We start from the raw sequence: 60471 nt of genomic DNA, 5'->3' as shown, positions 1-60471 counted from the left end.
AGGACTTCGCATGCATATTTTTTTGTTGACCGTATTAACTTAAAAGCTGTCATAGGAAAAATACAAAAACAGAGTTTGTTGCTTTAAAAGTGTAAAAATGGAAGCCCCGATAATAAAAAAAAAGCAATCGAAAATAATGGGAAGGTATCTGAAGCCTTAAATATCATAAACCGAAGTTTATATCAGAGAGCCTTACATACCATAACGTCGCTCCGAACGCTTAAAAACCTCACTAGCCCAATCTCGGGCTGATAGCATAAATGTGGCCCTTAGTTTGTCGGCTTGACCAGAAGCAGTCTGTACTGACTAAAGTAACAAAGGAATTTCAATTGTTGTCATCTAGTTGACCGATTCAAATTTCCCTCCAGTTTTTCTCTCAATGAATGACTGATTATTGAATCAATATAGTAAGTTTTTAGCAGTATATTTGGTATAATTATGCAGCTTTGTACTCCTTTTGGAAACTTGACTAGCTCCTGAATGTCATCTCGTGCCATCAAAGGCTAGGCTATTTGTCTTCTGCTCATTTAGCTTCTCTTAGCATAGACTCTAATAGCCTAGGCCCACTGGACTTAGTTTAGGCTAAATCTTGTTGACAGAAGATTTTGAACCGTCAAACTAATTCAAATAATACTGCAATATTAAAAAAATTCCATATTCTAAACCTTCTGTTATCCCTTCCTGCCCAATTTGGTGATGACTGGCTTTATGTTTTGAACAAGGTAGATTTCCAAGGATACCTAATTTAAGGAGTTGATGTCAAAAACAAGCTTTAGGAATTTGGCATCCTTCATTTTCATCTAGAATATGATTTAGCCCTAGCCTATCCATCTAACCTTTCTTTCATTATAGCCCTAGAAAGTGGGGTTAGGTACAAGTCAAATAGTTTGTGTTAACAAACTATGGTGAGGAGTGACCCAGCTCAATAGTAACCAAAACTCTAAAAACAGAATTTTGATACCAATAGTTACATCATGAGGATTCTATTTTTATATTGATTTTAAATATATAAGTTTTGTCTGGTTTAGTCTTACCCTTCAAAAGTCACAAGCCTGATAAAATCCACCTTATTTTAGAAAATAGGGAGAAAAATCCCCTAAAAGTCATGGAATCTTAACAAAAATCATACTATCAGATTTAGGCTAGTGTATCAGAGCACCCTACTGTAGAAGTTTCAAGCTCCTATTTACAAAAATGTGGAATTTTATATTTTTTGCCTTAAGACAACCCTTATATTGGGTTGTCTGTACAACCCTATATATATTGCTCCAAGCTGCAATTTTAAGGTAATTTTTTAAGGTAAAGACAGATCACATAAGACAATTTGACAATATATATATATATATATATATATATATATATATATATATATATATATATATATATATATATATATATATATATATATATATATATAAATCAGCCAACCAGAGTTATAAGCCTAATAGTAGAGTCCAGCTTTTTATTTTTTTTTTACCAGGTGAAGTATCTCTTCTCATGAGATGTATATATCTCTTCTGAAATATCTCTTCTCAGGAGATATATGTATCTCTTCCCTTCTGCAAGAAGAGATGTATCTCTTCTCACGCTGCTGCTTTTCAAAACTTATTCAAACTAAAAGCTCATTGAATTTCAGTGTCACTATGTGAAAATTCACTTTTAAGTTGTTGCTATCCTTTGTCTTGTGAGCAAGTTTTTACTCACTCCACTTCTTGTCAAATGAAAGTGAATATTTGTCCAGATATTACACAAATAGCCAAATTCCCTCAAAAGTGTTGATTCATCCTTTGAAAGATTATTGGAAGGACTGGTAGCAATCAAGGTGTAACATACAGCTAAAGCAGGTAATGGGAAAGCTAGAATGTGGAAGAGTAGTAGCCTAAAACAGCCACACTACAAAGTAGCAGGAATTCTCTGTTTATTTAGAGGACCAGATTAGGGCAAAACTAATATCACAGCTTCAGAATGCTTGTGACTGCCAGGCTGCCAATCAAGATTGTTTTCCCAGAATATCAAATGGTGCTTTTTGTAGTTGTAGTATGTTGGGTATGCCTTATTTTTATAATACCAATAGCATAGAGTGTAGAACTATATCCATAAAGCCCACCCCACCTTATTCCCTATCCACCCTTACCTCCCCATCCCCCCTTACCTATCAAACTCCTCTCCTACCCAACCTACTAGCCATAGTAAAATTTAGTAAATCCCCCCCCCAAAGCATAATCTTTTAAATTCTTTTTAAATTGAGGTACATGTTCCACCACCCTAATGCTCAATGGTAGCTCATTTCATACAGATGAACCAAGGTGTTTCATTGAAAATGAAGACCTGGTACCAAAATGCAAATCAACAACTATATTATCACTTTGCCTAGTTCCATAATTATGCAGGTCTCTATTAATTTGGTAACTAACTCTTAAAAACATCAGGGGTTAAACCATTCATATACTGAAACACAAATACTGCAGCTTGGTAATCTCTTATATGACCTACATTAAGGAGCTTAAGGACCCTAAAACAAGCATAGGTGTCATACATATCCTGGACATATCTACTGATTCTATACTGCCAATGTTATACCTCAGACTTTGAATACTATACTCTACTAACAGTATTAGAGTAAACATGCTACAGTACTTTTGATAAAATAGTGTATTAAAAATATGGGGTTATGGTATTTGGCTCTAACAACTTATTTTTACTTGCATGTCCCTCACTGTAGAAGACATGAAACCACATTTTTGTCCACTCAAATACATCTGAAGCAAATAATAAATACACCAACAACCAAAAAAAAATACCAACCCCTTATGTCAAAGACAACAAAGACATGCCCCTCTAAATTAAAAAAAAATGGTGTTCTGCTTGGACAGTTTTTTGTACAAGAAACTGATATCACATATTTTGGTCAGCTCATCAAAGATTATTGATCAGCTTTGAAAAAAAAAATATCTGTCTTGGTACAAAAGTTGATTTTCTTGATCTAGGCCAACTTTCTAATCTCACCAGTGGTGTTGTTTTGGGGGCAAGGGAGCAGTTGCCCCTCCCAATAATTTGGAGAAAAAGGGAAAGCTCCAATTTCTTTGGCAATGAAGCTAGGTAACTATCACACATCTTAAGAACTTTTTGATTTTAGTCCAACCTTGATTTGAAACTGGCCAACCTTGTCCCATCTCCTGATCCAGATGTGATGGGAGCTTCTTTGCTTGTACCTACAATTTCATTTGGCAGTATCATAAAGAGCCATTTTCAGTCAATAAATTCTCACAAAGAGAATGAAAATAACAATGCACCCAGTTGCTCTTGAGTGGCTGCTGGGCTCCTGAAGCATGGGGGTCCTGCCATGCTGCTGTGGCTCCAAACTCTGCTCTGCACAGTTATGGTGCACTGAGATCATTCCAAAGGATTGGCAGGCTAGAATAATTCTGCCACTATAGAAAGGAAAAAGGGTCCAAGATCCAATACTGTAATTACTGAGGCACAATGTTGCTCTCCATACCTGCTAAACTGTTTGCAATGACCAACATCAACATGTGCTCCAGTATACTTGAAAGAATAAAAAAGCAGGATTCATGCCTGGATGTTCTACAAGCAAATGGGTATTCACTCCTCTGCAGCAAGTGAAAAACAATGCAGGAGTTTTGATAGAAGGCATATATAGGTTTTGACAAGCTCACTGCTGCTTTTGACTCTGCTTCTGATGCTCCAGTATACTTGAAAGAATAAATAAATCAGGATTCATGCCTGACTGTTCCACAACCAAACAGGTATTCACTCTGTAACAAGTGATAAAAAATATGCAGGAGTTGAGTTCACTGCTGCTTTTGACTCTGTAAATAAGAAGTTACTATGGCTCATACTCAGAACAACTGGTCTTGGAGAGAGAGAGGTATTGCACTCTCTCTCTCTCTGAGAAACTATGTAAACTAACATCAAGCTGTGTCCATGTCAACAGGAAACATAGCCAGCTATTCAGCATTTGCACAGGAGTTTGGCAGGGATATGATGTAGCTCCATAACTATTTAATTGCATCATTGACTGCATGATGACAAGGACGACTACCCAACTGAACTTCAGCCTGAAGTTCGATGACAGACGTTTGAGCAATGCTGACATTGCTGACGACTTGGCACTCACAACAAACACCATCAAAAAACTTGGTGCAGCACTGACCAAGATAAGAGAAGAATCTAGCAAAGTTGGACTCAACATCACCTATAATAAACGAAAATCGTGTTTATTGATCTACACCATCTCAACCACCCCCTCCTGCAGTCAAAGTAAGCCGAAACCAAGAAGCAGTTGTGAAGGACTTTAAGTTCTGTGGTTCAGTTCTGTCAAGTAATTTATCAATCAAGAGCAAAGTCAGTACATGAATTGTCTAGTCAGTCTCAATAAAATTTGGTATAACCCTGTGGAGAACTGCATCAAAGATGGGGATAATAAATGCATCTGCAAGCTCCATCCTACTAAATGGCACATAAATTTGGCCAAAAAACCACCATAGCTTTAAGGAAGCTGGATGCAAGTCAATCCAAAGGACTCCAAAAGATAGAGGAATGTTGCTGGTATGATTTTGTCAGCAATGTCAACCTCCTGTCTTGTGCAATGAATTTTCCTTCTCCCTGCAAATTGTGCAACCTATGCAGGGGTCATCTCCCAATGGTAGAAGAAATGTCATGTTGCATCATCTATGATTTCAATTCAATGGCTGCCAGGGGGAAAGGACCACATGACCGTCCAAAAATAAGATGGGCCAATAGTGTACATCAGTTACTAAGCAAGACAGCAATAAGACCTGAAGATACACCTGCGGCTTCTCAAGACCAGGTGTCCTAGAGGAGGATGGTGGGTGCTCTTTTGACGCTGGCGCCAATCGGCAGGAGAATTAGGTATGATGTAGCTAAACTCCTCTGCTGCTCATTGTGATTTGCTCCCTTTTTATGAAAGTATAATTCTCATCTGCCCTTCTCAGTCATCTGAGGTCTTTGATCTTTTATCCCATTATTATAGTCTACAGTACGTGTAAACGAGTAAATAAGATGAATATTTTAATTTAATCACTTGTTAAGGGATCTAAACCTGTCAGTGAATTTTTATAGACCTATTGAACAGGCACAGTACAAAATTAATAACTATACAGATCCTACTATATAGGTGGGGCTAAAATAACCTATACACATCAGGGTTGAGGGAATCCACCTGAAAAAATTGTGAAATAATGGTATGCAAGTTAAAAATTTATCCTGCCCTTTCCTGTCTGAAGCAATTGTTTGACCTGTTGAGCAATAAAAAGATAAAAAACTTTTTTGCTTTGCTCACAATCTGTACTCAAGGATTCTTTAAAATCTCTTAGGGAGCCTGAGAATAGCCTCCCCCCATGCTCCTTATTTGCATGCATGGTTAAAATGGGTCTCCCTAATATTAATGTGCTTTCATTATTTTAGAAGAGCCAATCATTAATTAATCAGGAAGTGTCTTAAAAATTAGAGCTGCATATCGCAGAAACCTTTGGTCCAAAGGACACATAAAAAATACAGAAGAATTTGGACAGAAAGCATACTTTTTTTTCAGGGTTTTCATCCTCTTTTTTCCCTTTTCAAAAATTACCTGATACCTATCTATTTAAAGTTTAGAGTATACTCGTATGTGCATCAGTATAAAGTATGTAAATCTATTTTTCTTTTTCAGGTGGAAAATGACAAGTTATTGATGTTGTTTCCTCCAAAAAACAGGTATGACTAAATACTTTGTAATCTACTTTAATTTCAAAATCAACACGTGTATTCCGATGAAAGTAAAGAGCCCTTTAAAGAGACAGTTAAATAAGCCATTCCAGTTCTGAAAGTTGGTAATGAAAAAAGTTAATCTTGTTTTTATACCTTGCTCTTGTGTTAAAGCATTCAATCTTGATTCATAGTGTACCTTTCTAGAAAAGTACACCAAAGCCCCAGTAGCCTCAAATTGTAACAGGATTATTTGTTTGGCAGAGGAATCCTTTTTATTTTTCAAAAGTAGATTTATAAGTATTACTGTGGGGCTATTTTATATGTTCAGCACTAAACCTGCAGCAAGGGATCCATTGATGAAGTCAGAAGCATATCAGGCCTTTGTCTTTAACTAAGTCATTCGGCTCATATTGGGGTATAAATCATAGTTTTGAGTAAATGACTTATAGCCATCTGCATGTCCGTACATGGAAGGGGGCAGAGGTTTTTCCAAAAAATCTCTCTAGAGAAATGTTGATCTAAAAACTTTTCTACTGCCCTTTCGTGTCTAGGTATGGGTCAGAGATGCGTGTGCATCTTTGGTCAAGTCAAATTGTTTGCTATGAAAACTGTTTAATCTCGATTGATTGCATTGAGGCTTACTCACTTCCATGGTCCTATTTTTCTTCAGTCACCTTTTGTGTGTGTGTAAAAGGGGGATTTTGTCGGTTTTTTTCTTTTAGCTCTTTTGGTTGTACATTTTTCTGTCAATTTATGTTCAGCTGTTTTAGTTTTATTATCTCAGTTACTTTTCCAAATTTTAACGTTTTTGACAGTTTTGGTTTACAGTATAGTGGAGATCATTGTCAACATAGTTGCACTTTCTCTCTTCTTTAGAGGCAGGCGAATTTTCACGTTTTTCTTCTCTTATCTTGTTGATCATAATGTCTAGCCATTGTGGTTTGAACTTATTTGCATAGCAAATCTGCTGGGTATTGTTTATTTGACAAATGTTATGTTGTATAGCAAAGGGCTTTCTTCATACAAGCTGGATATTAACCTGCTAAGGATCCAGTCACCACCAGCGTTGCCAACACGGTGCAATTCTACTGTTTTTGATACAATTTAGAGGTCCTGGTACATTGCTGTTCATTTGGAAATTCTTGGGTGTAATCATATTTCTCGGTACATTTTGGTTTTACTGGCTCCTTTTTGACTTTAGTATATTTTAGTTTACTAAAACTAAAAAATATATTTTTTAGTTTTGACCGTGTATCTACGCTGCCGAAAAATTTTAATCCCAATTTAAATCACGTACAAATTAAGCATTTTGAACAGCAAGGTTTGGCAATCTTGTTGTAGTAAGGTTTTAGGTTTCGTTCATTCATTCGTAGTAATTTCTGTTCATTTTAAGTTTGACCTATTATATGACTTTATTTCTATTCTTTTTAAGTTTTAATATTGCTCTTTGGTTTTCTTTGAAAGTAGAGAAGTATTCAGAATCAAATTGGCTTCAGATCTTTCTTGCATGCTTTAAAAGAAAATCAACTGCGGGAAATGCAGTTAGGGGAGTTGGTATAACATTAAAAGCAATGGAGGAATTACAAAAACCAATATTCACACTTTACGCTGCCGAAAAATTTTAATCCCAATTTAAATCACGTACAAATTAAGCATTTTGAACAGCAAGGTTTGGCAATCTTGTTGTAGTAAGGTTTTAGGTTTCGTTCATTCATTCGTAGTAATTTCTGTTCATTTTAAGTTTGACCTATTATATGACTTTATTTCTATTCTTTTTAAGTTTTAATATTGCTCTTTGGTTTTCTTTGAAAGTAGAGAAGTATTCAGAATCAAATTGGCTTCAGATCTTTCTTGCATGCTTTAAAAGAAAATCAACTGCGGGAAATGTAGTTAGGGGAGTTGGTATAACATAAAAAGCAATGGAGGAATTACAAAAACCAATATTCACACTTGTGAGCGTCCAATCCAGGTTCTGGTTGTTCCGATTTAGAATACTTTTCTTTCAAAATTTTTAAAACGAGTACTAAAACGTCGGTTAAAATCGTTAGAAAAATTCAAATGAGGTTTTATTAGCCAGACAGAGTTTTGAAGTTGGTGACAAATGCTGCTGATCCTACTTGTACTTTAGTTTTTATTCTCCTAATTGTCAATTTTAAAACGCAAATCATTAATATATGCTAACATATGAGAGTCGATGAACAAATGCCGTAGAAATGCACATAAGTTACCTGAAAAGGGAATTCAAATAACTAAAAGACGGTATTTACGTGGCATGCAAAGTAAGGGCCAAAGCTCATCCCAGCAAAACAAGATCTTATTCGAGGGGAGCTACATAAGGAATTTTTTGGTCACTTTCTGCTGATTATTCACTCACATTCTTTATTTTTAAACTTGTTGCTTGCTTCGCGTAAAAATTGCATACCAGTATCGAACATCTTTTGTATTAGAAATTGAGCTCCCATGTTTTCAAACTTTCTAAGACGCATATGGTTATATAAGTTTCAACTTCAATTTTCATTTTTTGTATCCACGGTACTGTAAATGTAAAGCCATGCGATGTGAAAAAGGGATTTCAAATGCTTTAATTTTTAATCTACTAATTTTGTTATCCCTAATTTTTAATTTAGGGGTTAAGCATTATATAGTTTATTATTCACAAGGGGGGGGGGGTTAGGTTTAAAAGCAAAGACTTCGAAATAGACAAGTCATTAATATCTATGACAAATATTTCCTGACCCCTGATTCAGAAAAGAGTGTACACTCAAGGAATGGAACTGTCAGGTCTGGGCTCCTCAAAAGTGCGAAATTTTGCCATTATAATTCGTATATGTTTTTTGAGTTTACCTGTCTTTTTGGGTCTATTTTGATTTTGCCCCTCTCCACAATCTTGTGCTATATTTTTGAGTACACGGCAATTTAGCAGGGACAGCGGAACCTGTAATTGGGTATTTATTTAGAGCCTATTTTTGAAGCCATTTGTTTTGTTTATCTTTTGATTTTTGGCCCAGGTCAAAGGCTAGAACGCACGAATGTTTTAATTGCAGCAATTTAATTCATACACCCGGAAACTAAAAAAAATGGTATTTGGGAGTTAGACTGGGAGAGGCTAGGATATATCATTGCCTTAATTGGAGTCATGCTATAAAAAGTTGGAGCAAAGTAGCCTATTTTACCTTTTAATTGTTGATTCTTATTCGTTTTTCACAATAATATGCCAAATAATGATTTTACTCCATTTATATGGCTTTTAACGATGTTAATGTACTTCTTTTTAACTAATCGTCTTTGTAAAAATAATCCACTATAATCCAGGATTTTTGTTCGGGGGGGGGGGGTCCACAAATAAAACTTTATTGGGCATCCAAAATGTGTTTTTATGTATTTTTATTAAGTTTTTACGAGTTGCACAAATATTTTTTTAGGGGGAGGGTCAAACCCCCTAACCCCTCCCCCGAAAAGGGCCTTGATTATAAGTAATATAATTCCTTTCTTGAGTGCTTAATTACCTGTCTACCGATCAATTTCATGACCTGCTTACTTTTGGCAGATTTAATTTATTACGAAAGCTTAAGGACTTTTTCTCTAATGACTGACAGTGTTTTGCCACGTATGTACTTGTTTCATTTCAATCTACAATTTTCATTTTGTAAGTGTAAGTTGAAAACAGTTTGATGTTGTAATTCAATCTGATGACATGGTTGGAAATGGTGAGTCTTTCTTTAGAGTTTATGTTCCAGGCTATTTGAACAGACGCATTAGCATGGTATAATAAAAGGTTTTTAATGCGTTAGCTTTTATACACAGTTACACATACATCCGCTCTTAGTGGGGGAGGTAGGGAACGTTTGAGCAGTATTCGAGTTCTTACTTATAATAAAAACAAACTGTATGAAAGATATATTTTGTTTTCAATAAAACGTAAAGCACACTATCTGTTAGTTTTTTGGGGCTGGGGGAGGGTTGAGAGGAGTCAATAGTATACTCATTAGAGATTTTTTTCTTTTCAGTTTAAATTTGGCTTCATTGTTCATTGCAATTTTCGTTTATCTTAGGTTTAATTTCTTCATTGATAGTAATTAAATAAAAAAAAAACAAGTTTTTTTTTACTGAAAGTAAGGAGCGACATTAAAACTTAAAACGAGCAGAAATTACCCCGTATATGAAAGGTGCTGTTCCCTCCTCAACACCCCGCTTTTTACGCTAAAGTTTGACTCTTTCTCTCAACTCTACTTTTTAAAACAGTAAAAACTTTAGCGTAAAGAGCAGGGCGGTGAAGAGGGAACAGCACCTTTCATATACGGGGTAATTTCTGCTCGTTTTAAGTTTTAATGTCGCTCCTTACTTTCAGTTAAAAAAACTTGTTTTTTTTAATTTAATTTCTGAGCGTTTTTTAGTTAATCCATGTTTTGATTTCGGCTCCCCGTAGGTGAATAATTAAAGCGAAATTTTATATATTTATTTATTTGGCTAAATGGCTATCCCATAGTTTTGATCGAATGATTTTGAGAAAGAAGGAGGGGAGAGGAGGCCCAGTTGCCCTCCAATTTTTTGGGTACTTAAAAAGGCAACTAGAACTTTAAATTTTTTACGAACGTTTTCATTAGTAATTTATATACGTAACTTACGAATTAGCTTACGTAACAAACTTCTATATTTGTATGTTTTTATTACGTATATGAGAGGATTCGCCCACTCGTCAATGCCTCGCTCTTTACACTAGAGCTTAAATTTGTTCCCCTGAATCACAAAGGCCGTAGAATAAATAGTTGAAATTACTAAAAATACTTTAGCGTAAAGAGTGAGGTATTAGGACGAGGTGAGCCCCTTATATGCGTAATATTTTCTGTTCGTTTTAAGTTTTAATGCTACTCCTTACTTTCAGTTGAAAAAACTTTTTTATATTTATTTTTTCATTGTTTTTTTTTTTAAATAATGCTAGAAAATACTGCGCCCTCTTCATGGAAATCTTCTTCCCCCATGAAATATTCCTCCATGGAAAGTTCCTCCCACATAAAATGGCTATCTCAGAATTTTGATCTGACGACTTTTGGGAAAAAATAAGCGTGGGAGGGGGCCTAGGTGCCCTCCAATTTTTTGGTCACTTAAAAAGGGCAATAGAAATTTTCATTTCCGTTCGAATGAGCCTTCTCGCAAAATATTAAGACCACTGGGTCGATACGATCACCCCTGGAAAAAAAAAAAAAAAAACAACAACAAATAAACACGCATCCGTGATTTGTCTTCTGGCAAAAAATACAAAATTCCACATTCTTGTAGATAGGAGCTTGGAACTTTTACTGTAGGGTTCTCTGATACGCTGAATCTGATGGTATGATTTTCGTTAAGATCTATGACTTTTAGAGGGTGTTCCCCCTAAATGTTTCAGGCTCGTAACTTTTGATCAGTCGGACCAAACTTGATGAAACTTATATATTTAAAATCAGCATTAAAATGTGATTCTTTTGATATAACTATTGGTATGAAAATTTCGTTTTTTAGAGTTTTTGTTACTATTGAGCCGGGTCGCTCCTTAATACAGTTCGTTACCACGAACTGTTTGATTTCCACTCGCTTTAGATTTGACAGTTTATATAAACGTGATTTCCTCTTCAATGGTTTTACATTCGCTTTAAATCTCACGGGACAACTTTCTTTTACTTTAAGTTCTGTTCGTTTTTAAGTGGGAAGTCTAGCTACGGCCCGACACTTTGGCTGGGGAAGGGGATGTATTTTTTTCCAGAATCTGTACGTCTTATCAGAAGGGGGCTACCAGATTTTAACCAAACTTAGTAGGAATTAAAAGCTAGTGTTCTAGTTGTGTTTTTGTGTTATCTGGACACAATTTAACCTCTGTTGGATATAAGGAAGGAACGTCTTAAGTTCTTACCTTTGGGGTATCCACTAGAAGGGATAGTTGGATCTCCATCTAACTTGAGGGGAGGTAAGAGTTGGTGCTTTAGCCCTACTTTTGGGAGATCCGAACTCGATTAGTGTTTCATAAGGATTATTTTCTTATGGAATATAATCCTTTTGAAAGAGTATTGTCAGATTTTCAACTTTGTGTAAATTAAGATTCTTAGTTGCATTTCTTGAGTCAATTTGTAAATGAATCGACTTCCTTGGGGGGGGGGTGCACTATTGTTTTGTCGTGGAGAAATTTTCCTTGATCCCATGGCTTAGGCTTCAACTTTGTCGGAAGTTGTAAAAATATCCCAATTGTGCCTTTTCATTGTCCCCGGGGGGGGACCATGCTCAATTGGGCCTTTGTCAAGAAAGGACTACGTTCTAGTCGTCTGTATCCATCAGAAGTTCAATTGTTAAAATTTGGTAGGGAATAGCAACTAAGAATTTCGTTGCATTTTAAGCGGATTCTAGTCCAAAGTGCAAACAATTGACTCATTTCTCATAGCTACTGAAAAACTTCAGCAAGTCTTGGTACCGAGGGTCTTGTTGATTGTCGAATTTATATATTACATCACTACCTCCGTGATTCTTCCCTCCTTAAATCGAAGCTCATTTAATGTAGAAAGCTGTGTAGTTTTACATGATCATGTGTATAAGGCGTATACAGGTACACAGGAACTTTTTAGGAGGGAGGAATACAGAAACCTCATGAATTGAATAAGAAACGCCCAAAAATGGGAAAAATTTATGCTTTTTGGTTGTAGGGCCTAAGCCCCACCTTTTGTGTACGTCTCTGTTTCAGTATTAGTATACTTTTCTAGGATATATGATATAACTGGCAAGGTGATAATTTGTTCCCACCTTTGTGACTATAATTTATTTTAGCAACTTTTAAGAATTCTACAAAACTTGCACTGTTTTAGAGATGCGTTAATGAGGGGAGTAAAAACAAATTAAATGTAAAGAAGTTCTCATAGTCTTATGTTTTAGCATAGACTTAGTAAAGAGCCTTGTGTTGCCCAAGCGTTATTTTTTTCGATCTTATGTTCGTGGAAAATTGAGGTAGGGCTCATTCGATCGCAAATGCAAAGTTCTAATAACCTTGTAAGGGGTGAAATTCAACTAGAGGGTAAACTAGTTCCCCTTTGACTCCCTATGCGCCCCTTTCCAAATCAATCCTCACGTACTCTCCTCTCCAATGCCCCATAGTTCTCCATAAGAACAGTCTGATTTATGGACGGTCTTTATTATGAATTATATTATGATTTTAGTCTCATGTTGGTAACCATCTGTTTTAGAAATTCGTAAAGACCAGATTTGGTAGAAATCAAGCACTGTTTGTGGAACTTATGCTCAATTTGTTTTGATTTTGGATGTGTATTGCAATATGGGGGCTCATATTTATAATTAGCAAACTTAGAAACCCTTAACTATCAATGTCGCTGGAAATGAAACACTATTTTCTGAATTTGTTTTTCATATACTTCATGAATTTTGTTTTGCCAACACTTAAATGGGCTGTTTTACCAAGATATTTTTGAAAACCTTATAGAACAAGTATTCAAAAAAGCAATGCTATCATTTACAGAGAGTCCAATAAGAAAGCCATCTTGGGTGTTACGAAAAGGCTGCGGTGCAACACATTCAGCTTCTAAATAACTTAAAGCATTATTTGTTTTAACTACTAAAATACCTTTAAAAGGGTTGTAGAATATCATGGTATCAAAAAACGAAATTCAACAACAAACTGAAAATATGTTTTATTTATTATCCTACAAGTAACCAAAGATGAACAAACAACTAAGCTAATGTCCATTAAGAACAAACATGCTCATCATGACAGAACTATCTTAAAGGTAGTCAAGGACTCATCACATATCATAACCATCATTATCACCATCAGTTTGGTATACATTTTGTCGATCCTCATCATTTTGACAAGCACTGCTACACAATCCATGCAGGTTAAGCAGTTTGTTTTGCAAGAACATCTGTCGGTAGAAAAGTCATTTTGTATTGACAGGTTACCATTTCAATGATGGCCTTTGAAGCTGAAGGAGGATTTGTCATGGTTGATTTCAGCTGGCCATCAAACTTCTTGTGGTAGCCACTGTTCAGGAGACCTATCTGGTGATCCTGCAGAGCAGTACTGACCTGGCCTCATAGTCTAGCTTGGATGTGGATTCTCAGAACATGTTTTCGTTTGGCTTCAAGGCTAGGAAATAGTTTATCGCTTTCTGCCATATGCTTGCAGAAGAGATGCCATGTAGTTCAGATATGTTATTGGTTTAGATTATTTTTGTGGCGCAGGCGGCGCAGATAAAACGTGCTAAAGTGACCAGAATAGTTTGGTCACTACTGTCTCTGTTGAAACCATCTGCAGAAATTTTAAAACATGATAGCAAAGACACAGAATGCTAGCAAGGTCTTTGCTCTTTCTTCCTCTACTGCCCTCCATATCGGCTCTATCTCCACTACTCCAGACACCGTGTATATGGATGTTTTTTCAGTGTGAGATCATAGTTTGCATTGTCAAACACTAAGATATCTGTCCTTTGGAGAAAAAAGAACCCTGTGCATTTGACTGGATTTGCTGTGATGCCAGGACAGTCTGGTGGACCAACAGTGATCCACCAGATTCGTCATGATTTTTATCATGAAAGAGTGAGTCTTTGTTGCTCACTGTATGCCTTTAAAAACAGGTAATGATTAGTTTTCGTGAAGTACTGTTGTACTCCAGTTTCCCTGCTGCAAGTTATTGGGTTAGTTTTTGTCTTGTCATGTGAAAGGAACCAATTGATTTGGAGGCTTTTTATGTTTGTGTTATTTCGGACCAGATGCTGGATTATGACTCTTCCTTGCCTTCTTTTATCCCTGGTGTTTAGTTTTCCTTGTGTGTGTCAAACACGAGATGATTTCATTCTAATCTTGTGTTAGAGTCATCAGCCTGTAATTGGCGCATTTACTGGCATGTTTGGCGGTCATAATAGTTGCTGGCTGCTTTGACAACTTCTGCAGAAGAACCATTGGGTTATCTTGTGACTTTAACAGACGCTTGTAAATCCTATCCTCTGGTGGATGATCTTCTTGTGGATTTTCAGTCATTGTAACTTATTGAGTTGGTGGATCAACGTAGATTCGTCCAGGTATCGCAGGATTGCACCATGTAGTTAAAAAAAGCTCTCGGTATCAGAGTGAACTCACAGTTCCCAATGGCCTCTTGCTTGTTGATGCCTCTACTAGACTTGGCCTGGATCATTAAATTGCCATACAAATCCTTATTCTCCTTGATATCTACTGTCTTTTCTCGGAGCATTGTTGCGGTTTACTTGTTTCGATGCATGACCGTCTTCTTCTTTACTTATCCTTCTTCACTGGTGCCCATAGGCTGACCTCTTCATTTATTCGCCCTGAAACATATTTTTCATACAGCTTCTGATCAGGCACATCTGCATTCAAAATTGATGGTTCATATTAATCAGGGATATAGGAATGAGTGATTACACTGTACGGCCTCCTTTAGAAGCAAATGAATCTCCATATTTCAGAATAGCCTTCTTAACCTTATCGATAGAACAATGCTCACTATTGACAACACTTGGCCCATGGGCATGGTGCTCGCTGATTTGGTCACGCTTCAGGTCAAACTGACTCTTGAACGCTTCAGCTAAACGAGAGAGCTCTGGAGTAACCAGGAAGAATCTGTCTGGCATTTGCATTGTTTAAGATGTCAACAAGTTCAGACTGTATTTTCATCAGCTTGCTCAAATGCTCGTATGCATGGTTTGTTGCGGTTGATACAAAGAGGATGTTGTTCTTAGTGACAACAATATCGCCTGCTCGTAGCTCACCGCAGGCTCCTCGGTGATTGACCTCAGGTAGTATATGTCTACGATATATCTAGGCCACAATCGTTTGTATTTAATCTTATCAAAGGCAAAGAAGAGCTTGCTTAGTTGCTCCTCGGTTTAGAGATGAACCATTCCAGGTAGTAGCAACAAAGAACGAAAATGATTCTACTGGATGCATACATTTCATCACTGCCTTGAGCATTGCATTCTTGGATCTTTGTGTTTCGCATTTTGAAAAACTTTGAGGACATCAGGTGCAGTCACGGTCTCTTGTAGAGTGACATTTTGTTTCCCAGACTCAGCTTTTGTGTGCTTGCTCTCATCAGAACAGGTGGTTTCAACTCACTGCGGTGCCCTCAGACATACCTCTTTCAATTGCTGGTTTTCCTTGAAGAACTCCGTCGCCATTTTTTAGAGAGCTTGGTGTGAATAGGTCTTGGCACGAAGAGCACGTTTGTAATGGTTAAGTTCCAGGACCTGACTTGTTCTTGTTGATCAACAGATGTGAGCTTATATCCAGGTATCATCATGTAGCAGTTTTAGTAGAAAGTAACCACATGATTACCACGAGTCAGTTCATTTGAATCAATTTTGTTCATATGTTTTGCATAGTACAGTTTTCTATGATTTGGCATAGATGTTTAACAATAATCATGCAAGCGAAAAACATAAAAAGTCAGGGTTATATAGCGGCTGGAGAAAAACGTTGCAACACCACATATTGGTAAAGTATTAAAATTGAGAACATATGGTGTTTGGTGGATTATATCATTGATTTTCTTGACCCCGAAAATGGTATTTTAGCAGTTATGTTTAATGCTCAAGGTAATTTAGAAGCTAAGATATTGGCAAAAATATGTTTCTCTGCAGCCATTCTGTAACTTTCAAGACGGCTGCCATATTGGAATCTTTAAATGGAAACGTTGTTTTCTAGAAAAATATGCCCTTACTCACATCGCTCTTTACCAAGTTAGCGCTTACGTGTTGAATGTGACATCTTACTATTTCTTTCGAGGATGTAATTCTTTTCGTTTGGTCCTGGCTGGATTGACAAAAAGCAGAACTACTCGACTTTATTTGTGGATAGAAAAAAAAGGGCTAAATTTGAAATGTTCCAAAATTAAGGACAAAATAAAGTGTGTCAGTGGGTCCAGTAAATTGGATTATCACTTTGCTCATTGTAAAAAATTAGCGGTTCTTAAAAAATACTCTTAACGCCTAAAAGGGAAGTCAAGGAGTCAATTAACCTTAATTTCTAATAGAAAACTTGTTTAAAACCGGTCAAGATATTTAACAGCTCCAAGCAATACATTTTCGATATTTTGCCAGGCACTTTTTTATTCAACTCTTTCTGTGTAATGGATAAAACCTTCAAATGTCAAATTTTCAAAGAAAATAAATACTGTTTACAGGTGATGCTATGGCATTCTTCCCATACCCGTAACACTAGTACTATTGCCCGTTTGAGGGCGGGGTAGTAAAAGTATGAACTGTTAGGTTTGAGCAGGAAAAGAGTTACTTTTCTTTCATGAATTACTTACAAAAGACTAAAAGTAGTAGAATTAAAACATTTCTAAAAAATTTTTAAAACGCTTTGATCTCCACATTCACTAAAAAGTAAAAACAAAGAGTTCCCCTGCTGCACGGGAAGCTTAAAGAAAATGGGGGTATTTCCGTATCCATGGAGGGGGGGTCGGAACCCCCCCCCCCCAGAACTTGTTGTTCGACTTGTAAAAAAAAATACATATAAACCAAATTTTTTATGCATTTTCTAAAAAAAAAAAAATTGTAACCCCTCTCTCCACAAGAAAAAATTCTGCATATGGCCATCTGTAGGTGTGTCGAGACATCTATTTCAATTGTTCGAGAACGTCATTTTATGTATTGACAGCCAATATCTGAATCTCTAAGACACAAACTGAAAAATATGGCCATTTAATATCCATGCGGGGTCCTGTGGTGGCCCAGTAGGTTTGACCTTAGCTTGGTAATACGGGACCCAGAGATCGAATCATGCTGCAGCAATGCACTGCAGGGCCGACGCAGGGACCTTAGTAGTCAACAAGCGTCGTTAATCTGATATAAAAATATAATATCCATGCGGGGAGGGGGTTAGGGAAGGTTGGACACCCCCCACCCCCAATAATTTTCGTCGACTTGTAAAAATGTAATAAAAATACATATAAACAAATTTTTGATGCGTTTTATAAATTTTTTTTTTCGTAACCACTCTCCCCCTGCACATGGCGTTGCATGGGAGTGTAGAGACACCTTTTGTAATTGTTCAAGAACGTCTTTTTATCTATTGACAGCCCTACACTTTCAGTCTTAGCTTAAGATTTTCATTTTATGGGTAGTTAAAACTATTATACTTCTTATATGTTTAGAGATAAAGTTCTTTTAAAAAGTTATTTTTTTTGCATTCTGTTTTACAGTGCTGGGAATTAGGACTTATACAAATATGGCGAGTATTCAACAGAATAAGAGCAACCAGAATCGGGAAAATGGTAATACTCGACCTGTAATGAAGAAAAATGGACTTCAGCAACGATCTGCTCTTTCATCTGTAACCAGCAATAGGACACAACCAATTAGAAAAGTTAAGGTATGTCTAATTCTTATATTTCTTTCTTGATGTTCAACCTAGAGGTAACATTTACAACAAAAGAAAACTTCAACACAACAAAACAATAGAAAATGTATAAAGTCTAATATAACAACTTACTGAACGATATGCGGTTGTTGAGACCTCGTTGGAAATTTGCGCTGGAGTTTTTGAAGATTTATAACTTGGAATCATCTCTCAACAGGCAATCATGAATCTGCCAGCTTTGGGCTTTGTTTGTTCTTTATTTTTTTTTTTTTAGAATTGTCACTGCACTAACCCCAAGAATTTTATTAAAAACTACCAGAGTTTATTGAACAAGTAAAAAAGTAGCTTGGTGCTGAAAAGCACAAATTTTGCAAGTATGTAGTTAATAAAGAGCTCCACACACGATGTAGATAAAACTGAGAGTATTAAGTGCTTCAGTAATAACCAATTAAATGCGAGTTCACTAATACCCAAATCAAAACACTTCATACATGCAATAATGTCCAAATTATTGACAGGCCATTTTATGGGTTCAGTTACTGTCTTTCCTTGATTTGAATGTTATCTGCGCACTACTTAATGCTTGATACAATCCGAAGAAGATTCAAAACCTCAAGATCTCTATCACACAAGTACATACTTTGCTCTCGCTAGGTTAAAATCTATGACGGAACCTGCCGGCCTCAAGGTCCTTCCCTTGAAGAATGGGTACCCTTGAGCAGTGTTGGCAATTACTAAACTCAAGTAAATAATTTCAGTACTTGTACTCTACTTAGGTAAAAAATTTCAAAAGTACTTAATAGTTATACTTGAGTAAAAACTAGAACTACTTGGAGGATTATACTTTTCTGAAATAGCACCCAATAACTGAAATTTTAATAAATAAAACTTTGGAGTATGTTGATTCGTCTTTCGTTTTGAATGGGCAATATTTATAGATTAAAGGAAAAATAGATACAGATGGTGCCATTTCAGCTGTGTTTAAAAGTTGTCCAAATAAGTTTCTGGTGGGCCACATTTATGCCACAACAAATTTTCATAACACCTTAAGGTGAGTGTAAATGTAGAGCTAGCTACTTTTCTGGTGATGATTGCTTTAACAATAATGAGGAAGAAACTGCTGCAGAAAAACTCAGAGAACACAATGAAAATACTGTGTAGGTGGGGACTCTTTTACATGTGGATGATAGGCAAAAAGAACTAATCATGCTGAAAGACTACCCAAGAATAATGAAAGTCTTCAAAAAATTTAACTGCATAATTCCTTCGTCTTCACCTGTGTAGCGACTGTTTTTGGCTGGTGGATGAATTTGTACCCCAAAACGGAACATGCTTAGAGATGCTTTGTTTGAAAAGCTACTACAATTGAAAAGAGCAAGCAAGAAATCCAAATAAATTGGTATGTAGAATTGGGTGATGAATGACGCTTTTGATATGGTTTTTACTATATAGTATTCTGATATTTTAAATGAACCGCATTTTCATTATCTAAGACTTCCTATATCTGGTAGTCAGATTAGAAAACAGTTTCTATTGTTTTTGCTAGGTACTTTTTCGATAGGGTTCAGAATCAGATATCTGAAGACAAGCATTTTACTTCTGAAAACCAGCACATAGCATGATCACAGTACTATTGCCATTGGAGTTCTTCTAACGAATATCTGTATGGAGGCTTTTTGGCAGTCGACTCGGTGAGATAACTGCAAATGATATTCCTTACTATCTGCCTGGCTTGTTTGGTCTTCGTCAGTGTCACCGGGAAGTCAAATAGATACTACAAAGGTTACTTATGAATTATAAGAAAAACCTCAATTGTAAAGTACTGAAGTAATGTGGAAATACATGAGTACTTAAATACTAAAGCACTAAAAAAACTTATAATTTAAGTAGAATTTTGGGGGAATACTTGATACTTATACTTAAGTAAAAATTTCCTGGAGTACTTAGCACTTGTACATAAGAAAGAAATAAAAGTATTTCCCACTCGTATTGCCTTGCGAGCTGAATTAACATCTTTGGGGCGCAAAGATGTGCATCCTGTTTCGCATACATTTCTTTCTCGTTGTTAGCATTTCTTTTTATGCTCAAATTAGTTCCCTAGAAGTTAGCTGCAGTTACAATACCAAAGATTAAAGTTCGTCAGGCTATGTTCCTTATTGATCCAGATTAAGAGACAAATATTCCGCAATTTCCGACTGTATTGATGTTGACTGTATTGAAGTTCAAAACCAAAACCCGCTAAATACATATTTCATTAATATTCTTTGATTTCATCAACTTTGGTATTTAAGAGTTTTGACGTTCCTATCGCTAAGAAATAACGCTCAGTATCGGTCTCTATCTCTTTTTTATTTGCTAACTGCAACTAAATTGTGGTTAACCAAAAGCCGGCTCGGTCGGCTTGTCGCCTTTTACTGCTTGTTGAGTCTTTGGCCCTCGCAGTTGTCAATCGCTTGGTTCAGGCAATGCTCTCCATAATGTAAATCTTAAAAAAGAACGGTATGTGCCAGTATTGTTTAAATTATACCATATACAGCTATATCAGCTCTGTGCCTTTTCCTCAAATTCAGTTATTAAATTGGTCCTGTTTAATCAACAGAAGATGGAAGGTTATATGTAAAATTAAGGTACTTATTATAAAAAAAGACCCTTTTCTACCTTTTTTATCTATCTCCACACATATTTTAGTTAACTACAATTTTTTTAGTTTACAAATCCAACTTTTACCCAAAGAGGAATCTTTGTAGGAATCTTAATCTTTGTAGTTTTTACAGACAAAATAAGACGCTTAATGTTGAGCTCAAACTTACAATCTTGAGATTAAGAGTAAGAGATTTACAACTTTCTTCCATTTGTACATTAAAATAAACGAGTTTTCTCATAAACGGATTTATCCTGTAGAGTTTACGGAAACATCTAATTATTATATAGGCTTTTCAACTTATTCGAAGTTAGCATAATGTTTCGCAAGCAGAGAGCAACTAGGCTCAACGTTATGGCTAAATAACAAAACAAAATATGCAAAAGTTTTGTAAAAGATTGAATATAAGGTATTTTTGCAAGTATAATCACTTCACTCGAAGGGAAAAGAATGACAGTGGTCGATTCGGTAGGTCACTCTAGTTTGAAAATAATAATATACGTTTCTTCAGGAAACTTTTGTATACAGTTACCCTGATTTCAACGATGTATCAAAAAAATATTGCATATAAAGTGTAGGTGATTGGAAACGGCCGACTATATTTTCAGATTCAGCATACAAGTTAGATAACTTCGAAGACTACACTGCCTTTCCATGACGAAAGTAAAACAGTTCATAATAGGGATGAAACCTTTTTATTGACAGTGAATAGATATAAAATTATTTAACTGGATATTTCGAACACATATATAGTGTTCATCATCAGCAGTAAAACTACAAAAAAGCAGTTTTACTGCTGATGATGAACACTGTATATGTGTTCGAAATATCCAGTTAAATAATTTTATATCTATTCACTGTCAATAAAAAGGTTTCATCCCTATTATGAACTGTTTTACTTTAGCATACAAGTTCTGCCTGTATCACATATTTCTGTTCTTAAACTGCAAAAAAGTTTGTTTTAGTTCCCCAATTTGATTAATCTGTTCTTTTTCAGTCATCTGATTCAGTAAAAGACGAAAATGTGAGTACAAAGCAACAATTTAAATTTTATAAATCCAAAAATGACGAGAGCAAAGAAGTTCGTGAATCTACCTCGTTACGTGAAACAACATCAAGACAAACTTTTACAATATTCTCTGACGAACAGAAAGAAAGAACAAAACCAAAACAGACATTTAGTGTTTATTGCGATGACAGAGAGAATGACGTTGTACAAACAGAGGTCCGATTACCGGAATTACCCAGGGTTCCTGCTGATAATGAAATTAAAGCAAAAGGAATCGAAACAGCTAAAGAGGAAAGTGGATATGATAAAATATCAGAAAAGGGCTCCGCTTCCCCAACTGAGTCAGATAAAGAAAATCGATATAAACAACCCCTGGCTTACTCTGAAGAATTGATTGTTGCCAGAGAAACTGTTTTTGGTCCAAGACACAGTCTAACTGAGGGTGCTGCTGGAAGCGCCACTTCTGAATTGCCTTCCATAGGTAAGTGAATATAGTTTGTCTTCTTATGTAAAATACAAACAGGATAACTCTACCTTCAAAAGAGCCTTGTTTGTTTTTCCTGCAAAAAAAAAATGCTAATTTAAAATATTTTTGAGATATTTAAAGTATATAATGTTTATTTCTCCTACTACATCTTTGCAAGCATTAGTCTGAAGGACATAATCCCCTAAGCCCCTCCCCTGAGAAACTCATGTTAGCCATGAATTCACCTAATATCAAACCTAGAATTTTTCTTCTATGAATTTCGAAATTTTTTAAAATTACTCTTTGAAATGGTTTAAGAATAATTTTGTTAGGGCAAACTTTCTAAATGAACCGATACCCCATGTTTGAAAATACACGTGTGCCCAAGATATTGTGCTGTAGCCTTCTGAAATCTTTTTTCAAATCGATAGTATTTAAGAATTATAATACCAAATATTCCAACTATTTTACTGTTGATCAGTACCATACAGTAGTATATTCCGAAAAGAAGAACTTGCAATTTTGACCTTTTGATTTTTGACGTCCACTTGAGATTATTTTTTTTTCTAGAGACCATAAGATGACTTTTTTTTAAACTTTTATCTTTTGATGGTGTCTTAAAGCGCAAAATTAATTCAAATGTTTAAATTAAGGGGATAACTAGACTTTTGATAAATTTTTCGGCCCAAAAGTTAAAACCTTTTTTGTAGAAAATATCTAAGCGTTTTTTGTTTTTTTTTCTTTTTGCAGTAAGTCTGCTGTAGCATGCACATAAGGATATTCAGTTGGCTTTCCAGCAATATATTTACGTTTACACAACTGTGAATGGAATAAAATTTCTTTAAAGTTTTTCCTTTTTTTATTGACAATTTAACCATTTGCATAAAACCTACGAGACCCTGTATCTCAGAAAGTATTCATATGTATAGTTTCATTTCTCGAATTTCGCTTGAAAAGGGTATCAAATTTCTAGAGAGCAGAGATAATTTCAAAATCTATTGTGGTACCTGTCTCAGTTTTTCGTCGCCTCATGTCTCCACCTGACTATGCAAAATAAAACCCTATTCCCTGCAAAAGCCAGAGTTTTAATTAGACACATGATGTAATATCTGCATCCAGTGCGAGGTCTGCGAAGCTCTTTTCCCATATTTAATAGTATTTACTATCATTTTCCGTACAGTCTCCTAACTTAAATTCTCAAAAGTTATCATCGAAGGCAATGGCTTTGGCTACAAGACGCGACAATTTGTTTCTATTGCAAAGTTAAGTACAGATAGTATATGATAATTTTGAAGGTGTTTCGATTTTCTTGACAGTAAGTTGGATCTACCAGATGACCTTAAAACAATTGCGGCAAAGCTTAAGGCACAATTCTACATTAGGTGTATGCATATTTTCGCGTTTGAATGACTGAGCAGATTGCTGCGCCAAGGGATGTTTTGATTGGGTTTTTATTGATTTTCAGTTTGTCGAAACTATTTATTTTAACGTTGAACTTTGTGAACATTGTCGTTCGAGAGAGTATTGTGTAGGGAATATCATGCAAGTTATGAAGGCTATGTTTCATATCTTTTTCTTACTCTGTCCTAAATACAACAATTACCTTTGAATTTTGAAACTAGACTTACGATAAATGTAACCACTGCCACTGTGCTGCTTCATTACCTCCTTTTCCGATTAAAATTCAAAGTAATTCGATCATTTTGCTGACTTCGTTCCAAATGTCTGTAGGCCTACTATCTTTGCGGAATCTACCTTGAACTCCACCAACCTAACAATATCAACGCTGCTTTTTCCTTTTTTTCAATCTCCTGTAAAGTAAATGCTGTGTTAGTTATTACCTTTGAAGCACCAGAGTCACGTTAGCATGTTTAGTTAAACCTAATCCAAGGACGTTTGATCTCTAAGGTGGTATCATTATAGAAGAAGAAGAAGGAGAATCCGTAGCAGTGCCATTAATAGACCAGCCACGTATCAGTTATGAAGAAAGTCAATTCTGTGAGGAATACACTGATGATATTTACAAATATCTTAGGGAAATTGAGGTAAGTCCTTCTCTACTTGTAACTTCTAATCTCGTAACTTCTACTTGTTGCGTATCATTGATGTTACTTTAATAGTACTTCCATAATAGGCTTGCTTCCAGTTTGGTTTAGCCTGTTTTAGGCATTTAAAGCATAGCAAATTAGCTCAGGTTCCTCTTTATTTTTCTTTTAAAAGATATCATAAGTCGGACCAGAAATGTGTCTAATTTTGTGGTTTTTAAAACAAACTATCTTCTTCAGAGTCTAATTTCATTCCACGAATTTTCTTTCATCGGATTTTCAATTCCTAAATTTTTCTTAAGCTTGAATTAGACCAGATTTAAGGCTCTTCGATACCTTATAGAATCACCCTATTTCATCAATTACAAACTTTTTTAGTTTGTGTGGCCAAACTATTTAGGTTTGGTTGGGTGGTCTTTCCATAACTTGTATAGCGTAAATTTAAATTTTTTGGTTGAACGGTTCAGGATTTTAATTCAGGAAAGGGTAGTCCCTGAAAGTATTCTAGTATGCCTGCTCGGAAACATTAAAAATCACTTCAAAAGAAGTGTTGTTGAACAATTTGACACCTTGGCAATTTTCCCGTTGTGAAGTTTCCTGCCTTGATTGAAATCTTTGCAGACACAGGATGCACGTTATTTATGGTGTACGTACATTAATTAGACAACTATGTTTTGCTTAACCATTATGAAAAGATTGTAGGTTTCCTTTCTCTTAAACTAGCCTCTCGTTAGCTTTTCAAACTGTTGACACATCTAAGATTCCCTATCAATTTTTACCAAAATTGCTTCGGAAGCTCCTGTGGTGCTGGGAAAATTTGGTAATAAACCCTTTGTCTTTGAGACTTTTAACCGGCATTGAGACATACAAAGCAATATTTTGGTATCGAACGTCCTTGCGAAAACATATACTTCCCCTTTCCTAAAGCCGCATCTTGATTTGCTTTTTTTATGATGAATTTAGCCAAATCATTAGCAATCATGCATTAGTAATCAATGCGTAACTATATTTAGGGTTGATCCCTTCCATAATCTATTCCAATAAGGTACGCATTAACTGGACAAGGATTTTGACGTCACTCGGCCCACTTCATTACGCGATGACAGATGACGACTCGTCGTTAAACAAAATTGTAAGAATTACTCGTGTTTTATTTGTCTATTGTTTTTAAAAGTGATTTAACAGAAAAAATTCTATTTCTAAACATTGTGATTTTGAAAAGGTTTTTATTCCTTTGAACTTTAAAGCATAAATTAAGTTTTACCGTAGCAGGCAGTTGAGAAGGCTCACATTTATTTTAAGTGCTGTTTCTAATAAATTTTAGCGTTATTCTTTTCTCTTTTGCAAAACATAAAAATTGATTTTTTTTATTCTATAGAAAGTGAATGTCAGTCTTCCTGTATTTTTGCACTAAAAAAAAGTAAATAAAGTTTTAAAGCTAGAAACGAGATATTTTTATATTTATATTTTTAGGAGAGGATCCGACCTCGTCATAATTATATGAAGAAACAGCCTGATTTAACTCCAAGTATGAGAAGTATCCTGGTGGATTGGCTAGTAGAAGTGTCAGACGAATACAAGCTTCACGATGAGACTCTTCATTTAGCTGTCTCCTATATTGACAGATTTCTCTCTCAGATGTCTGTTCTAAGAGGCAAATTGCAATTAGTAGGAACTGCTGCTATGTTCATTGCAGCGTAAGTGTGTTAAATCAGTATATATCTGTTTTCTTCACCAGGGCTGTATTATCCAGTACATATAGGTGAACACAGGTCAGATCCTAAGGAGTGGAGGGGGGGCAAAAATACAACAAAAGCGTCTTCTTACGCCACTTTTTCCCCGGGAGCTCGTCTATGCAGACATGCCTATAGGCTTCAATAGGTTGCTGATTAGGGAGCTCTAAGTCTACTATTAGTTTATATAGCATATCATTATTTGAATGTAAAGAGTTAAAACTTACATAATTAACTTCAAGAAAAATCTTGCTTTAATCGAGGAAACCAGAGAATTCTAAACACCAAGTTTAAAGCAACAACTTTCTCGGCTTCTTGTTCGAGCTAAGTAGTCCTAGTCCGTAGTACTGTATTTTGGGATAGGATGTACAAATTTAGGGTTAAGCTTACTCCAAACCTTATGAATTTCATAAAAATAGTTTGAGAAATTGTCCGAAATCTATGGAAGTAAGTGACAGCCTGTCTGTCTCAAAAGTAGCTTCATGATTTGTTCACCCTATGTTCCTGAAAAGATTGTAGTCTGGCCCCGCTTTTGCTTTACCTTTCCTTTGAACTTCAGGCTGGTAAAATTTATGATCCTTTTGTAGTTTTTACCGCCCTCGTGTATGCTAACTGTGGAAATTCAGTTGCGCTCTATGGAGAGCCTATCAGGATTTCTTTCACTTTCGAGGCTTTTATGAGTCTGAAACGTAATCATGGTTGCAAAGAACGAACCACAGCCCATAGTCACCAAAAATTAAAAAATTCGTTAAAAACACTGGCAAGGAAGAAAAATGGGCATTTCTTGCTGATTCAGGAATGGTAATAATTATCTAAACTAGTCTTAATAGTAAAATATCATTTTGAAAGCAAATTAAAAATTATTTTCAAAAATAGCCGGACATCCCTAAAGAACGGCGTTGGTTCGAAACAAATGTACACCATTCAAATAGTCATAACAGAAAACCCTGTATGAGAAACTTACAGTCCACTGGCTGGAACAACAAGGGATATATTTCTTCTACATTTAGTTTTTTCTCCTATTTTTTCCTCTAAGTTAGATTTCTTTTACATTTAACTGTCTTTTAAGAATTCCTTATTCCGTGACCTCCTTTATTGTTTCTACCCAAAGTATCGCCGAGAAATACGTAAATGACGAAGACCACATTGTCTCTCCATCATACAAAAACTAGAAGTTATGTAGGATGGGAACTTTTTGCGAGGACAATAAATAGAATAAATCGTAAAATGCATCGGCTTTATATTGGACAGCCATCTTCAGGACATAATAAAAACCAATGGAAAACATCAGAAATCTTTTTTTACAAAAAAAAGAAGAAAAAAATCATTCTTCGCTGAAGACGAATGTTGACTGTGTAACCGAAATACCTGCTTCAATTTTATGCTTGTCACTCCCTTCGGAAAAAAATCCCGGTCAACATACCTTCTTATTCTTACAAGGATTTCTTCTAATAACTTCAGCCACTTGGAGGAATTTAGATAAGGGGTTGTGAAACAGGAGGTGCATAGACTTCCAATGGATCCGTGGAAACATTTTAGGGGGTATCAATGTAATTGAAACTCTTTTAATGCCCCTAACAGTGGCTGATTAAGAGGAATAGAGCATAAAAATCGTCAAGTTACTTACAGAGGCTGTTCGAATTTACTTTTCGACCATCCCAATTAAAATGTTTATTACTCAATTTTAATCCATATCTATGATTGGTTTAGAGGCAATCAAGACTATAAGGGATACTGGTAGAGCGTCTTGGGGATATTGGGGATAAGGGATATTGGGATATTGCGAGCGTCTTTGTTTCTGTCAGCTTTGGTCTAAATTCTGAGCTGAGGTATTAATTAGTTTTGCTCAGTTCATCATTACGGTCGTTACAAGTAACCAGCTCAATCCATCAAAAGATCTGACGAGTTAACTGGAGATTGGCGCCCAAAATACAAAACCAGTAACCATGCTTTCAGCACTGACAATTTAATTTAGTTTAATTAGGACAATGCATGTGCACATCTCAAGACATGATATGCGATGCATCTTCTCAATAGAAGAAATGGACGACAAGCTGCTTAAGTTACTGACAATAGATACAGGAGTTCAAAACAGTCAAAATAACCTTAGAAAACGTAAAATGAACCTTCATTAGCTGAAAAGGTCCTAAAAAATAAAAATAAAAAAAGATAAAAAAAAAATCATCAAAGGATTAACAAACAATGAAATTAATTTTTAAAATAAAAATAAATAGCTCATAAAAAAGCTTCTTTAATCAAAGCTCCTAAAAGTTCTTTTAGTTGAAACCACTCAAAAGTAGAAGACTGATTTCTAAGACTCAGCTATCTTTCCTTGGCCTTTATATCGGTAACTTTTAGTATATAATCTAAATATCTAAAAGCTCGAGCAAAATCAAAAGAAATTTTATTTTCAAAATTACCGAAATGACAGACACAAAAATGACTAAGATCGCATTCTAAGGCGACTCTACGGTATTACCAGCCGTATTATCAGTAACTGGTAATATAAACTTGAAACTATGGAAATTCCCTGGTGCATTATTCAAAACTAGCAAATAATAAACCAACTGAAGTAAAACTTAGATAAGTTTATTCATCCAACAGCAAAACATAGCAAGAAAGGAAAACAAAATACTGAATTGATGGAACCTGAATTAAAAACTAAAACACATTCATGACGTCACATAGAAAATTATACGTTAAAGGTACCAAAAATGCATGACTCTTAATGATGACTCTAAATTAATTTCTGTTCTACCTACTGAGCACTTCGATTATCATCTAAAATGATTTTTTTCTAACTTTGAAAATTTTCTCTGTTTAACTCTGTTTTATATTTATAGCATTGCTAATTAAACATACAATAAGGTTTAACTCAGCGTCTCTTTTTATAAAAGACTCTTTTTTTTCTACAACCTTCTTAATTGAATATATTTTATCTTCAATAGAACGTGTTTTATCGCTACATATGATTGTTAACTGATTTAGCAATTCTTTTTTTTTACGATGGCTATTGCTAAAAATGCTGACTGTATACTCTTTAGCCTTCTTGATACGGTAAAAAAGGAAATTCTTGACTTTACATGAAAAAGTTTTACTTTCTGCTTCTTCGGTCAGTTCTTTATGTTTGTTTAACAGTTTTTTAACCAGACTTACGATTTTTTGCTTATTTTCATCAGTTTTTAATGGATCCACTTCCATTAAAATTCTAAAGTATTTAGGGAAAAGTTTATAATCTTCAAGATATAAAGGCCAAATATAGGTCTTTTCTTTTACACTTTCGCTAACTGCAACAGAAAGAGGCGTGAATTTGCACACTAGCCATGCTAGAAGGTTATATAGGATGTTTTTGCGTTTATTCCCGTTTATTTCACTTTTTATGTCTCTATCTCTTTCCATTTCGAACTGATGCAATACACTTTTCCAATCATCTAATCGGTGATTGAGTTTTTCTAACTCACTACTAATATCTTCTTCTTTAATCCCAAGACATCCAGTTAGCTTTTCCGTTTCGCGGTCTATTGAACAATAATGATAACACCCGTAGCGTATTGATTTAGTCGCTACTAAATATGAATTTCTTCCTTTAGCCTTGTGAATTTCTACTGGATTCAAGAGTGGATTTTCCTCCTTAAATTGGTTTATAACATCTGCATCAGTTAAACTTCCTTCTTCACTCCTTCTATGGTAGTTTGATAATTTTATAAAGTATTTGAGAGCATGCTCTAATCCTAAGTTTAGAGATCTAAAAAATGCTAAATGAACTCCTGCATCTCCCAAGCAAGTATCACGATCATTGCTTCGTTTTTTAGCATAACCACATTTTATATCTATTTTTTTTACTGTTATGCTGCTCAAGTCTATTTCCCAATCTTTCATCATGAGAGTTGCTAGGATGGAAGATATGGGGTACAAGATTTGATATGGTGCTTCACTAGAGATCTGAATAGGATCTGAAAGTTGATCTGGCACTGGCTTAGACGCCATAAAAGGATTAAGTGGGTTTTGATTTATCGTTGGATAGTATTGATCAAATGCATCAGATAATTCTTTGTTAATGAAGACTGGAATTGTCACGCTAGTGAAATTGTTCTCGTCCTTGCGTTTACTTGCGACAATATCTGCAAGCTTTATATCAGCAACATTTTTTATCACTTGATGTAAAGCCGTAGGCTTAACATTCTTTGCTTTAAAGTTGATGTACATTGCATGCTGCAGTGGAATAGTCACCATGTTGTCTGCATCATTACCAAACTCTTCCGTTCTGAGCTTGCTTTTTGTTCCGGTGCAATCGAGTATTATCGGATTTTCGGCCTGATGCTTTTTACGTGCCTCTTCAAAGCTTGTGATCTCCTCTGTTTTATATTCAACGTTGCCAGTTGATACTGCTTTTTCTTTCAATCTCTTTTCCAAATCTTTTATAAGGATTTTGTTATCACTAATATGTAAGCTTTCGTCCATTTCTTTAAAGAACTCGTCATCTATTTTTAATCCTTTCAATATGTGATGTGTTTTTCTAAAAATGTTGTTATTTATCTTTAAGTTTATGTTTCTCGTGAATTCCTTGCGCTTCTCATAAACAGAAACTGGTATGCCAAGCTGTGAAATGAGTGCTGCCATGAACGACCCAACTGGACCGGAACCTACAATAACTACACGATTAAGGTTTTCGCGTTTTTCTGTTACCATTTTCGTGTCCAGATTACTATTTTCAATAGCATTGTGTGAAACTCTTTCCTTGAAGTAATTTTTCACATTTGTGCTACCTATATCCACTATTGATCCATTTTCAACATCTGCTGATGACGGTCTTTCTTCGCTCTTAATGGATTCTTCTTTAGCAGATAGTATTCTAACATAGTCGTCACTGCTTGCACTATCATTCTTGCTTTTGGCAATCTGAGTTCCATTGTCAACTCTAACATGTTGCTCTATTTTGATAAGTTTCTTTGAGGCTAGAGCAGAAACAGGGCTAGCCTCAATAGTTGAGCTTGGTTCACTCTTCTTAGTATGCTCTTCTATTTCTTCTCTTGAACATACATTGGTTTTCGATTCTCTACATTTTCTAATGGCCCACGAAACTGATAATACAGAAGCTGAGACTGGAATCCCAATGAGAAGATATTTTTTTACGTCTTGCATCATTGAAAACATCTTTTGTTATGAATTCCCAATTACTGGGCGATCTCTATGTAAAGGAAAAATGACGTCATGATTGTGTCACTACTATGATGCCTATAGCCAATAATGACGTCATATTATCTGCACTCCTATGAGGTTTATGTAATTTAAAATGGCTTCGTAATAAATGACGTCATGTGACAAATTCTTGTTACATTCGTCTAAATAACTCTTCGTATGGTACTGGGTTTGAACTCCGATTTTGTATAAAAACGTCAAGAATAGGATTTCAGTCGAAAAGTAAGTTTTGTTCTTTCCAAAGCTCTTTCAATATATTTCAATGAAATATTTATCATCAAAGCAGGCTTTGTCGAATCTCATGCAGTATTTTCTTTTACTGTTTCTGGTTGTTGAAGATTGACTACTTGCTTTAATTGGTTGAATAATGAAATTATTTTGCTAGTTTTATAAGTTCTAAAGTATTTGATGCTTTTTGTAATGGGCTTCAATGGAATTTGATAATTGACATTTTAACCGGTGAAAGAGGCTTCAATCCATTCCTTAAAATTTTAGTTTATTTAAGTGTCGAATAAGTCAATCAAGCTTTATTCTTTTAAATAGACACGATTTTAAATAAACACGATATCTAACCTAGAAGGCCGAATATTCTTATGTACAAAATCTTTCACCTATAAAATAAGAGGCATATTAAAAGGCTATCTTAAAATCCCCACTAGGAAGTCTAGTTGCCATCTGACTCGTAATTGCCGTTAGGGAGGGAGGGGATTTTATGGAATCTTGGCATTTGCATATCTACAAGAAGGGCTACCAGATCTCAATCAAACTTGATAGAAAGTGAAAGCTAGTGCCTTAATTAGGCTTCTGGGGTGTCCAGCAACATCTACCGGAATGGGCGAGGGTCCTTAAGTTATTGTCTTGAGAACATATATTAAAAATTCTAGTCAGACCTCGACCAAACATGGTGGGAAGTTTGATATAGTGTTTTGATTTTTGCCTTTTGTGGATAAAAACAGGACCTCTTTGGGATGGGATGGGGATGAGGAGAGATCTCTAGTTTTTGTCATTAGGGAATGTAGTAGAACAGACTGACCAATCTTGGAGTAAAGATTCTCAGCCTATTCATTATATAGTCTCTTTGGAAAACAAGTGCCATACTGAAATTAAATAAAAAAAACAAGTTTTTTTAACTGAAAGTAAGGAGCGACATTAAAACTTAAAACGAACAGAAATTACTTCGTATATGAAAGAGGCTGCTTCCTCATCATCGCCCCGCTCTTTTTTGACTCTTTCTCTCAATTCTTCCTTTTAAAACAGTAAAAAACTTTAGCGTAAAGAGCGGGGCGTTGATGAGGAAGCAGCCTCTTTCATATACGAAGTAATTTCTGTTCGTTTTAAGTTTTAATGTCGCTCCTTACTTTCATTTAAAAAAACTTGTTTTTTTTTTTTTATTTAATTTCTGAACATTTTTGAATCAATGCATGTTTTGATTTTGGCTCTCCGCAGAGGAATAATCAAAACGAAATTTGCATTTTTTTTTTTTTTTTTTTTTTTTTTTTTTTTTTTTTTTTTTTTTTTTTTTTTTTTTTTTTTGGCTAAATGACTTTCTCATAATTTTGATCGAATGATTTTGAGAAAAAAAAAGCGGGGGAGGAAGCCTAGTTGCCCTCCGATTTTTTGGTTAATTAAAAAGGCAACTAGAACTTTTTACGAATCTTTTTATTAGTAAAAGATTTAAGTAACTTATAAATTAGCTTACGTAAAGAACTTTTGTATTCTCATGTTTTTATTACATATATGAGGGGGTTCGCCCCCTCGTCAGTACCTCGCTCTTTACACTAAAGCTTAAATTTTGTCCCAATTCATTAAGAATGACCCCTGAATCACAAAAGCCGTAGAATAAATAGTTGAAATTACTAAAATACTTTAGCGCAAAGAGCGAGGTATTAGAAGGAGGTGAGCCCCTTGTATGGGTAATAATTTCTGTTTCTGTTTTAAGTTTTAATGCTGTTCCTTACTTCCAGCTGAAAAAACTTTTTCATATTTATTTTGTAATTGTTTTTTTTTTTTAAATAATGCTAGTAAATCCTGCTCTCCCTTCATGGAAATTTTCTTCTCCCATGACAAATTCTCGATGGAAAGTTCCCCCAGCATATCCCCCTCTTCTCAACCCCTCCCCCAAACCAAAAAAATCCTCCTGAAAACGTCTGTACACTTCCCAATAACCGTTACTATATGTAAGCACTGGTCAAAGCTTGTAACTTGTTGCCCCTCCCACGGGGACTGTGGGGGAGTAAGTTGTCCCCAAAGACATAGTTAAAAGGTTTTTCGACTACGCTGAATAAAATGGCTATCTCAGAATTTTGATCCGTTGACTTTGGGAAAATAATTAGCGTGGGAGGGGGCCTAGGTGCCCTCTAATTTTTTTGGTCACTTAAAAAGTTAATTTCCGTTAGAATGAGTCCTCTTGCAACATTCTAGGACAACTGGATCGATACGATCACCCCTGGAAAAAAAACAACAAACAAACACGCATCCGTGATCTGCCTTCTGGCAAAAAATGCAAAATTCCTCATTTTGTAGATAAGAGCTTGGAACTTTTACAGTAGGGGTCTCTGATACGCTGAATCTGATGGTGTGATTTTCGTTAAGATTCTATGACTTTTAGGGGGTGTTTCCCCCTATTTTCTAAAATAACGCAAATTTTCTCAGACTCGTAACTTTTGATGGGTAAGACTAAACTTGATGAAACTTATTAAAATCAGCATTAAAATGCAATTCTTTTGATGTAGCTTTTGGTATCAAAATTCCATTTTTTAGAGTTTTGGTTACTATTGAGCCGGGTCGCTCCTTACTAAAGTTCGTTACCACGAACTGTTTGAAAACAGACCAATAATGGTTTTTGCAAAGTAGAACAGTAAGCGCCTTAAGGGTTTTTACAGTTGAAATTAAGCATTTTAGGTTATATTTTATTTAATTTGAACTTGATCTGTGCTTAATCGAACCTTGAGCTCTGTGATGGAAGGGCTTCATTATTGTAACCCACGTTCATAGTCCAAGACTGGTGTACCGCATCTAAAGTAAATTTGGTAGGGATCGGGCATGGACAACTGAAAACTTGCAAATAACTGCTGTGCAGGTTTTGTAGACTGAATTCTACTAAGCCGCTTAGTAATTAGGCTGATAAAATAAATTTTGGTACTCCTCTCCTAAAATTAACCCATACTAAGTTGGGTTGAGACCCAACAATTTCCGCTGAAAGATGTCCTGATCACAAGATATTAGGGTTGTTTCTTCCTCCACTACAGAGATCAAATCAGCTCCTGATTTCAAAAACATATTAACTGTTATTTTTTACTAAGTTTGGTTGAAATCTAATAAGGTCTATTGGCAAAATCTGTACATACATGCAAAATCTGTTAAAATAGAAAATTACATGAAAAATAAAATTTTTGGAATTTGTGATTTCCTAATTAAGTTTCCTAGAATTATTTTCAAAAAATCTAAAAAAGATATGGAAGTTCTTATTTCCGGCCTATAAGAGATATTTTTTGTGCTCTACATGAGACTGCCATTACATGGTCTCTTAGAAGTTCATTTTCTTCGGAACTAGGAGTTTTGTTTTGCTTCTTCTGCACACTTTTTTAATAAGCTAGAAAAAAAAAAGGAAAAATTGAAAATAGAACAACTAGTGCAAATCATGTCGTAAAAATAAATCCTTGTTAGCAAAAGCTTGACAACGACAACTGTAACATTCTTGATCATGAAACGTTTAAGCTAAGTACAAACGATGAGCATCCAAAAATCTACTGTATCTGATATAAAAGCACTCTGGAAAAGTACTTGTCTCAGTTACCCGTTGCATAACATCACGGGATTGTTTTCAGACTAGTAATTGGCTGGGTATAGTGGACACCTAACAATCATAAAGAGTTAATGATTCAGCTGGAGAAAAGCAATGTGGAGATATGTGGCACAGGCTGACTCATTTATTCCTCCCGTGGTAAGACAAAAAACATAACCTCTGCTGCAATCCGGACATTCACCTCTTGAAAAGTGACCAAAGGCAACATCCCTATGATGATGTAGAATTCCGAAACTTTTGAAAATGTTGCAAATATACATCAAAATAATGATTATAACAAATTCTATCTTGAGCAATAGCCAATATTATTTGTAGTTTATTATTGGATACCTTTGCCGGTTGCCCGCAATAGAAAAGAGAAAAGAAGTCCTTTGGCTCACTTCATATTCTGAATGACTTCTTTTTTTGCGTAACTGTTTTATCTGTATTTGTTAGCATTGACTGGCAGTTTCAACAATGATAAAATGAAGTAATTGAGATCAAATTCCCATGGAATTTTTTTTTTAGGAAAACCACTTGTTTTGTCACGACGCCTCGTACAACAAAAAATATTGTTCGAATCAATGGATTAGACGGTGGTCAGCCGTCCATTAAATTGTGAACTTTTACAAGTTAATTGATAAATTTTCAATTCTGTTTGCATTTAGGTGGTCGTTCCATTGATATTGTTTGCTTTTTTTTATTTTTGGTTTTGTACAAAGGAAACAACCTGATTAAAGGTACGGGTAGTCTTCTTCGCGGTGTTAATTTGATTCTTGTCTTAATTTTTAATGTGTTAATTTGCCGCAATTTAGACTCGATATTTGGTTTTCGCAATTTTTTGGAAAGAGGTCAAAGTTTTTCCCTAGTGTGGTTGGAACAGAAAAAGAAATACTGTTTTTCATCCATTTTTAACACATATCTTATGAATTTTGAGGATTATGGAGAGGAAGCTTCCCTACCTGCCTTTGCTAAAATGGTATTCATGCTGGGATAAAAAAAACCTTTGTTTTAAATGAAAGCTAAGAGAAACATTAAAATGCAAAACGAACAGAAATTATCCTGTATAATAGAGGGACTGCTGCCCCTTCAACCCCCCATTCTTTACGCTAAAATTTGATTCGTGCTTTACTGACAATATTTTGTAGTTGAATATGTGCAGCCAACTGCTACTTATAAGTGTTTCATTTATCAGTCCTCTTTCAAAATATTTCAGCTGAAAATCTGACTATTTAAAGCTTTTTTGAATAAATTAGCTCATTCATTCTGGAAGCAGTGTAATTTTTGTTTCTCTTTTTTTTTATCCCATTGCTCTTGAGTAAGACCATTCGTTCTTGAAGCATTGAGGAACAAAAACAAAACTTTTTTCTCATTGATAACTTTCACAATTTTGCGGTTCTGGTGAATCCTATTTGGCTACATTTCTGTCGTATTCCCAAAACTAGGCAAAAAAAAATATAAAGATTAGACCTAACTATGGAAATTTGCGTTACGGCTGACATTTTTTTACATCCACCCATAGCACACGAAACCGATCAATTATCACTTATTTATAACATCCCATTCAGAGTGGTAAGAATAAACGAAAAATAGTGTGTTTTTTGGGCTGTATTTCTTAAAATGTGTAATTATTACACTATTAATTATTATCATATTACATTGTAATATATTTAAGATATTACCACATCAAAGGACTTACTGAACTCTGTTTGAAGTTGCATAGTTCAGAATCGATTCTTTCTACATTCATCCGCCACAATGGCACCTGCATTTTGCGACAGTGCATTACATTCCTCTATGCTCGCCGTGATGAACCATGCTCTGCCGTGTGCCATCCAATTTTCAATATTTTTCCGAAACTAGGGGACGCTTTACAATAGTCCATGTGATACTTGTGGCTCTAATGATGACAAGATTGTCAGCTTCCTATTCATACTTTGCTGCAAGTATTAGAACCCTTAGCCAATGCTGAGCCTACTGAAATTCTATAGCATATCCTTATAAAAATGTGCATAGGTGTTATTGGGTGTGACTTTTTACGATCATCTAGGTTAAAATTAATCCCATCTACATAATTTCTTCTTTTTTTCAATGTTTGACAGCAAGATCCTTAATGCTAATTTTGGAGCCAGTTGAAACCATGCCCATTCTGACAAAACCAAAGTCCAACTGATATAAATTTAGTTAAGACTGGCTAACTAGAACATTTTCCAGAAAATTCAGGTTTCAGAATTCATATGAACACTAAAACGTGATCGCTAGCACTAAGTGACATAGGGCTTCAGAACAAGCTGATTATCAGAATTCGACAATCTCGCTTTTAAGGGATCTTGAGAAACTTAGTTATTGTATTTGCTTTTCTATTGTTTTTTTTTAGGCCCTTTTATTAAAACTGATCACGTAATACTTTTATAAAATTAACTTTCCGATGACCGAGTTAAGTAGTAACAAATATAATGGATTTTCAACCTCAACGAATTCCTGTTAATCTCATATTGAAATAAGATGATAAATGCAATAGTCAATGGAGTTTGTAGTCTCCACCCCTCCTCCCCCCAAAAAGATCATCTGTAAATAACAAATAATGAACAATCTGTTGTTTGAAGTTAGGGGATTGAGAAGAAATGTGTAGCATCGACTTTGTTTTGAATACACATTAATTAGTATAGAGAGGTTTCGTTGTCTGATCAATCGAAAACTAGGACATATAATTATGGATAATGAACTTTACTCAAAACTTTTTTTTGCAGGAAATATGTTTGACTTTATGAAAACCCCGAATTTGCTAAAAGTCCTCCTCAGAATCTCCTAAAAATTTAACCAGGAATGATCATAGGAAAATATAACCCTATGGGAAGGTGTAATCATAAAAGGGTTCTATTTTTATTCCTAGGATCAAAAATACACGGCAGACTATACTATACTGACGAGGCTTTACTGCTTTCATGAAAGAGTACGTTTTTCATTCTTACTAATCTGCTTTTAAGAACAATAATTTTTGCGTGTATTTGTTCAGAATTTTGTTCATACTTATCAGTCTTTAGGTAGAATGGGTGTTTTGGATTTTCGAATGGGCTTCATTGTTTTTTTTTTTTTTTTTTTTTTTTTTTTTTTTTTTTTTTTTTTTTTTTCATGGAAACCTTTATTCTTAATCCTTGTTTTTAGGGAAAATCCTCTTGACTGCATAATATTAAAAGTGAATCAAGTATGTTTACGCCAAACGCTGAAAATACAAAAAAAGTGGACATTGTGTGACTAATCATCCTGAATTGAATGATGATAACTATGTACAATATAGCGTCGATGTAAGGGCGATGACGGTGACAAGGTAGGCATCCATGATGACGCTTTGAAACTCGATTTATAATCCTAAAAATAAATAAAGTGAATCTTTCCCGCGTAAATGTTTCAAGTACTGTGATGGAAGGGGATTTTGGTAGGATCTTTTTTTTTGGGGGGGGGGAGATCTGTGTTTATATCCCTGTATGTCCATACGTGATCCAAAATTAGACGGATTGAAATACCAAGCTGTGCACGATAATTCATCAAGCACGATGATAATTGAGTGGGACTTTGGCCTGACTTACGCAATTAAAACTCAAGTACAATGATCATTAAATTTTTCCTTCAGATTTTGGTTAGGAACACCTCTGATGCATCATTATCCTGTTTGTTTTTTTCATTGTTTTCTACTTTATTTTGCAGAAAATATGAAGAGATTTATCCACCCGAAGTTAGTGAATTTGTTTATATAACTGATGATACCTATACAAAAAGACAAGTTTTGAGGATGGAGCATCTGATTTTGAAAGTATTAGCTTTTGATCTAGGAGCCCCGACCTCATTATATTTTTTGCATCGGTTTTGTCGAATTGAGTCGACTACAGATGAAATCAAGCATTTAGCCATGGTAAGTAGCTCGCTTCTTATATTTGTAAAACAGAACAAATATTCTAGTTTAATTTAATTAGATAAGCCCCTGTATTAGCAGTTTTATTGATATTTATACTAGTTGTTGCTGCAGATTTATAATGACAATACCAATATTCTGGTCTTCATCAAAGTGGTAAGCAAATATATATAGCCTAATAATATTTTTTCTAATGTTTTAGTGAAGCGACTTTTTTCTGTCAAGTTACTCTGAATTAAATGAAAAACTATTATTAGCAGGTAAAGCCCTCTCCCCCTGTTTTATTTGAGCTAGGGTCTTCATCTTTCAACTTGATGTGTCTCATGATCCTTGGCACCAAATCTGGCCATCAAAATTTTCATCCAAATCCAACCAGCGGTTCACCCCCTCCCCTATGCGTGATTACACAGACGGACGGACAGACAGACAGACGGACGGACGGATTTTGCAACGTCTTAGGTAGCCATGTTGGCTCATTGGATCAAAAAAAGGAAAACAATAGCATATCATCATCCAGGCATCATCACCTATTTGGATAGTGGAAATACCCATCAAGATAGGTTTCTGAGATCTGTCTGTCTGTCCGCCCGTCTGTGCAATCGAGTATAGCGGGAGAACCGCCAGTCACATTTGTATTAAAATTGAACTATTTGGATTAAAATTGAGCTTAATTAGGGCGATGGGGCTTTAAGTGTTAAAAAAAATTTGAGTTTTTCATTTAATTCATTGTAACTTGCAAATGGAGAGATGAATTTCGATTAAAACTGAATAAAGATGCCTAAGCGTATGACATGCATTGAGTTCTGGGATGGAGACCCAAGCTTAATTAGGGCGAGGGGGAGGGGGCTTTAAGTGCTAAATAAGTTGAGTTTTTTGTTTGACTCAGTTTAACTCGCGAATGAAGTAATGGATCTCAATGAAAGTCAAGCCAAAGATGCCAAAACCATAAGACACACAATGTTTGGAGATGAAGACCCTAGCTTAATTATGGGGAGGGGGCTTTAAGTTTTTCATTTAATTCAGTGTAACTTGCGAGAGATTGATGGATCTCAGTGAAGATTGAACCAAAGGTGCCTAAGACCGTGACAGGCATCAAGTTTTGAGATGAAAACCCTAGCTCAAATAGAACGAGGGGGAGTGGGTTTTAAGTGCTGAAAAAAGTCAAGTTTGGTTTAATTTAGTATAACTTGCAAATGGAGCAATGGATCCAAATGAAAGATAGACCAAAGATGACTAGGATCAGGGCTCATATCAAGTTCCGGTATCGCAAACCATATATCAAATATAGGATGGAATATTATAGTGATGGATTTGGTGCCAAGGATCATGAGACACATCAAGTTGAAAGATGAAGACCCTAGCTCAAATAAAACAGGGGGAGAGGGCTTTACCTGCTAATAACAGTTTTTCGTTTAATTCAGAGTAACTTGCGACTAAAGTGATGGATCTGAATGAAAATTGAACCAAAGAGGCCTAAGACCATGACACATATCAAGTTTTGAGATAAAGACCCTAGCTCAAATTTAACAAGGGGGAGTTGGTTTTAATTCCTGAAGAATTTAGGTTTTCTGTTTAATTTAGTATAACTGGCAAATGAAGTTTAGGGATCCGAATGAAAACTAGACCAAAGATGCCGAAGTGATGGATCTGAATGAAAATTGAACCAAAGAGGTCTAAGACCATGACACTTATCAAGTTTTGAGATAAAGACCCATGCTCAAATCTAACAAGGGGGAGTTGGTTTTTAATTCCTGAAAAATTTAAGTTTTCTGTTTAATTTAGTATAACTGGCAAATGAAGTAACGGATCCGAATGAAAACTAGACCAAAGATGCCGAAGATCAGGGCTCATATCAAGTTCTGGTATCACAAACCCTATATCAAATAGGGCGAGGGGGAGAGGGTTTCAAGTCTTAAGAAAGTTTTAGAGAGTTTTCCTATAATTGTTCATGTCACATGTCACATGTTCACATGTTTCAGAATAACCCTGTATTTTTTCAAACGTGCCAGATTTGATTGAACACTAATCGCCAGAAGTTCAACTGTACGTGCACTGTGTTAATCCTGTCATGTGATATGTCTCATCCAATCAAGAGTTTTTTGACTGCACTTAATCGTTTTGATAGTATTCTCCTTTCAAGCCGTTGTGTTGAAAATTGGTTAAGATTCTGTTCCTGGACTTCATTGGGTGTGTACCAGCCGAACAAGGGAAACGGTTGAAAACGATAAACGGAAATTCTGGCTCTTGATTAAGATTTCCAAGAGAGGAATGACAGGGGGTATTTTATAGGCAAGGGAAGGGGCTAAGAAGCCTTCAGAATGGCTTTAAAAAAAGGTAGTATGGGCTTGATGTACATATAATATATATAACATAAATATATATATATATATATATATATATATATATATATATATATATATATATATATGTACTTATTACTTGATATTTAAGTAAAAAAAAAAAAACAATGAGTACTTAATACTTGAGTAAAAATTTGGAGTACTTGTTGCAGCACTGCCCCAGACTACTGAACCATCAGAGAGAAATAAATCATATGTGAGCTTAAAAATATTTTTAAGGCCAGTTACTAGGCTGCTAGACTAGTCCCTTTAAACCTGGTTTAATTTAAACGACTGTCGAAAATGACATTAGAAAAATAGACAATCAAATTTACTAGTGAATTCTGTATTTGATTTCTACAATTAAAGCTGATTTTTGTCAAAATCAGCCATTTCTTTACCAAGAAGTTTGAAAATGGAAAAATGTTTCCAGGAGAAGGAAACACACCTTAGACTTTCTCAGAATTGAGCACCTGGGACCTCAATGAGGTCAAAATAAACGAATTACAAGACCTCGCTAAAACCAACGGGGGGGGGGGGGGTGAGTCACCCCCTCACCCCCTTCGAGCAACTCCTAATGATATAACCCCCAGAACCTCTGGGATAAGGGTCATAACTTATGCGAACTGCCAATTCTTTACAGATATACGAATCCCACAGGATTTTCTTCCATTTGGCAACATCACTTGACTCGAAAAATTCGACAGCAAATTTAAAGATCACTGCAGCTTCGACACCTTTTGCATTATTGTACTGCATAAAGTTCAGAAGCGGGGCATAAACAAAGCAGTCCGTATCTGAGTCCATTTTCATGCAAAAGGTTCGTTAATCCAATTCCGAGTAAAAAAACATAAGCTAGGGCAAAACACGTCTTAACCGCACGATAGCTGAATGGCAGTTGGCTAAATTTCAGAGGCTCAAAATGCCAATAAGCGAGGGAAGCGTAGGCTCCTGCTATATATTCCCCGCAATTCAAGGGAGACACCACTCCCGGCGGGTACGACGACGCTTGCTATAGAAAACCTCCCCTCTTCTGCTCGGTTATTAGTAAAAATTTACAAAGATAATTAATAAGTTTAAATAATTTGATAATTATTACCATAGGATTATCTCTCACTTATTGAAATGCTGAGTAATAATTTTACTCAGGTCATGAACTATAATCCTTTGCCAGCTATAGCGAAATCTAACTAGCTTCGCAGGGATTAAAATGCACTGAAAAAGTTTACTAGTTTGACTACTTTGATAATTAATGATATCCAATTCTAGACAGATGTTTTCACCTTGGACTCCGAATCAATACTGCTATTTTTATAATTTATCCTTGCGTTTTTATCTCCAAAAACATTTTTCACATTTTATTCCTCCTTCCGTATAACCAGAATGCACACAGTGGTTTTCGATTTAGTTCGAAATAGGTTACCCCTCATCATCACCGGGAATTTCAAATTTAGACCCTTACTCTTTTGGGACACAACCAGGTTAGAACATTTTTCCCTTTCCCAGTGACAATCCTGTGCAAACAATAAAAAAATTGCATAACCTATATATTGTTAAGTAATTTACCCTAAATAAGCGTATTCTTTCTTGTCAATGTTTTTTCAATTGTCCTCACACGTTTTCTTTAATTGATTTTTTTTTTTTTTTCAATTTAGTCCTTCTCCAACTTGACTAAAGGCTAATGCTGAGAGTGTAACAAAATTCTTCTTATCTGTCCGCTTTTTACCCTTTTTTTTGCAATTTTGTCTTTTAAAGTCGGGTGACAGTTTGAAACCCTGCTATTCAAGTTTTCTGGGTTAAGTTAAGGACCGCCTTCTAAACTCGTTTGTGTTCATCAAAAGATAACCCTCCTTTTTTCTACTGTAAGATCTCTTCTGCATAGCTGATTTTCGGTAATCATACCGTCTGGCCTTAAAATGCACTCTGAGGCAACTGCCCCGCCCCCTCCCCGCCTACAAAATCATCCACCACTCCTCCTTCATAATAACTGATGCCCACTTGCACATCATCGCATATTATTTTTATGAAATGTGAAGCAAATTAATTAAGTTAAATGAAGCTTTAAAATGAATGCCAGAAACATTTTTTGGTCTATGTTCCTATTACCTGAACAATTGTTTAGGGTCATGAAACTATTGTTAATAGATGCATTTTCACTTTTTGAACATCTTTTCTCTCTTGCAAAACTACCGCAAACTCACCGTTATGGAGTTATTCCGGCCCAAATATCTTGTATTTACACATATAGAATTGCAATCATTTCCGTTTTCGTTGATCGGATATTTGAAATCGCGAATCTTTAATAGTTTAGAAACAAATTTGGACTATATATTTCCACATCAGGGGGGTGGGGGTAAAGCATAGCATATATTAAATACGTAAACTAACCATTACTGTATTTAATATATGCTATGCTTTACCCCCCCCCCCCCTAACGTGCAAGTATATAATAACTCCATAACGGTGAGTTAGCGGTAATTTTGCGAGAGAGAAAAGATGTTCAAAAAGTCAAAATGCATCTATTAACAATAGTTTCATGATCCTAAACAATTGTTAAGGTATTAGGAACATTGACCCATTTTTTTGTTGCGAAAAGGGAGGTATCATCCTGTAGCACCCTTGTTCAGGCTTAGTTTTAATGAAGGGATATGCGAGTTTAATTCATACCCCTTCCTATATTTATCCGAAGGCGCTGTTTTAGGCACCTTGTCCCCCCCCCCATCTACACAATGACCAACCTACCATCATTCATAATAGATTATGTGCAATTATAACTTTTCTTTGTTCTTCAATTTGTCTCAATTTCCAACAAATAAAAATTTTCAAATGGGGATAAATCCATTTATTTAGACAGTGAAAAAAAGTACGAAAGTCCAGGTATTTCTATCGCATATAGAGTGATCGTCATCAGTAGAATTACTAAAATAATATAATTGAAACTAGCATATATATACATACAAAAATAAATAATTTTTCGGGTGATTCACAAAATAATGAACTTTCGGATTATTCACAAGATTATATTCAGAGAGAGTTCACTGAAAAAGTTCATTCAAAGTCTTGATGTAAATTTCCTTCTTTAATCTTGCCCAAAACTACTTTTGGCCAAAAATTTCCAATGAAGGATACAAAGCCTTCCGTGTCTTCTAAATTGCAAACGAAATGTTCAATTTATAGTTGTTCACTTGGTTGGTCTCATTTTCCCATGTATGCAACGTACACTTTAAACTGTGTATTCTTTTCTTAGACCACACTGCCGTTCTATGGCGAACAAATATAAGTGTGCAAGCTTGTTTTCCCCCAGAATGAGTTCCACTGCTGTCCCTGCTACACTTTTTCTAATATAAGGTTTTTAGTCAAGATGACATTAATTTCTATTACGGCATTTTGATCTTCTTGAAATGGTATCATTATCAAATTCTTTTTTCCGTACAGAATTAAGCTTGATATATTTGATTAGAAATGGCATTTAAGGGGATGTAGCTCAGATGGTAGAGCGCTCGCTTAGCATGCGAGAGGTACGGGGATCGATGCCCCGCATCTCCAATTTTTTCGTGTAAACCGCCGTTTTCAAATCTGTTTATATCAATGCTTGCGTTTTATTAGATTTCACTTGACAAGTGAGAAGCTGTCTGTCTGAATGTTAAATGTCAAATTCAAAATGTACTATGGGCCGTAGGGTCTTTACTAGGTTACAGCTGCTGCTACAAGTGTTATATTTATTAGACCAGTGAAATAATGAAAAAGATGCATTAGGCCATTATCTGGCTGAAGATGGGTCCTCAGAACAATCAGAAGAATTGCTCTGAGAAGACATGCACCCATTGGCGTCCTTTTATTGTTTATTTCACTTAAGAATTACTCTGAGTTTAATCGATACGTTGTTGACAAGATTCCAAGATTCCAGTTAATATACTTACTGAGTATATATAAAAGGCATTAACCAAAAGTCACGCTTTTTTAAATGCTTAAGTTTTTTCATCGCGCCATTTAAGGTTTTGGATTTGTACACCATTTTTATACAATCCTAATAAGGGAGTTATTGCCAGGTTTGCCTCTCTCTCAATTGGACTATCTGTCTTGGCTTTTTCTACAATTATCCCTGGCTTGATGCTCACAACTGTTCAATTTTAATTCAAAATCAACGGACTTAAAGATTAAACTTGGAGTAATTCTGACTTGGAATAAACATCAGCTTAACCCATTAAAAGGACGCCAATGGTTGCATGTCTTCTCAGAGCACTTCTTCGGATTGTTCTGAGGGACTCATCATTCTTGCAATAGCTGTATCTAAAACTGTGCCTAATGTATCTTTTCATTATTTACTGGTCTAATAAGCATTGCAGTAACAGTATATGCAGTAACAGCTGTAACCTAGTAAAGAGCCTACGGCCTATAATGGCCAAAAATAGGTCTTTTAAGAAATGTTTTTACAAGTAACTCTGTTTTGAAAATAGTAGTTTTCATTCCGAGTCAACTGAATAGTTATTTGAGTAATATCTGTAAAATGGGTATTTAAGTAACGTATAGATTGTGCTATATAATTGGAAATGTTAAAAACTGTATTCCTAGAATTTTTTTTTAGAAGAAAAGAAAATTAAATATTTTAATATCCTGTCTGTATTTGCAATAGCTGTCTTCAATGAGAGATGCTTCTGCTCAAACTTTTCACTTTCACTGCTGAGCGTTGGCTTAATCAAATTAATTAGAAAATTAGAATCCTCAATTTTCTCTAAAAATAATGTCATTCTTCCTCATTTATATATACAGTGATTACAACTTTTGTTATTATATTTTTAGTATATGTGCCAATTGACTTTACTCGAGTCGGATCCGTACCTTCGTTTTTTACCTTCGCAAATTGCCGCCGCTGCTTTTGCCATAGCTCGCCATACATGCGGATTGGAACCTTGGAATGAAAAGCTGATTCATAAAACTGGCTACAGACTTAGACAACTCAGGGACATTTGCTACTTTTTGCACAAAACTCTCGTTGGCGCACCAGTTCATGCACAACAAGCAATAGTCGAGAAATTCAAAACTTCAAAGTAAGTTAAGTTGTTCCATCATAATGCGTTTTCTTTTCAGATGAGTTGGGAACTTTTCTGGTATAATTAACGATTTTAATTATTAACGGCAAACAATTCAAACTGTTGAGATCCCAGATCTAATTTATTCCATTAAAAAAAAAAAAAAAAAAAAAAAAAAAAAAAAAAAAAAAAAAAAAAAAAAAAAAAAAAAAAAAAAACGTTATCTAATGACCACACGTGATGCTGCTTGCTCAAATATTTGAATTCGTTTGGAAATCCACCATATTAAATAAAAACCTCTTTCACATTTATGCGTTGACCTTTCGCTTTGAGATACGCAAGCTCTGCGTCGTATTTTCAACAGCAAAACGCAGAGGTGGCACAGCAAAATTTAACGCTACACAAGAATAGAAATAAACTCAATTCTTGCGCTGCTTTAGCGCGTAGGTCTCAAGATTGTATTATTTGAATCATTTATAATGGAAGTTTCTTAGGAAAGATTGGCAAAGTTAGTGTAAGAGTGACCTATACTTTGCGATAAAAAGCTCCCTGATTAAACCTCACCAAATACACACGAGGGTTAAACTGTAATAATGTCAGTAAGGAATCTAGTAAAAGTGTATAATCATAGAGTGGTCAAAATCATTTCAGCGGGTGGTAATAATAAGAAACACCAAACATGTGGTTCTTTCATTCTTTCGATCAACCAACCAAATTTAGTTTATCTGTTTGCACAACTCAGAATTCAACAGTATTTGAATCCCTAATTAAACCGGAGATTTATCTTAGGAAGTTCAAATGGAATAAATGGGAACAGTTGAAGGGAATAAAAGTAGGTTCTATATATTAAAGATTTAAGAGGAGAAACAGAAAAAGAAGTGTTTAAACCGGGTCCAGCATGAATGCTTCACGCGTAAATGTAAAAAAATCCTATGCAACGCAAGCGTAACATGATTGCAGCGCAGACGCAATTCATCCAACCGATGCGTTAATATGAAAAAGGCTTGAAGCGTAGTGACGCAAAATCTATTTTTTTATTGACTTTTTTTTACTTTTTACGTAGAATTTGTTATTTTAACTACATAGGTGCTATCCATTTATGATAATTTTGTATCTGCCATACTTCGGTCGCAGGCCCCAATTGTGGAACTTCAGCTTCTTCAGGGGATTCTCTGTATCGTCCTCTCATGCCTCTTTGAGTTTGTGGTAAGGATATGTTTTAGAAATCTAATTAGCTCTGCTTTTTTGGCATCCTAACCCGTTTTCTATAAAGATTTAGCTAGCATTGAGAACTGGGAAACCTAAGTTCTTTCTTTTTTGTACATAAAGCGTTTCCTTACTCAAAGAGTTGTCCTCCATCTTACTTGTAATTCCTTTCTTTTTAATTTACTAGACAGTGTTTTATGACTCTTAGGTGGTTCTCGAATGAGTCCACCTTTTTCTTCGCCAAATGATGTATGCCAAGGCAATGCATTGTCTGCTATTATTTTATTGGGGTATTGTGATGGACTTGATTGCCATATTAAAGCCATTTGCATTAACAGTCTAAGTAAGTCTAAGTGACCTGGTTGTGGTAGCCACTAGTCCTGCTACATTTAATGTGTTGAACGAGGTTTTTGAGAGTTATTCTACTGCTCATCGCCAAGTTTCGCCAAGACAGAAAAATTCTTTCGAGTACCCCTCATCCCAGCACGAGGAGAAGTATAACAAATAAGTAATAAATGCTATTGATTATTACCACTACTGTCACATCTAGGAAATAGATCAATCGTGTCCTTTTTGAAGAACTTACAATTATCTTTCGAAGATAAAAATCTGTCTGTTTTCTTGAAAGGATAGATTCTTTTTATTTCTATCCCTTTTTTGAATTGTGTTACAGGAGTAACACAAAAACATTAAAGCCATCCCAAAAACGGAGGATTTTATTGAGTTGTATTTTCGAAGATAGGATTTTTAGGATTGTAATTAAATTAATATTGCATCGGGATAGTGAATCATATAAATAGTAAAAAAAAATTATAAATTCGTTCCAAAGTGGACCTAACTCTAATATACTCGCCAACAATGCTTTCGAGCACCCCTCATCCCGGAAGTTAGATTACGGGGTAATAACCTGTCTTTTGAGAGGAAATTCGCTTTAACTTTCAATGGGCGTTTTGTTGATGATGATCAAATCTGTCATGCTAGCTCTCTCAGAGGTAATCTGCTATTTTATCCTTAGTGTTATTAGTGTACGAATGTTTTTGGTTTTTCTCTTGTTTGCAGTCATACTTTTCATAATATTTGTGATTTTTACTCTGTCTTATATCGTGATTTGTATTTCAGAATGAGCTGTGTCTCTCAACTGCGTCCACGACCTCTATTCAACTTTCCAAATTAAGTTCTGCAGTTTCTTAAGACTTTGTGCTCAAATAATTGTACAAAAAAGCAAGGAAATGTTGTAATTCCAGAGATTCATTTCCATATCGGGTGCCTTTATTATACATTTTACCTGCTATGTAATTAGTGCTCTGTGTACTTAAATTGTATAAGATATTTTAATGATGATTTTAAGTGTTCACTTTTTATGGTGTACCTTTTTTATTTCACAGTTCTTTCTCGGGGATAGGCCAAAAGTCGTCTAATATTAATTTAATACTAACTTAATGGAATAAAAATGTGCATTTTTACCTTAATACCAAGTAGGTCGTGTTTGACCAACAGAAGAAGATCCTAACAAATATATTTCTGGAACAAGAATGTAACAATGAAATTTTTGGGAAAGACATTGTGACAAAAGCCATAACGTTTTTGTCGTTTGTGACAACAACGTTTTGTGACAAAAGCCATAGCGCATAATGAAAAAGACTCAGCTAGGGTTTACGGCCCTTTGTAAAAGACTCAACTGGACAGTTTGGCTTCTTATTTAACTAATGTTCATTAAACAGAAGGTTTCTTAATTGAGCTCGGACGGTAGACTTGTCACAAACTCGAACATTCCATATTTCAAACTTGTCACGAAACTAGAACTCTTCCACCATGAACGTACCACCTTTTTGGGCTCAAATTCACTGTGAATTACGTGTCTGATTAGCTTCGCAAACATTTTGACTGAGACTAGTTTTGTGTTGCACTGAACAAGTAGGACTGATTGGATTTTATATAGGACATACGCATGAATTACATTCTTTGATACAAGTTGTGAAAGCGAAAAAATGACATGTTGATTTTTATGTATTGATATTATTAGCATAATACTCTGTTGAACAAGCTTCAACCAAACGCCTAATTTTATTTTATTAGTGAGTTCACGTTGCAAAATAGATTGGATTTAAAAGTGAATTTGAGGTGTTGAAGGTTGGCAAATTTAGTGTGTTAAGTGTTAAGACATTTTGTGTGTTAAGACTCAACGGCGACTTTGTCTTAATTTTATTATAATTTGGTAGTAATTTTAATCATTTCTTACTTATGCTTGGCTTTTCTGTTAAGTAATAAGATATATTGACCCATTGACAATTATAAGATAGAAAGAGAGCCATTCTATCATTTTTGTAAACTATAATAGTGTTTAAATGACATATTAACAAAATCCATGGGCAGTATAGCTCATTTAGCGCATAAGCTATGTAGCATTATAGCCTTCCTTCGTTAAGGTCCGGAAATGACTTTTGGTCTTAACAATTTTTCCAGTTTTGGAGAATTTTCACTTCTGGAATCATCGTAGGGGCAATCGTACATGTAAATCCATAATAAAAAGAAATATTAAAATTGCTGCGATTGGTCCACGTAGTTTCTTGCCTATCTTCCCTGTATTTAATCAATTCTGAGAAATAACCTCCCTCTGCCCTCTGCAATTCTCCAAAGACCTCTTGAGATTTTCCAAAGAGGAAATTATGCAGCGCATGATTTCAAAGCCTTTAAATAAAATAAACTGATACCAAGTAAAGTGTTGTCATATTAAAATATGCTAATTCATGAGGTTACAATGTAATGATTTTTCTAAGAAAAAGTGACTGCTTTTTCCAATATTAAGAAATTCTGAGAAGCATAGAATTACAGGAAAAGAGAGATAACATTATCAAATGAATCAGTGGTACCAATTCACGGAAATTAGAGGGAAGGAAATTATTTGTTCAAAATCTAGTTGGGAACTTTTTTTTTTTTTTTTTTTTTTTTTTTTTTTTTTTTTTTTTTTTTTTTTTTTTTTTTTTTTTTTTTTTTTTAAGGTGGGTGGGGACAAATTTGTTCAGTGAAAATAAAAAAAAATAGACCATTTTCAATGGAAATACCATACATTTTTCATATCACATTGTGTATGGTAGCTATTTGTGGCTACAGCCCAGGGTCACACGCAGAATGGGTTCCTTCTGTCCTGTGTACGTACGTGCCTGGGTTTGGAATAATAAATGTTAAAAAAAATATATCGAATTGTGTGAAAAAGATAAAAATTTGTGAAGTCTTGATATTTCCAAATGGCACGGGCTTAGAGATTTCCTGTTACATACCTGCTTGATCTCATGGGCACAACTATGAAGTTTTTTATTCCTTAATTATTTTTAAACTAGTATTTTTTCTTCAATCTTCAGGAAAATATAAAAAAAAATTATACTCAAATATAAAATTTAGACGCCAATTTCTCTTCGGTATACGTAATTCCCTTGAATCGTTGCCAAGACAAAATGCTTATCAATAGGTGATAAAAATAGTTGAGTCGACTGTGAATAGTTAAGTTCATTACTTATTGGACTTAACACGGGCCGCAACATTCAGATGCGGCCCGTGACGGGAAGTAACTAACATATAATTGTGTGTCTCATTCTTCATTTTGTCGCTACATGGCACAAAAGAAATTGCAGTTAAGTGAAATAGAGTATAATCTTTTTTGTTGGTCTACTCTTTAATAGACTTAAACTAATCTTGCTACAATTTCAACTGAATACAAAATCATTTTCGTTGCATCTCTAACACTTGACTGTTACAATACTGAACGGAATGAAAGTTTTTCAGAATAAATAAAGTGATGAACATAATATATTTGATATATATAAATAACCATGTATGGTCTAAAATAATAATACAGTGATATTTAAATGAAGAGGAAAGATTTTTCGCCTATCCCTGTTGATGTAATTTTTTTCTGACAGAGTGCTTTCATGCATGATGATTATTTTACTTATCGAACAAATTCTTTCTACCTTGGAGACATATCAGTTTTCTTTACAATAGTTGGCTTATTTTCCTCCGGTTTTGTTTTAAGTTCCGTTTCCAGCTCATGTCCCTATCCATTTGTTCTTTTGCTTGTGTTTTAAATATGTGCTTAGGCTCAAAGGGTTGTCAACTCCTACATTTAAATTGGACCAGACTAAAGTTTGAAGTCTTATAAGTGCCATTACAGGCTAAGGCACACAGGAAAATGCATAGCATAGTAATAAGGAAAAAATGGAGTGATAATGCTAATCATACCAGCGCGCATCCTGGGCCATAGGTGGAGAGGGGTGTAAGAATGTTTGTATAGTTGATTTTAAAGGTCAAAATACTTATTTTCAAAGGTCAAAAGGCCAATTTTCGAAGGCGAGGGAAGATTCCCACCCTCTACTCCCTGGAGGGGGGTTACCTCACCAACTCTATATGCGAGGCTCTCATCATACGAGACGCAGAAAAAAATATTTTTAAATTTGCAAAAACATGTTTTGTGATTGACGCCTTGTCTGAGTTTTGACACTTGCTTTGAAAATATGCGTTTTCCTTTAATATATGAGGAAAAAAGCTTAAAATTATTTTAATTTATGCAAATGGGAAGTCTCGAATGTGTCCGTGCAAAAAAGATAAATGTGTTTGCAGATTTTAGGAACATGATCTATGTGAAACGGAACTTTTATCTTCTTAGTAATTCATTGGCTAAATTTGTACTTTAGTAGGATTATGTGTAGCTTTTAGAGTTTTTGAAGCCTAGATATTCAAATGCTCTTCAATTTGTTTCATTTTAAACCTTTGTTTTCGTTCTTGTTTTGGTCCTTTTTTGGTATCCCTTTTTTGTTCTCTTCTCTCATTTTATCCAAAATTTTCCAACCTTTTTTCGTACTTAACACTGAGTGCATACAGCTCTGTTTTCCTGAGTTTCCCATGGCTATCAATCGTTGTTTGACACAGTATTTCAACTGAGTTGATGAGAACTCAACTGTTCTAAGTTAAAAATTCCATATATACAGTAAAAAAGAAGGTTCAGAAAAATTCACCTCCCTCTCCCCCTCTAAACATAAAGGTAGATCATATGGAAGGCAGTAAAACATTATTGATATTTAGTAGAAGCCCAGGCCCACAGCCGCCCCCCTCCCTTTTGAAATCTAAATGAGACATTTCAAGTGAAAAGCTCTTAAGTTTTTGCTGCATCTGCTGTGTATATGCTGTTTGGCGTAAAAAAAAAAGAAAAAAAAGACCCCTGGCTAAAAAGTTTTGATTTCCCAGTTGGCTCTATCACGATGCTACCCTGGCGTCCACATCGTGGGTAAGTTTTGTATTAAAAATTCTAGCAGTAACTTGAAATCGCTGTTAGTTGCAATTTTATGTTTCGCTTGTTATTCTTTTTATAAATACTATAATTATCTAGTTCTAATGAAAATTTTTTGAACTCTAAGCCATGGCTCATCGAATATTCTAAGCAAGCATAAGCCGACATTTATTGAAAAAAGGGGAGGGGGAATCACTAATTTTAACGTGACAAATCATTTTAAACATTCGACATTCATACTGAAAATTCCGATAATATTAGTTGTATAAGGCCTGACTAAAACAAGATGAGAAAAAAGAAGCGTTGGCATTCATGATCGAATTTCAAATACTAAAATTGTACAATAACATTGATATCCGAGCCGGAATAGAAGGCAGTTGTTTTTACATTAACTCCTGTTTGTTTTTTTTCTGCATTTCGGTTAAATCTTGTCACTTTTACGAAAATATTTATGTTCAGTTTGTTTAGGTTGTACACAGAAAGTGAGAATTCACTTGTACGATTTGATCTATGACACTCATTTGAACTTTTCCTGAAACTAAATTACCTAGTTTATTCAGCGTATAAACTATGAATAGCGGTTTAAAATTGTGTCAATGCAGAATCGAAAAATTATTGTCCCGTCGTTGATCATTCCTAGTCCTCATTCTTTACCTCCTTTTTTACAGCTTACTCTTTAATTCCATAGACCGATATTTTATATATTTTAAAACTTGATTGCTAATTAACTTGTGCCTTGAGGTTAGTTTTTTAATTTATTGTGATTGTAATGCAATAATTATGCTGATAAATAATCGTAGGATTTATTTTAATTAGAGATTTTGATTATCTTGGGAAATGCTCGCTCAGCAGTGTTGCCAATTAAAATTCGATGTAATTTTTGGCCTTAAATACTTTTAGGTCAGTCAACATCATCATAATTCATATACAAATTGAGCACATTAGGCTTCTTCGTGTCTTACACCAAAGGTTCTTGAATTAAAAAGCCAGGCTATATTAAAGTAGTTCGTATATTTTTATATATTCTGTCATACGGCGATTTCGAAAAGGGTCTGAGTACTTGGTCTAATAACCCTAAGATTTCAGCCATTTATGGCTTCTTTTTTTCTACTGGGTGACAACCACTATTGCCTCTAGTGTTTAATGGGAAAATTTCATGAAAAATTGATGGGTTTACACAGATATTTAAAACATAAGCCGAGATCAGCAATAGCTGTTGATTATTCCCTACTGACAGAACAGTTGTCGGGATTTTATTTGCGGTGGTATCTCACTGAAGAACTTCTGTCTTTTTGAGATATGGACTACTCTCCGCTCCTACCCTTCCCTGGCAACACTAGTGGCATATCTAGGGGGAGGAGAGCGGTGTATTTAAATGTAAAAAGGGTTTGTTTCAAGTATAAAGAAGGTATTTTTTTTTTACACAGGGGATTTGAATCAAACTGGATGTCAGAAATGCGCAACATATTTGAGGGGAGACTGAGGAGGAATCCTCAACCCCCCTCCCAAGTATCTCCCTACCGAAAATGGAATCTTGACAGCGTCACTGCCTCTAATCAATATCTAGCATCCCCTGATCATCTAAGAACTCGAGCACTCCATAAGCAATCTTCATATCATGCATGTATAATCGATTGCAAAAATAAAAATTAATTTCACACTTCTTTTCCAGTGTAAAATCACGAAGAAAATCATTCGGATAAATTGCTATGTAGAAAAACAGAATTTTTTATATCATTAATATTAAATTTGAACCCAATATTTGAGTTTGACTAGTTTATTTGTTTTCTTTGCTTTTTAGGTGTTTCGTGGATGGGTTTCAAAACCAGTTATCACTAATGACATCAACTATATTTGGTATTACCTTGTTATCTAAATGGTAGATAACAACAAATTTAACCCCTAAAATGGTTATATACAGTTTGCTTATAAGTTCGTTTTATCCGTTGTTTTGAAGCAAAAATAATAATAAATATTTAAATGTCATAAATAAATTAGTTTCCGGAACACACCCGACAATAGTGCTACCGCTTGTATTGAAGAAAAAAAAAATGACTACTGTATTGAACGGTATCAGCCTGTTCGTCAGTATAATTCGCTATAAAAGACTAGGGTTCCCACTCATCTTCATTACATCTTCGTAAAATCATTTTCGATTTTTTCATGGATTTGTTTTCCTCTTTGTTTAGTGTTTATAACCAGGAAAGAGAAATTGCGATTTCTCTGTTAAACTGTTAAATTTTCATAACATGAGGTATTATGATTCCAAATCTAGGCATTTCTCTTCTTTTTTCTCTAGAAAACTATAAGCTCTATTCTGGGTCAATTCAGCCTAGAATATTGAAAATTTGCAGGAAACATCAATTGCTCTATAACAACTATGATAAGTATTAAAACGCAGTGTCATTGCAAATCTTTTGCCTAAGGAAACCTAGAAATGACACAAACCAAGGGAACCCTATCTAAGACATCATTCGAATAATTGTTTAAATATTTGTTGTATGTTTCATAATCAAAATGTTATTTTCTAAATGAGTTTTAACAGTTTTGGCAGACCCTGTTTTCTTAATGCTATTATCCACCTTTCAGACTCATGAAATCGCCACGACTAAATTTCATGACCTATTGACTCAACTAGAAGCCATTTCTGTATTTATTTTTTTCTTATTTGACGAGTACATTTAAAGCGAAAATCTGTGTTTTGACCATTAGCTGATGATTTATCCCCATTCTGTGTAAATTTGAGATGTAAATTATTTGGCTCCAACTTAATAAATTTTTTTCCGTCAACTGTGGTTTGATTTTCATCAGCGCTAGAATTTGGTCTTTCTATTGTTTTTCGGTTTTTCTATTGTTTTTGGTTTTTTGAAACTCCTCTGATGCTTCGTGTAGACTGGTCAGAAAGATGAGGAATATAGGTGCACATTTCAAATTATAGTTGGTAATACATAAGTTCTGGTGTCCAGAAATTTCACCTTTTTTTTTAGGAAAACTTGTAAAAGTTTTTGAATGTTTTTTTTTTAATTTTGATGTTATGGATTTTTTTTAAGGAAAACTGCCTGATGAAACTTTGTTTTCTAAATTTCTTTAAGTTTCATTTTTTGACTTTGGTGTTTGACCAACATTATCGTTACATAAAAATCATGGGTACTAGAAAAGATACAATTATATTTTTTGAATTCAAAGCATACAAATGTCACAAAAAAGAGAAGATTTTGATTGTGTATTCCAATTCAGCATACAAAGTTACATTCGACTCGTCTGTTTTAATCCTTGAAAAAAAAAAGAATACTTGCGTTCCCTTGAGTTACTAATAATCCAATAGTTGTAATCTGATCGTGGCTGGTGGTAAAAACTAGCATAAAATAACATTTTTAAAAGGTTGAATGCGAAACACGGTACGTAAATATTTCATAAATGATTTTAGAATTTTTGCCAGTATTGGCACTTGAGAACCAAAATACTCCTAAAATTTTAGGAGAATTTAGTTAGTCTTTCACAATCGTTACAATTTAATAACAAAGACTCTAGTTTTGCTTGTCAAATTTCACAATATTGATTTGAAAAACTAGAAGTTAGGTAGAATGAAGACTTCAAAGGTAGAATGATCACGTAAGTGTCACTTGCGCCGTCCGGCTAGTAAAACATCTTATCACAGATTAGCTTTATATTTGTGGGCGAAAGTTTTTTCTTCATTGTGAAAATGATATTGCCTTATGCAGCTTTTTCGGCTCTATTTTTGAGTACTAGAATCACTCCTGTTGAAGCCATCGCTGTGCCAAAAACTGACCTAATAAAGTTGCGTTTCCTTTCCACCGTTTTGGCACTATCTATTTGAACTACGCTAAGTGCATTTCACTTACTGCGAGAAATCGCAGATGGCGCATCAGCCACCAGTGGAAGCAAACCGACACGAAGGAAACGTGGATGCCGGGCAGGGAAAAATGAAAGGAGAAGGCGTAAAGGGTGTGCTATTTCGGTACTAGTGACAAACCGTGACAATTGTCCTTCGCCAAAACGAGTGTTTGAACGAAACTTGGCAAAAATCAAGATATCCAGAACATCTAAAATACCCAGTCTGAAGAGATCTGACCAAACCCCCGTGTCCCTCATCCAGGACAGCCCGCAGGTTCTTAAGATGATAGTATCCCATAGACCCACCATGCCTAATTTCCCCATGGCCAACTGTCGATCCCTTTTTAACAAGATGGAAGACTTCGAAGTCCTGCTCCGTAGCAGCAACGTAGCTGTTGCTACTGTGACGGAAATTTGGAACCTCAATGAGACTACAGGACAGATTGCTGGATACAACTCATTTCTGAGGACTCGAAATAGTCGAGGTGACAACAGGCTCGGCGGTGGTGTAGGAATCTATGTGAGGAAAGATATTTCGTGTAAAATCCTGCCTGAACTCACAAATCCAGATCATGAGGTTATACGGATTATGTGCAAAATCCCAGGTATGCCTCGTCGATTTTCATGTGTGATATTGATTATTTCCCTGAAAGCGCACAAAACAGGCGTGACCGAGATTTCTACTTCCAAACAACGATTGATATACTTAGAAGCCGACATAGCAGTCCTGCTTTTATTGCTGGAAATTTTAACCAGACAAAGAAAGCTTGGCTAGCCTCCAGTCTTTCTCTTAATCAGATTGTTAAGATTCCCACTCAATCGTCTGGCAGTACCCTCGATCTTATTCTTATAAATACTGAGGACCTATACTACCTCCGACATCGCTTGGACCAGTCGGCTCGTCTGATCACTACGCCCTATTTCTCAAAGCGAAAAGTTCTGTGAGAAAACCCAAGCTCTCACGGATCACTACTAGAACAATAACTGACTCTATAATCCGTGAATATTGCCGAATATGACTTCCCAGAGGTTTCAGCGGACGTTTCTCTTGAGCAAAGGGTGTGTGCTTTCAGTGAAAAATTGTTCTCCAAGTACCTCGAGATATTTCCAACAAAGACTATGGTTAAAAGTAAATACGACTAGCCATGGATTACGCCCACTATTAAGGCCCTGATTCGTGAACGCAACCGCCTTTACTCGAGCGGCAAGGGAAATCAAGCAGCGACCAAAAGAAACTTAATAGTTAACATGATCAGAAATGTAAAACGTAAGCATGGTCGTGAAAAAGTTGACCCCCTGCTCAACACTGAACCTGCAAAGTGGCATCGCTCGGTCAAAGCGAGGAGTAGAAATGTTGCGAAAACCAGTGTCAAGATATCTGACGATAATAGGCGAATACTGGGGTCTAGTGACGTTAATGCATTTCTTACCTCCATTTGTACCACTTTTTCAGCCGTTACCCCCCAGGAGAAAGCCTCGCTTTTTGATGATTGCCCAACGAAGGCACTTTAGCGCTCAGTGAATTTGAGGTGTATAGTGAAATCAGGAAAGTAAAGACAAACGTCTCTCTTTTCCGAGGAAAAATCCCTGCAAAGCTCATACGTGAATTTGCTTTGTTCCTAGCCCTACCACTCTCAGTTCTTATAAACCAGTGCTTTGCATCTGGGACCTTTTCTAGATCGTGGAAAAAGGCCCACATCTGTGCAATTCCCAAAGTGAACCCACCCAAGTCGTGTGATGATTTAAGACCAATCTACCTAACGTCATGCCTAGCAAAAGTGACAGAATTGTTCATCTTGCGGCGGCTACTAGAGCAAGTAAGACAGACTATCGACAAATACCAATATGGCGGACTCCCAAAATGTGGGGCGTCTATATACCTAGTCAGAATGTCCGATTAGATCCTGAAATGACTTGAAAAGCAAGGTTGTTTTGTCGACCTAGTAGCCATCGACTTTCGCAAAGCCTTTGATCTCCTATCACACCTAGTGGCCTGCCAAAACCTAAAACGAATGGGGGCTAAACGCCAAACGCTAGCCATTGTCCTCGATTTTTCTGTCTGAAAGACAACAAAAAGTATTTGCTTTACACAAAAAGGACTGTGACTCAGAGTGGAGCAAAATAACCTGTGGTGCCCTGCAAGGGACGAAATTGGAAGGAATAATGTTTCATGCCATCATCAACTACTTCTTGGTAGAACACACCGACAAATACAAATTTGTCGACGATTTGTCGCTCTTACTCCTCTATCTTCTTCATGACAATGTCCCCACCAAACAATTCCCCGAAATCACTTTCGATCTACCGAGTTCACAATGCTCTGATACGAAATTGACTATTAACTCTGTTAAGTCAAAAATACTTAAATTGAACCCGCTAAAGAGACTTCGTCCCCCTGAAGCTCCTTTCCCTGTTGCGAGTGAGGTGAAAATACTAGGTGTCATTTTCTCACGTGATTGTACCTTTACTACCCATATTAATAGTGTGACCCGTAAAGCAAACGCATCTCTGCAAACCCTTTGAAAAATGCGTCGCTTCGGGTGCAACGCCTACAGTCTTCTACGGGCATACCTGTGCTATGTACACCCCATACTTGAATACGCCTGTCCCGTCTGGGGCCCGTCGGGATTAAGAACGAACTATCTAATGCAGGAACTTGAGTCAGTCCAAAAACGGGCAACCAGGATCATCCTGAGTAATAGAGACATTTCCTACCACGATGCCCTAGCAACCCTTGAACTCCAAAGTTTGGAACTCCGTTTGGGTGACCTTATCCTGAGGTTTGGCAAAATACTGCTGTCTAACCCTGCTCACCGTGACGTTTTACCACCAGAAGCCCTAACAGTCAGCCGTACAAGACAGAAGCTAAAACTTGTGCCTGTGGGTGCTCGGGCAAACCGCTACCAGAACTCTTTCGTCTCTTTTTTTTTACGTCAATATATAATAGTGCTTTATAACATGTTTTGTATTTCAACATCAAATTACCCATTTGAGCTACGATTGTTGTAGCAAAAAAAGAAGGGAAAACTAGGGAACTTTTGTGAAGCGATATGATCTGATGATAAGGCTCTATTAATTTTGGTTTTCCGCTTGTCTTTTACTTTTATTAAGGGGCTTTTTAATTTTGATTATTGGTTTCTTTGCTTTAGTTTTTTCTCTTAAGATAGCTATTGGTCAAATACTAGAAATATTCACTAAATGTTTACTTAAACAACTGTCTTTATAAAAAAAAATCTTCATTGCACCTAACTTGTTGTTTTTTGCATTAGAGAAAGGTCCTCTTGGTCCTTACTAAAACTTGTCTTATCACTTAAAGGGACTTGAGCACGACAACCAATTGTTTGTTGCTCGACCATTTATGTACATGTCTTAAAACTTTAGTAAATCAAAAATGAAGTTAAATCGCTTTTGGGTGAAAAATTCCTCTCCAAGAGTAATTCCATTTTAGAAGTTACCACACCATATGATTTGATAAATCGAAATAACGAAAATGTATGCTTTCAAGTTAAAGAGTTTCAACTAATAAAACATAATAATTAAAAACTTAATTTAATTTTATTCTAAAACCACAATATACTTTTATTCTCCAGTAATTTCAACATGTGTAAATGCATTCATATAGTACATGACACCATAGTACAAGTTAATAAGGTGCTAGTGATTCCAAATAAACTCCAAATAAACAGGCCCTATAGTGACTTGAACAAAATCTTCGCACGATTTCAACAATTTAGAGCGTTACAATTTTTCTGCTTGAATATATCCATGAAGCCTCTGTTTTAACAATATAATAAGATAGACTATTATTATGTAATAATATAGGACTGCACAAAATATGTCGCCTTGTAGAAAAAATCTTTGTGTTCTCTTACAAAGGGTGGTTGATTGTCCTCCG

The 60471-nt window shown here is 35.3% G+C and overlaps 1 protein-coding gene and 1 non-coding gene across 4 annotated transcripts; both read left to right on the top strand.

The window, feature by feature from the left end:
- Positions 1-319: 319 nt before the first annotated feature.
- Positions 320-48794, top strand: LOC136025010 (cyclin-A2-like). Of its 3 annotated transcripts, XM_065700639.1 has the most exons (9): positions 320-407; positions 5693-5736; positions 17921-18090; positions 21717-22209; positions 24103-24239; positions 25713-25936; positions 38661-38865; positions 46005-46252; positions 48560-48794. In XM_065700639.1, exons 3-9 carry the CDS (start codon positions 17947-17949, stop codon positions 48612-48614), a joined length of 1506 nt encoding a protein of 501 aa, XP_065556711.1. In that variant the 5' UTR covers positions 320-407; positions 5693-5736; positions 17921-17946; the 3' UTR covers positions 48615-48794. The 3 variants fall into 3 exon arrangements, with proteins under 3 accessions (XP_065556711.1, XP_065556710.1, XP_065556709.1); XM_065700638.1 differs by lacking the exons at positions 320-407; positions 5693-5736 and adding an exon at positions 9328-9437 and having other exon boundaries at positions 24118-24239; XM_065700637.1 differs by lacking the exons at positions 320-407; positions 5693-5736 and adding an exon at positions 9328-9437.
- Positions 44678-44750, top strand: Trnaa-agc (transfer RNA alanine (anticodon AGC)). Its single transcript has one exon. It is a non-coding gene; the product is annotated as a tRNA-Ala (tRNA).
- Positions 48795-60471: the final 11677 nt, after the last annotated feature.

The sequence above is a fragment of the Artemia franciscana genome, chromosome 3, assembly GCF_032884065.1.
Source record: "Artemia franciscana chromosome 3, ASM3288406v1, whole genome shotgun sequence".
Lineage (NCBI taxonomy): Eukaryota > Metazoa > Arthropoda > Branchiopoda > Anostraca > Artemiidae > Artemia > Artemia franciscana.
Note: the sequence above shows the minus strand (reverse complement) of the source record. Positions and strands in the feature narration are given on the sequence as shown.

What these genes read in the sequence shown, in the direction of transcription:
- LOC136025010 (XM_065700637.1), top strand. An exon ending in AAATCAAGCATTTAGCCATG is followed by an intron (nt 38,866 to 46,004) that starts GTAAGTAGCTCG and finishes TTATATTTTTAG; the next exon opens with TATATGTGCCAATTGACTTT. An exon ending in GAGAAATTCAAAACTTCAAA is followed by an intron (nt 46,253 to 48,559) that starts GTAAGTTAAGTT and finishes TTTGTATTTCAG; the next exon opens with AATGAGCTGTGTCTCTCAAC.